This window comes from Sinohyriopsis cumingii, chromosome 14, assembly GCF_028554795.1.
Source record: "Sinohyriopsis cumingii isolate HCF-2022 chromosome 14, ASM2855479v2, whole genome shotgun sequence".
Classification (NCBI taxonomy): Eukaryota; Metazoa; Mollusca; class Bivalvia; order Unionida; family Unionidae; genus Sinohyriopsis; species Sinohyriopsis cumingii.
This window is the reverse complement of record NC_142974.1, coordinates 63,868,141-63,940,229: the sequence shown is the minus strand read 5'-3', so window position 1 is coordinate 63,940,229 and position 72,089 is coordinate 63,868,141. Positions and strand designations below refer to the sequence as shown.

The following is a 72,089-nucleotide window of genomic DNA, read 5'->3' as shown; positions in this document are numbered from 1 at the left end:
TATCCCGTGGAAATATTGTGATCGCGGGCGTCCATGCGTGTTCGTTATGATCAATAATTTTGATTGGGGCTCCATTTGATTTGTACTTTGATTCGTATAATACTTCACCGGTTATCGTTGTAACGGTTATTGGAAATCTCAACGACGTTTCTAATCTCGCTATGTCGCTGATGGTTGCTCCACGCTCTTTTACGGTTAGTTCCCACTGGTTGATTTTGCTACGTCGTAAATCAGTCAATTTGTTTCCTCGACATGCATTTGTAAAATGCTCTATTATTCGTTCTGCTACACAATTTATCCCCGTTGACTGTTTCATCGGTTTCAGTTTTCCGATATCAGGTTTCTTATTTAACGGGTATATTCCATAAACAACTGCTGTTTCAGGATACGCTCGTTCATAGTATGGTCTGTCAATTCCGGTTAACAACCCCGGCTTGAAGTCGCGGCTGACAGTGACTGTTTTCTTGTCGCTGAGAACTGGTTCAAATTTATCACGTATGATCCAATCGCCTGATTTCACCCGGACAATGAATTTTACTCTGAAGAAATACCTTTTACCGTCAAGTTGTGATATTATCATTGCTGCGCGGTTGTCGTTCATGGTAGCATCAACAACGCCATCAATTCGAAATGTTGACCAACTATGAGATGCACCATCACGTTTGAATTCATCGATACAATCGCGTATTTTATTCAACAGGGTTCTATCGTTTATTAACGCTTTTGGTGTGTCCTTGAGGACTCTATCGAGATTGAACTTAATATTTTTCCGGGGTTTAATTACTGCTAATCTCTCGAACTCATCCATATAATTAAAACAAGTATTTAAATGAAAGAATATAGTATAATGAATAAATGCAAATGGTTGATGATTGGGTCGACAACCCCGTGCAATAAATCATGTAGAGGTGAATTCTGCGGATATCATTTACAAAGCGTTCGTAATGGCTCTCTTGGCCCCCTACCGTGCTTGGTTTGCCACGTCGGTGTAAGAGGAAAATCGCAGTTGTGTATCAATTGTGGCGGAAAGCGATACAGGGAACTAAAACGCTATTATGACAAGCGAATTAAAAACGCCGTCATTGACCCCACCGCAGACTTCGTCATCAAAACTCCTCAGGACTACATTGCAAGGTTTATAATTAAACCAAATAATAAATTAGACAAGTAGTATTATTATACAAATGGACCAAGAGTTCAGACCTCACCCTGTGTTTGTTAATTACGAGGCATCTCGCAACGGTATTGTTAGAAACCGCAGACTGAAGAAGCCGGTTGGTACCGTAAATAATCACGGATACTTGCGATTTAATGCTGGGAAAAAAATCTGTCTTATTCACAGGATGGTGTATGAAGCGTTTAACGGACTGATCAACGACGGTCTCGTTATTGATCACATTGATGGATGTCCTCAAAATAACAGACTGTGTAATCTAAGAGCTGTTACACCGAGTCAAAATTCCAAATTTGGAAAAACAGGAGGGATGAGAAAGGCAAAACCCGTAAAGTCATTTGATACAATAACGCACGAGGAAAAAATATTTCGCTCTATGAATGCGGCTGGTAAATACTTCGATATTTGTAGTAAATCAGTTCTAGATGTTGCGGAGAATATAACTAAAACAGCGATCTCAAAAAAGACGGGTCACAGAATTCGATTTTCATATATAACATCAAAGGGAGATAACTCGTTTTGTGATAGCGTCTCATGACAAGAGTTATGTCCCTTGAAGTCCAATTAATGTTGCGATTAATTAATCATTTTACGATGAAAACTAATGAAATACACGCTATTATCTAACAGCTGTATTCTTTTTTTTAATGTTTTATTTGAGTATTTGGTTTCATTTAAATGCCGTGAAACACCATTAATAAGTATTTAAGGGTTTAACGATTCAAGGGAATTCAAATTAACACACACCTTGTGACTGACGCCGCTGTATTAGTCACTTTATATATAAGATGACTCGTTATAAGCCTGGGGCTTTCGAAAGCCAATTCAACTAATCAAAACTAACCCACGCTCTTAACCCGGGCGTGTGGTTGTCTTTTGTTTACAATCATGCAACCGGGTTAATTTAATTGGGTTGCTTTTGATTGGTTGAATTGGCCGTAGAGTTCCGCCCCGTCGTTTTATGTTTGTGCTGTCTTGTGCCGTCCCATCATCCATCAATCATTTCATTGTAAATATATTCATCCATGTAGTGATGTCCCTAAACATATCTTCTGGGAGGTCTACGATGACGTTTGTCACCCTAGGCCTCCCCCCCGGAGATGTATGTTTAGGGTTCCAAGATGTGAATGTCCTTAATTAAGTATATGTGTATGCCTGTAATCTGCCACAACACTCGAGTGGAGATTTACGGCATTGTACCGTCTATGTATGCCTGTAATCTGCCACAACACTCGAGTGGAGATTTACGGCATTGTACCGTCTATGTATGCCTGTAATCTGCCACAACACTCGAGTGGAGATTTACGGCATTGTACTGTCCATACAAAAAACGGGGTCAAAAATGACCCCAATAATTTTATTAAAATTTTTGATATTAGAAATAAGATGTTTTATAAGAATAATGAATATCGAAGACATCAATAATATATTAACTGAGATTTCAAAATTAAAAAATCAAGGAATTGAATTATCTGATGGTCTCGACAGTGAAAAAATATTATCCGATTATGAGATTATTAACGAACAGTCGAAACGGGGGCGTTTTACCCTGGCCCGCGAGTATTTTTTTATAAAACGATTACAACATACGATTAATGAAAACTTGTACCACAATGACGCAAATGCATTCATTGGACTATTTACTGCCGTTGAAATAATACGAAAAAAACTTGGACGTGTTTATGAACGACGCCGGGAGATTTCTAGTAAGATCAAAAACATTAGAAGGATTATAGACGAAAACTCCGTGGAGCCCCCGATGGTACACTCGGCGGAAAATTAGAAAATTGCGGATCAATTTACAATAATGGTAGGTGAATCACTTACTACTCGGCTAGCCAGAGAGCGGCTAGCAGCGCTTAAAAAGTTTATACCGTTACGAGACAGGGTGAGAGAGAAACTTCAAAAGTGACAACAAATGCAAACCGATTTTACTGTTGGAAGCGAACAACTCTTTGCCCCGGTAACTAAAGCGACCAAAGATGTTACGGCGGCAACTGTGCCCGTTCTTGGTGCGCTTGAAAAGATAGCGGCAGAGACAAAACAAACAAAAAGGTCCTTAGAAACACTTCCTGCAAAAATAGCGGCTGCTACAACACGGAGGCCGCCACCACTCGCTATAACCGAACCACAAGAACCCTATGTTACAATGGCCGATGAAGAAGAACTAGGTGCTACTGCGAAAGAACCGGAAGAAGAAATACCAGAAGAAGAAATGCCAGAAGAAGAAATACCGGAAGAAAAAGAGGGGAATATACCCCGTATTGTACTCAAGAAGAGCACAATAGATGAAATTAGAGGCTTCAGCAGCAGGGAAGAATTAATTAATTTTGCTGCCAACAATTTTGCTAAGAGCATACGAGATAAGAAGCATATCAATAGCGGTTACGAGAAAAATATAAAGTCGTTAAAGGACTGGGCAAGAATAGTGTATTTAGCGAGTAAACATAAAGAAGCATTACCACATCGTGGTGATCCCGATTACGATGAATTCCACAAGGAAGTTAAGAGTATAACACCAAAAAAAGGAAAAGGATACTCTGTTGGTAAAGAATCCTACGGCGTTACCTGTCCTGGTAGTGTTCTCAGTGATATATCACGGCTAGAGGTACTAATTGGAGGAAAACGAGCCGGAAATAACTCTCCGGAAATAATCAATGAAGCCGCTGATATTTGCAAGCGGTTATTTGCAGGCGGTATTATGGACATTAATGTATATCGAACGCTCATAGACGAACTCGTGGATGATTAATTGGAAAACTGGTGTTTTTAATAAGGATGATCATACACTACAACCATGATAAACCAGTACTCGTCTACGTGGTAAACTCGCGATTGCCTGTTTACCGCGCGTACTATGGAGATGGTCTCGGTAGCACCATTGCGGGGTTATTTACAAGAATGGCTCCAAAAGTAGCGCCGTTAGCCAAACAATTAGGAATGAAGGCTATTGATGTTATTCGTGATAAGGGTATTAGTGCCATTGGAGATGTTGCCGGAAGGGCGTTTTCTGCCGCACGAGACAAACTAATGTCATTGGTGAAATCCAGGAGAAAAAAACAGAAACCACCGGTAATGCCATCAACGACAGTGATGCCTGCAAATGTCAGTAAAGTAATAAATAACGCCGTGGAAGAAAAATTAGAGTCGTTGGCGACTTCGCCATCCGCCGATGCGGCAACCAACGCGCTCATGAACGCGATAGCGGGGAGTGGTTTAAATTCAAAGAATTTACGACGAAAAAATCGCAATTGAAAACATCAACATGATAAATAATAGAATGTTTGCGCGTACCGCTGATCCCGCGTTTGATATGGACGCCCCAGTACGCAGGGATGATTCTGTCCGCGATTATCAATATTATTCTTATTATGCAGCGCAACCTGACCTACGATCGCGAATTGAACTTCAAGTCCAAGATACCAGTAAATATTTTTTGCCGTGTGAAGCGTTTATCGAAATTGAGGGAGAACTCGTGACAAATGCCGCCGATAATGCACCATACGCAGATGACCATCGTGTTCGAGTTGGCTTCGTCAACAACGGTATCATGGCGTTATTTGAGAGCGCCAGATATCTTATTGACGGGCGAGAAATTGAATCAATAGAACGCGAGGTTGATGTTGCAACGACGATAATTGGGTTGGCGAGATACTCGGATGATTATACAAGATCGGCGGGCCCATCTATGATGTTTGCGAAGGACTCCACCGATAACGCTGATCATATTCAGTACATTAACGTGCTGGTGGAAAGAGATACTTCAGTTCCTAATCAAGCTGAAGCAGCCAACCCAGACCGCAGAACAAGACCGGGTGCTGAGTTCAATATCATAAAAAGTACTAACGATAATTTTAATCTAGGGTTTGCAACACGAATAGGAATGTTGCAAGGACCACGCCGAAAGTTTTCATGGGCGATTCCACTCCATCACATATTTGGATTCTGCAGAAATGTTAGAAAAGTTGTCTATGGGGCTAAGCATACAATCGCGCTGACGCGAAGGGGCGATGATAACAATGCAATATGGCATGCTGCTGGCGTCGCTGCCGGTAAAGTCATTTTAACTAAAATGGCATTGTGGATGCCGGTGCTGACTCCATCAGTTACCACGGAAGCACGATTGTTAGCATTTATGGAACAGGGAGGGAAATCGCTGTTGAGTTGGCTAACGGTAACAACTGATGCTAAAGAGGATAACGTCGCCGATACGTTTACATGGCACCTAGCATCAAAACAGGGTGTTTCAGCCCCGCGTCATATATTCATAGCGCTACAGAATAGGGAACGATTGGGTAATCAAGAACGCAGCCATATGATATTTGATCGATTAGGAGTCATGGAGGTTTCGCTGAGAATAAACGGACAACAGGAACCATCCGAGGATATACAGCTTAATTACGGTGATAACCATGTCGCACGTGTGTATCATCGATTGCTGTCATATATGGGTCGTGATCAAAACGTCGACACTGGTTTGCAAATATCACAACTTGATTTTAAAAACCTGTATCCGATTTATTACTTTTCGTTGGAACATCTTGATTTAACGAGACAATCCGTCGTTGATATACACTTCCGAGCTCGTATAGCCCCAGCTGGTGTTAATTACAGAGCGGTCGCTGTCATTCTCAGCGATAAATCAATGCTGCTAGAAGGTGTTGGTGGACGAATGAGAATCGTTGATGCGCCAGTGGAAAACATGTAATTGAAAGCACAAAACGCGTTTACAATAAAATGTCGTATAGTGTCGTCAGTGTAGAGTTGACTGATGGTCAAGTCAAGAAATTACGATCAAAGTCGGCTAAACAATGCGGGACCATAATAACGCTGAAGCCGTCACAGATGGCGGGTGGTAATCATAAGATATCGTTGACGGCGCGTCAAATAAAACATTTCAATGATGCGATGAAGAATAAAAAGGGTGTTCAAATAGATTTTTCAGCCGCAGCAATTAAAAACATGGAAAAGACCGGTGGGATATTTCCGCTGTTAGCTGCGATTCCAGCGTTGATTGCCGCGGCCGCACCAGCAGTGGCTAAGGCGGCGGCGTTAGGAGCCGTTGGTACCGCGGCGGGGATGGCATTGAAGAAGGCAACCGGGAAAGGCTACAAAAAAAAACGACCCGTGGCCGGAAAGGGTCTAAGACTACCGGGAACCCCGTATTCATGGTATTCGGGAAAGGGTCTAAGACTACCGGGAACCGTTTATTGACTCGGGAGTCAATGACTCCTGAGTCTATGACTCCAATGTCTAATTTTGATTTAATAGACGCCGCAAACGCGCTAGCGATAAAAAACTTCAGAGGTGTTTTTATGAGAGATCAATTACCGGCGGCACCAGGAAATATTGAAACCGGCATAATTAACCTCGATGGGTCCTCCGGAGCGGGAACTCATTGGGTTGCGTACGCGATTGATCCGCGTGCGATCGTCTATTTTGATTCATACGGGTTAGCTCCGCCGAAAGAGTTCATGCGGTATATCCGGGCGTGTTCAGCCCCGGCGTGTTCAGCCCGGGTTTTTTATTCCACGCTGCCAACACAGCGATTAAGTGACCCACCGATATGTGGCCGTGAGGTATTGAACGTACTTGCGGCGATTTCATCATCGCGGAAACCACCTCATGTGGTTGTAAACGAATACACTAGTGGGGTCGTAGAAGCTCAACGGATTTTAGAGAATAACATTTACAATAATAATGATTGATATCTGGGGGCGACCGGTTTCGGCGCTGAAAGAATCCACGGAAACGGCCGCCGCCGACATAAAAAAACTAATTGAGGATGAAATCGCTGATATGTTGAATCTAACAAGTGTTGACCCGGGCGAAATAGTTGTATTTCAAGACCGCCAGGGTAAATTGAAATCCGGTAATGTGTCACTGAATGACGTTTTAATACGACAGCGTGATGCCGCCGAGGACACTATCGCGCTGTATAACAGCGACGGACGACTCAAACCGGGTGAATCCATCTTGACGATAAATGGAAAAATAAGTACACTTGGCGACAATTATATAACCATGTCAAATTCGTTAAAAGGTTTACGTAGTGAAATTAAATCGTATGAAGAACGGATCGTGTTGACGCTAACGCATTTCGACGATGTGCGACACATTGTCGATAGTTTTTTTCGGGGGCCCCCGACGGCAACCGAACCGAATTTTATAATAATAACAAATGCTATTTCGGATCTTATGACGCTGCAGGGTCAATTTACCTCGTTACGAAAAAATGTTAACAGGATCGATGACAACTTTGATAAATTCTTTGGTAAAAAAAATACCAAGCCGGATGAGATTACAATAACTATAAATGATATCACTGCGTATGGACAGGAAATAAAAACAATCAAAACTGATGTTGAAGCGAACAAAAAAAGTGTAGACGTGCATGAACGGGAAATAGAAATAATCGGCGCTAATGTTGCAACGATCATAAATAATGTAGACTCGCATGGACGGAAAATAGAAACAATCAAAACTGATGTTGCAACGATCATAAATAATATAAACGCGCATACACAGGAAATAGGAATAATCAAAACTGATATTGAAGCGAACAAAAAAAATGTAGACGCGCATACACAGGAAATAGGAACAATCAAAACTGATGTCGAAGCGAACAAAAAAAATGTAGACGCGTATTGGCGGGGAATAGGATTAATTAAAACTGATGTTGCAGCGAATAAAAAAGGTATAGACGTGCATACATATGAAATAGAAACAATCAAACTTGATGTTGCAGCGAACAAAAAAAGCATGACCGAGAATACACGGGAAATAGAAACAATCAAAACTAATGTTGCAGCGAACAAGAATAATATAGACGCGAGTTGGCGGGGAGTAGGAATAGTTATAACTGATGTTGAAGCGATTAAAGACAGACTACCGAGAATGGCAGAGCAACTCGAAAAAATAAAAATCCCTCATGAGAACATCATCAACACAGTATACACAATTCGGCATGGATCATTCGATTGGACTCCTACACAGAATACAGTAAATATCACCGCAACTGTTAAGGGCATTTATCGATTGACACTGATTTCAATGATGCAGTTTAATATATTATCGTCGAGTTCATCCGGGTTTAACAATACAATATCAACAATTATAGACAAGAACGCAACTGAAAAGTTTACAATTTATGCCGTTGATAGAAATCTAGCCGGGGCGAACATTACATGGTATGTGGAATTTGCGGCGAATCTAAGTAATTAAAAACACTAGTTCTTTTAAAATAAAAATGACCACCAAGGAAATTGAATCAGAGGTATCACCGACGTCACATCAATATCGATTCGATACCGCAAAAGAATTATCCGCGAATTTGAAAACGCTTTCCGAACAATACCGTATAAAAATAAAAAAATACCGCAGAAAAATAACCGCCATCGACGCGGTCGTGTACTCGGTATCGGGTATAGTAGCTGGCGCCGGTGTTATTTTATCCACGATGACCACGATAACCCCGATCGCTGTTCCAATCGCTGTCTCCGCGATGACAACAGTTGCTGGAGTCGCCAACGCAATCACTAGGAAGATATCATCGTGTTTTCAAAAAAAACTCAACGAGTATACAGTAAAACATCAAATAGTATCCGACGCGTACTCAAAATTATCCGAGTTGATCTCGTTGTCAATTGATAATTTGTTCGTATCCGATGTTGAATTCTCCACAATGGTCCAGTTGTATAGCTCCGCGATGTCAAAAATCGAGGATTTTCAACTGGAAGCCGGAACCACCTGGTTGCTGAAATTAGACACTAAAGTCAACGAATAATAATAATGTCGCTGAACCCCGAAGGGTTTCAATTACTTCAGCGGATCGCGGAGAACACCACTCCGGTACAAACAAATATGATATCAATAACGTCAACGAAACCCGAATTCAGTGTGAACTTCCCGTCGCCGGTTCCAGTGAAGGAAATAGCGCTGGCAAAATTGCGAGTATATCACAGTTGGCCTAATATTCGAGCGGACGCATTTAACGGACAACAACCTAATAACTCGCTGGTTTTTGCACGGAAAAATAAACCCGATGGGACCCCAGACTGGGAGGAGGTTACAATACCAACTGGGTCATACCAAATAGAGCAAATCAATAAAGAATTTCAACGCAGAATAAAATCGATCACAGGAAAGGAATCAAAAATCGCTATTACGGTTCATGAACCGACGTTATCATCGACGATTGAAATAAGCACACCGGGGTATATGGTTGATATTTATAACAGTTCAATAAGAACCATACTAGGATGGCCTAAGAATCCACCCGCGGACTCACACACGAATGCGCAATCGTATCATGAGATTAATCACAGTTATCTGAATGATTTGTCTATTATAAGAAACACGTTATTACCCAGCGAGTTTATATTTCAAGACAGGAATACCATGCAATGGTTTTTTCCGTATAAGAAAACTCCTGAATTGTCAGCCAAGGTCACAGTTCGTTTAGATGATATCACTGGTGCGTTTGCCTAGATTAATCATTATTACCAATTACAACTAGAACAACTACGAGAGACAAAAGCACAAAAACACGTTGAGGTGTTAAATCAACTTATATCAGACATGGAATATATCAATGAACGAATCGTTAAAGTAATATCCGATAGCAGCGATGATAATAAACAAAAATTCCTAACCGGGTATAATATCACAGAAGCCGATTTACCCGATTTCAAGTTTCCAGGATACAACGCACCAGAACTAAGAAAGTCTCTTAATGATTTTCTCGATCCATCAACTTATATCCTCAGACACGATAACGGAGATGGTGGTAGGCATATTGCTCCATACAACGTAAATATCGCATCGGTGATAGCAATCAATCTAGTGTGTGATGTTATCGAAGGGAGTTACCAGGTAGATACCAATCAATCAAATCAAGCTCAACAGGGGTATATCCTTTATTCATTTTCACCAACAGCCCCTCCGGGATTTTTAATCGTTGAGAATCCGATTAATCCGGTCTATATGCGATGCCATGATCGGTTTTTAACGAGAATTAATTTTAAACTCACCGATCAGTCAAATAACCTAATTGATCTACAGGAGGAGGAGTTAGTGATCACTCTGTTTGTAAGATCATTGTAAATAACCACTTAGCAGCAGAGGGGGCGATGACATCGACGCGGTCGTCGATGTGCTTACCGGACGCTGACGACGCTGGGGATCGACGCGCAGAAGGTGTTAATTAAACCAAATGACGACGCGTCGACCCCCCAACGACGTCGTCGTTTTTTTTTTACCAGGCGCTGACGACACTAGATCGTTGAGTGCAGAAAGTAATAATTAAGCAAAATAACGATTGGACAAAATGTCGGATTCGCCCCCTCTGCTGCTCTTTAGACCTTTAATGATTTCTCTTACTTCATTTAAACTGATACTGGTCTGTAAGGCCTCGATATGGCTTACTTCGTCCTGTAGACCCCGATTTAATTCTCTCTCTATAAATTCATAAAAGTTTCCGTCAAAACTATGGTTTAAATTCGGCGTGTGAATGTCCTCATAGTATCTAGCAAAGCCATTTGCGATGGAATCATCATCACGGACACAAACTCCATCAGTTGATAGTTCCTGACAAAAATTTGTATTGTTCCCTCTCTTAATGTTGATCATTTTCCAAAAGTGTCTTACATCGCATTCATGTGCTTTTTCAATTTCTTCATACACCTCCCCCATATATTTTTCCACAGCCAGTTTTTGAACGTTTGTAAAGTCTCTCTTCTTATCTTTATATGCTCTGTAAGAATTAAATTGACTACCCCTCGGTCTTCCCTCATTTATCCAAGTATACCTAGCTTGTCTTTGAAGTTTATGTGCTTCTTTGAGTTCATTTGACCAATATGGTTTGGCATGATAATTGAATTTAGACTTTGGAAGCGCGATGTCGCTTGACTGCTGTATTGCATTAACAATGTGCTGGTAAAAGCTATCAACATTGTCCGAAATAGTATCTATATCTAAAGTTTTCAGGCGAAGGTCCAGCTCAGATTGATAGTTTTTCAAGATATCAGCGTTTAATTTATTCCAGGCTATGTTGTTTCTCTTCATAGACTGTCTGAAGTCTCTCCCACAGGTCACTGTACGAAGGGAAGTAAGGATAGGGAGGTGGTCAGATATCGCGTGCTCTTCGTGATCTGAAACAATGTGCACACTTCGTAATCTACCTATGCATTGATCCGACAGTACAAAATGATCAATCATCGTTCTTGCTGGGGTGAACGTATAGCGGGAACCAGTGCATATTATTAAATGTCCAGCACTCACTAGATTATTATATCGCAAGAACTCATGAAATACTCTATCTTTGTAATCTCTGAAAGTGGCTGGTTCAGCTACTGCATTGAAATCACCAGTAAAATACACGTCCCCCAGCTGTGAGTACTGATCATAGAGATTTTGAATCAACTCAATTTGCGCTTTGTAACAATCTATGCCATATAATAGGGTCGGCATATATACACAAAAAATATATACATTTTGCATATCGGGAAATTTGAATTCTATGCCAACAACTCTGTCACTATTAACTTCATCTATAAAGTTAGCATATCTCATGAGAGAAGTTTTGCAGAAGATTGAACTCCTCCTTTACCACATTTTATTAACATACAATTAGAGGAAATATCCTCTGCCTTAGCAGTGCATTTATAATCAGAACGAATAGTATCGCAAAATGGAAGTATGTGCTGTAATAGTTTATGTTCAGTTACGCAAGCTACGTCAACATTATATCTATCCAGCATTGCACTAAAGCTAAGAGCAGAGGACATAATTCCTCTAACATTCCAGGTCAGTATATTAAGATTCATATTAACTTGCAATATAGGCATATTAATACTTATGCATCGTGAAAGCAGGACTAAAATGACAAAGATGACAAAACACATTAACTTACAACAGAACGTAATGGCAAATTTATGAACAATTAACTGTCACCCTAGTCACAGAATATCGCATCCTGCACCTTCATTTGCCTCCTGATCGCGATTGCTAAACCTGTCTCGCCAAGATTGATTCCCATACCACCTTCTTACATAAACACCTTTTGGCCATGTTACATCATTTTCAACAGTGTCGCAGTCTGAATTATATACAGTCAGCTTGGCCGATAGACAATTACGTCTACTGTGGATAAACTTTATGGATAACGGATCTATATCGTATTCTTTCAAGAATTTACCGAGGCCTTCAGCAGTAGATTTGACGCCAATGCCACCCACATAAAAGCGCCTTGTTCTACGTCTAACTACACCTTCAAATACAAAATTCTCATTTTTGTCATCAACATCCTCATGTCCAACAATACTCTCTGAAACTATTTCTAAACCTGATTTACCAAATGATCTAGGTCTTTCTACCTTACTCCCAATAACGGTAGGTATCTTGCTAGGAGGGGTTTTCAAGTCTATACCTTTCACATTACTGTTGCTAGTAATCGGATGCCTAACGTTCTCTATCCTGGTCGAAGTCGAAGTTAACAGTTTATTTTGATTCCGAATGGGTGTGCGTACAACATTTGTCACATCAGGATGAACACTGGCTTTATATCAGATTGTATTGATTGTTATCTGCCTCAGTTGTAAAGTTCTACTAACGAATGCCAGTAAAATAATAACACATCATAATTGACACATTTTCGTTATATATTCAAGTGTTTTCGTGACTACTGCATATTCAATGAGTACATTATTTGTTTATGTTTTGATGCATTCAAGCATTGTCCAATAGAGGGCTTTAAAATTTAAAAATGGTAATTTGGGAATGCAGCAAAATAACTTGAACGTTTTACCTCCCTAAATATATCAAAAATACATAAAAGAATACGGATTTAGATACATTATGGTAAACCGATTCAATAAGTCTTTAGTTTCCTAAAGGTAATTTATTATTTTAACAATGATTTAATCAGACATCCCCATAATAGCTATTTTGCTAAACAATACACATTGTAACGGTATGGTTTGTTTTTATTCTTGTACGATGGTAATACAAACGATACAAAGCTCTCCAGTTTTGTTGATTAAAACCAAATGTAACGTTTTAAATCAATTTACAGCAGTTTCTATACAATCATTTAATATTAGAAGAACTATTACGTCAGCTAGATACCGTACTAGTAGATAACCAGTATGGGGAGTCGATTCTTGTAGAACACGAAGGTAACTAATGAGATATACGAATGGTGAATTGCTAAAGCTATCAAAGGAATGTTGTTTTGTTAATTCTCTTCGGGTGATAAAAGATTGCATACAAATTAAAACGTGTCTGCATTAATAGAAATAAAAACATAGCTAATGCTTTTGATGGAGAACACACTTTTAGAAATTTGATTATATTTTTTAGCTTTTACATAGAAACAACACAATCTAAACCCATTTTTCATAATGTTAATATTCGGTGGTCAAATACCTATTTTGAATATTTATTCAGACAAGGATGCTAAAACAAAACAATATGGGCCAATCGCATAGTGAACTGTCACTGGTAGTATAAAAAAATCAGCATCCTTTTATATGCTGAGCGCTCTGTTTGTTTTTATAAATCTTTGGTATGACTCTCTCAAGATTCAGACGCTCTAACCACTCAGTAAGAAACTGAGTATTTAACTCATAATGAACGCGGTGTCGAACTTACAAAATAACTACCTAGGCGTATAACAATGATACTCATACTTTCTTAAGTAACTGGAATATATATTTCCAACAAGACTCCCGTAAATGAATGTGAATGACCGAATGAAAAATTGTCACCTCCTTTAAATGGTCACAGGTTGATGAAGAACACTAGTTATGTTGATCAGTATAGCCTAGGAAATATCCGTATGGACATAATGGGAGTTTAACATAAGACAACATACCTTCAACTTTGTAGGTCGTTATGCCCACAGGGACATTTAATGTCAAAACCTTGGTTTAGAATAAAGGAAGGATAGTACACATTTCCGTAGGTGTTGCGCTGAGGTGAAAGACAATGCCCTCCTTTAAAGTTAAAGAAAGATCAAAAGAATGAGAAGCAATGAAATCAAAGAAATTAAGAAATATGATTCATACAATACTACCGGACAATCTATTTGATGATTTTAGAAAACAGTATTGGAATGCTAGGATATTTTCTTACTTACCCTAGAGTAGAAGTTAATATTATTTATGAAAAGAAGTACAAGGCATGCTGGGATCTTTCTGTACCCGTCAGTGCGATGGAAAAGGAGATTTGAAAAATATTATTAGATATGTCTGGGCGTTCCCCTACCTATACACAGGGGTGTCCCGAGTGGCCGAGTGGTCTAAAGCGCTCACCGTTCCGGATCACTGCCATCTCACCTCTGTCTGCGTGGGTTCGAGTCCAACTATCGGCTAGCGTGGGTACGTGGGATAGCCTGTCAGTAGCTTCTCGTGGGTCGGTGGTTCTTCCCTGGGTTTTCCAGGGTTCTTCCTCCACCAGTTATACTGCCCGCCATATATAGCCTATCTTGTGGCGTTAAACCCTAGAACAACAACAACAACAACCTATACACAGGATGGTATTATACATTTTAAATAGATATTATTTGGTAGCCTTGAGCTTTCTTCTACTCCTACACGCATGGAAATATCAAGGTTACCAAACAACACATGCATTGGTCTCTCTCGTGCACACCAATTACACTCTTATCGGGCATTTGACCAGACTGCCTAACACGCACGGATACACATGATGTAGAGATTTTGCTGCCTAAATTATTGCTAGAACGAGAGCTTATTAGAAACGCCTGGTGTATTGGACTCATTTGTTATAGTGGCATTTTTTGCGTTAATGATGAGTTTCATTTCTGCTTTCAGCTCATGAAAGGGTTCGTCAATAGTTACAACATCTATGATTATCGTGAATTCCATGAAGTGTAAATGACCTACCCAACTGGCAATTATTTGATGGGTGCACATCTGAATAAGGCCAAACTGTACTCTCTGCAACCTAAATTAAACCAATCTATAATAAACTAAATAAGGCCGACCTGTATACTCTACAACCTAAATTACACCCATCATGAATACACCAGTAAGGCCAAGCTAAATACTCTACAACATAAATTAGACTCATTATTAAAACACCAAAATAAAGGAAATAAAAAGTCCTTTTAAAATAGCTAAGATATACAAAGTCTTTGTTTTTATTACAAGTATATCCAATGAGAAAAGCTAAAGAAATACTGTTAAAAATCTGTCCCTGGGCTAAAAACCTAACATTTGGAGTGGCTAATTAAAACAAAAAAGAAAATGCTTTTAATATGTGTTTTCTCTTTTAATGTTGTTTTCAACACAACGGCACATTAACACTAACGTGTTGCACACATACAGATGTGGATATCTTCAACACAACGGCACATTAACACTGACGTGTTGTACACATACAGATATGGATATCTTCAACACAACGGCACATTAACACTGACGTGTTGCACACATACAAATATGGATATCTTCAACACAACGGCACATTAACACTGACGTGTTGCACACATACAGATATGGATATCTTCAACACAACGGTATTTTAACATTGATGTTTTGCATGCATGTAAGCTAATTATACTTAGTTTGCTCTTGCTTACGCAGTATGACTTGTGACATTATTGTGAGTGCAGTGCCCGTTTGTTATGGAGAAATTTGAATCCTTAGAACATAGGAGTATAAGTAAACATAAATTTATAAATGATGCATTTAGAGCGCCGTTAAAGTAATACATATGGTTATACGACAGTTACTACCTAGTGATGGTACATGTTACGATTTACAAAATGACTTTCTGCTCCATTGTTGGTTAAGCTCATTTATTGTATCTTTTTCTTATTGCCATGTCTGTTAATGTGAAAATTGTTTTCTGAGCGAAAAATCGTCCTCTGATATTTTGTCATCCTTTCGCTGCATCTTCAACTGTTTTCACACTATGATATTATTTGAATGGTATTGTTAGCAAATTAAGCTTGTCATAGAAATAGCTAGAAAAAAATACATTTATAAACAAATCATCAGTTGGAGGAATGGGATGCATATTCATAAATTTTAAGGTTGAAATGTACTTGCAAACATATATGCAGTTCAAGCATTCTTTATTTTATTTTCATGTCAGAATGTAGTTATACTTTCATAAAATATAGGTATTTTTGCTCAATATGGAATTTTCTCCATTTTATCTAACTGAAAAGGATATCCGATATATTTGATTAGGCGGATTATAAACATATATTTTAGTCGAACCAGACACGTAAAAGCTCAAGGCAATGTCGAGTTATTGTGCAAATAAGAGCATAATTGTGCTTAAGATAAAAATGACCAGTTTCAACAATTAATTTAGGACATAGATTTTAATTTATTTTGCAGAACAATAATTGTGTTTTCTTAATTCTTGAAGATGTCGCTCAATATCTCTCGGCTTTCTTTGGTGTGATAAAATTGTCCCGATACCCAGTTTGGGGTTATAATAGGGTATAATTTCTCAGGCAATCAGCAATTGCAACTTGATTATTGGTGTATTTTCTCAGTCAATCATCAATTTCAGCTAGATGACTGGCGTATTGTCTGAGTCAATCAGCAATTGCGACTTGATGAATAGCGTATTGTCTGATTCTATCAGGAATTTCAGTTCGATGACTGCTGTATATTCTGACGCAGTCAGGAATTCCAGTTTGATGACTTCTGTTTTCTCAGTCAATCAGCAATTCCCGCTGGATGACTGGTGTATTGTCTGACTCAATCAGGAATTCCAGCTTGATGACTGGTATATTATTTCATCAATCAGCAATTCTAGCTTGATCACTGGTGCATTGTCTCAAAGAGCAATTCCAGCTTGATGACTGGTATATTTTGCTTCAGTGAATCAGCAATATTTACAGCTTGAAAACTAGTGTATTTCTTCAGTCAATCAGCATTACTGCTTCATGACTAGTCTATTTTCTCATTCAATCAGCCATTCCAGCTTGATGACTGGTGCATTCGCTGACTCAATTAGGACTTCCAGCTTGATTACTGGTGTACTTTCTCAGTCAATCAGCAATTCCAGCTTGATGAATAGTGCATTGTCAAAAAAGCAATTCCAGCTTCACGACTTGCGTATTTTCTAAATCGGTACTCCCAGCTAGACGAATGGTATTTTGTTCTCAGTGAATCAGCAATTCCAGCTTGATGACTGGTATATTTTCCTAGTCAATGAGCAATTCCAGTTTGATGACTGGTGTATTCTCTCACTCAATCAGGAATTCCAGATTGATAAATGGTGCATTGTCTCAATGACGTAATATTTCAGTCAATCAGGACTTCTACCTTGAAAACTGGTGTATTTTCTCAGTCATCAATTCCAGCTTGATGACTAGTTTATTTCCTCAGCCAATCAGCAGTTCAGTTTGATGACTGGTGTATTTTCTGTTAATCAGCAATTTCAGCTTGATGACTAGTGTATTTTCTCAGTCGATCAGTAATTTCAGTTTATGGATTGGGGTCATTAAATCAGTCATATGTCTATGAATATGTGGTTATATAATGTAATTTTGAAGGATGTGTCTGCGTAAATCAATACGTTTGCAGGAGCCCTCTAGAAACATTCACCTACAAATCAATATAATAATCTCATTGGTTGGCTATTGGCACTGTGTATGGACGAAAGAATGGAACGAAAAGCCATCTAGTATGTCTCTTTCAGTTAGAGATTTTCTCCTATTCCATAAGGGTGTCATATTATTGGTAGTCGTTTGCTACAAGCGTTGAACCAAGACTGTGATAGTTTCTGGAGGAATACAATTACATTGCCTTATTTCCCGCTGCGATTTCAACATGATTTCTCGTCTGGTAATGTCAAGAACCTTCGTTTCACCTGTCGGTTTGATTTTAATGATAGCAGGCTCACTTGCACAAGGTAAGCTTCAATTTATCTCTTTCTTACCGATCAAATCTAAACATTGACATAAAGACGTGTTTTTTTTGTTCACGCTATTGCCATAACGTTCTGATGTATCTATCAGTTGATTGTATGTTTCATCACTAAATCCGATCTTTTATTTGATATACTTTAATTTTAATGATATCTACTCGTATAAAATGTATGATTACTGCAAAACCAAATAAAATAGTGCAGTGCCACACACTAAGCCTAACCCCCATAAAAATACCAAAAAGAAAAATAAACCCACAGCAGAAGAAAACAAGTGCCACGAGTCTTTGTTACGAAAGCATGTGGCCAAAACATAATTTAGATAAGATTTCAAGGCAAAGATGTGTAACTCATATCATTGTTATCAGACATTAACTGTTGATTTACTACTTTAAATTGTTATGAGTGATTCATATTGGATTTCCTTGCAATATTAACTATTAAGGTTCTCATAAAAGAGACAAAATAATGTAACAATAAATAACACACGTTTTGAAAATTTCTCTTGTAATTACACTTCTTTCCGCGAAATATATATATGTACATAGTGTATCAAAATTGATTATTGCATTGCATGGTGAACGTTTAAGTAAGGGTAGACACTTCGTTCTTAAAATTAATGCATATTAATGTAAAAGAATTACGAGTAACGAGCAGGGTTTCAACACTGACATTGAAAAAGATCGAAACACATAATCTCCACGCCATTGGACATTAAGGTTAATGACATCCTCTTTTAATTGTATTCGATAGTCGAGGCTTGTATTTGAATCACGATAGTCAATAAGTTGTTTTCGTTTGGTTAGCATAGATAATAAACATCCTTAATTTAAGGTATTTCTTCCAAGATATTTCAAGCAATATATGGATATTGAATCATGACTTTGACAACAGCCGTATGTCCTTGTTCCTCTGTTGTTATATATGTAACTGGAATCCGTTTTGTGTGCCATTCTTTCACTATCTTTTTCTGATGAAAAGACATGCTGGCATTTCCCGCGTACAAACGTAATCATCCTTCTGATTTTGCACCTCAAGCATGTTGGAAGTATTACACAAGTATATAACACATAGTGTTGGAAGTATTACACAAGTATATAACACGTAGTGTTGGAAGTATTACACAAGCATATAACACGTACTGTTGGATGTATTACACAAGTGTATAACACGTAGTACTGGAAGTATTATACAAGTATATAACACGTAGTGTTGGAAGTATTACACAAGTGTATAACACGTAGTACTGGAAGTATTACACAAGTATATAACACGTAGTGTTGGAAGCATTACACAAGTATATAACACGTAGTGTTGGAAGTATTACACAAGTATATAACACGTAGTGTTGGAAGTATTACACAAGTATATAACACGTAGTGTTGGAAGCATTAGACAAGTATATAACACGTAGTGTTGGAAGTATTACACAAGTATATAACACGTAGTGCTGGAAGTATTACACAAGAATACAACACGTAGATGAATAAACTGGTTGTGAAGACATGTTGAAGAGTCAGTTTTTTACCTTGGTACTTACTAATGATTCTCATTTATTTTATTATCACACTCAAAAAGGTCCTTTAAGATGACCCTTTAAGTGACATTGGAAATAAAGATGGCCACTAGTAGCAACTGAATTATTGGGGCCAAATACTCTTCAAGTAAAACCTACTTATCCAGAATCACGGATCTTGCAAATGTGATTTCATTTAGAAGACACAATAAAATATACGTTAGTTTTCTCTATAGATTGTGGCCTAGTGGTTAGAGCGTCCGTCTCGGATGCGGGAGGTCGTGGGTTCGATCCCCGGCCGAATCATACCAAAGACTTACAAAAACGGTACTAACAGCTGCCTCGCTTTTCGCTCAGCATTAAGAGGCTAATGTTAGGACTGGTCGGCCCGGTGTCAGGATAATGTGACTGGGTGGGACATCATGCTACATGTCTGCGGCATGATGCCCCAGCGCTAGACATCACTATAAACTGCCACATTGCAGACATCGTAGCGATATGACTGAAAAATTGTTAAAGCTACGTTAAAAATCTAAATCACATAACATCACATCTCTATAGATTCAAGCATTTGCAACTCCTGGGAACAAGATCATGACTCCGAAAACAACCAAGACTCATCAAGTATATTGTGGGAGAAAAATGACTGCCCGTTGATCGATTGCTCCTTGTTTTGCGGAATGGATCCCTCCTGCAAGTCATTCTTCCATCATCTTTTATTGGAAAAGTGTTTGGGGTCTCAGACATACAAGCGTGGTCTCCCTGTCAATCAAGCTGTGCAGCAAGGATGGAACTATTACACAAGTATGTACAATGTTGACGAATTAGAAAGTGGAATATTTTGAAGATCAGATAAACAATCGTACGATGCCACACTTTTATCGTAATGAGTATACAAGCGATTGTAGTCTAGCACAAACCGGTTACGTATCCCCTTTCACAAAAACTATTATTGGTGTTAATTTGCGACAACGATATGTAAAAGATCACAATGAATATATGTAGCAAGGAATAATAAAGCAACATTTTTGTGTACCCATTTCTTCTTAGGCAGAAATTCAATTTGCGATTTAAGGAATCATAGCTGCGAAGAAACTGACAGATACTCTTCTTCAAATATGTACAAGAAAATACAATTAATAACACACTTTTGATTTGGATACAAAATTAAAGATGATATTTTAATTTTAGAAAGAGATTAAAGGAGCTGAGATGGTCTGTTGCACAACATTTTGGATAATGGAACTAGAACGTTCTGCCTTGTTTCGTAACTACATTAAATGGTCATATTTGATTGTCCGTCCCTATGTTTTGTCTGCTGGTCGGCTAGTATACCGCCTGACAATGCATTACAGTGAGACAAACAAATAGGGGGTTCTGACATTTTTATAGATAAAAATTAATTTGGTTTTATAACATTATTATAAGTTTTTACATTACGTGTGTGTTCAGTCTTAGCAGGATAATGCAACTTTGTATCGTTGATACTGTGAGTACTCTAGAGAGATCTCAATGAAAATGTATACCGTTACGACCAAATACGTTCTTGTAGGTTTAACTTAATCAAAACATTCTTTTTCTATTTCAATTCACATTTGTCGACATATTTTTTTCAAATTTGTCAATTACACATGTGAAAGAGTGTGTGTGTGTGCGTGCGTGTGTGTGTGTGTGTGTGTGTGAGAGAGAGAGAGAGAGAGAGAGAGACGGGGTGAAGGGGTTTTCAAGTCAAATTCAGTTAAAATGCGGGGTTTATTAATTATTGTTCTCTCTATTTACTTTATGTCGTTAATGACTAAAACTCGCATATTCATCACGGATCTAGAGACCGTAAAAACGATTTACTATTATGGAAACAATATGTATATATTCATGTTAATGCGCCATTGAAGGATAGACTATTATGGAAACAACATATATATATTCATGTTAATGCACCATAGCAATATCGACTATTATGGAAACAATATGTATATCAACATATTAATGTGCTATTGAAGGATAGACTATTATGGAAATAATATGTATATATTCATGTTAATGCACCATTGAAATATCGACTATTATGGAAACAACATGTATATATTCATATTAAAGTGCCATTGACGGATCGACTATTATGGAAACAAAATGAATATATTCTTATTAATGTGCCATTGAAAAATCGACTATTATGGAAACAACATGTACATATTCATATTAATGTGATATTGAAAGATCGACCATTTATGGAAACAACATGAATATATTCATATTAATGAAGCATTAAGGGTCGACTATTATGGAAACAAGATGTATATATTCATACTAATGCGCCATTGAAAGATCGACTATTATGGAAACAATATGTACATATTCATATTGATGTGCCACTAAGGGTCGACTATTATGGAAACAAGATGTATATATTCATATTAATGTGCCATTAAGGGTCGACTATTATGGAAACAAGATGCATATATTCATATTAATGTGCCATTAAGGGTCGACTATTATGGAAACAAGATGTATATATTCATATTAATGTGCCATTAAGGGTCGACTATTATGGAAACATGATGTATATATTCATATTAATGTGCCATTAAGGGTCGACTATTATGGAAACAAGATGTACATAATCAAATTAATGCGCCGTTCAAGGATCACAAATTGATAAACAAAGAGTATTGGTAGATCTAACTCTTTGTACGAACAGTTGAAATGCCATCTTATTTTTAATATATATGACATTATTTTATTAATTTTTCTAGTAAATTTAATATTTGGCATATGTTCTAACACATTATAAGCCCTGTAGGAGATACACAGCATATGCAAGGTGTTAGCGCAGGTATTATTATGCTTCTAAGCTTGCACATTTGTTTCATTGAAAACAAGGTGTGTTTTTTTCTCCACACACACACACACACACACACACACACACACACACATATATATGCGCATGCACTTAGGGACATTTATGACTGTGTGATTAATTGTCATTATCTTTTGTCAGCTGCAATTCACAAAGCTCATAAAAGATTCAGCTCGTATAATGTAAATCAAACCTAGAAAAATCTTATATAAAAATGTGAAATTTACTTAATTTGCTTATTTTCTGATTTGCAGGTCCTCAACATTGCGATGGAGGGTACATCTACAACCAGAGTCTTGGAGTGTGTTATAAGCAATACAACACAACTTTGAACCATTCGGATGCAATGACTCGATGTGAAACAGAAGGAGCTAAGCTGCTTATGATCAGGAATGAGGCTGAATTAAAGTACTTTAGCAATCTCCAACCAGGTATCAACATACACTTATTTTGTATGTAAGTGATATATCAGTCAAAGCAATGTCATCTAATTCATATCAGGATTTTAATAAAGCTTACATTACCTTACATAATGTTTTTAAATTACAGCTACCAAAGTCGACGAAAAGTGAACACTATAATGTTTCCACCGATAACATGCTTGCCTGTAACACCATGTTGTGTGCTTTTAATAACTGCTATACTATTGTCTAAAATTTATAAATAATAATAATGATAATAATAATAATAATAATAATAGCAACAGGAAGACGAAAAAGAAGAAGAAAAAAAAATATTTGAAATATTTTATATTTCTTAAACCAACCAACTCTAACTTTGACATCGGCCATTTTAAATTACTCGCAATCAAGCGTTAATTTGTAAAAGTGGCGTCACTATGCTTCATTGGTAACACGATAAATTTTCTTGCCGGCATTATTCTGCGGTCAGATCTAAAAACAATGCACGAATTGTACTATTTAGTCAAGACAGTTCCGGTGGCCTTGTGGTTAGAGAGTTCGCCGCGGATGCGGGAGGTTGTGGGTTCGATTCCCGGCTGAGCCATACCAAAGACTTACAAAAATGGTATTAACAGCTGCCTCGCCATGCGCTCATCTTTAAGAGGTTCGTTTTAGGACTGGTGTCAGGATAATGTTACTGGGTGGGACATCATGCTACATGTCTGCGGCAAGATGCCCCAGTGCTAGACATCACTATAAACTGCCACACCGCAGACATCGTACGGATATGACTGACAAATTGTTAAAGCTACGTCACAAATCCAAATCACACATACGCACACACTACTTAGTCAGCTCTGTATGCTGTGCTTTCGATGGTTTAAAAGCTGATGCGAAGGAGACATTCATTTTGTTTTATCAATATAGCATATGCAAATACACGAAAATAAACTTTATCACGCTCCAAAAGTGCCATTTGTATGGAATCTTTATTGATTATTGTTGATTAATGTTTAATTTTACTGGTTTTCTATGAGAAACAAATGCAGATGAAAACGACCAAGCACTGTTGTTTTTTAATACAAATCTGGTAACGTACGGCGAATATTGTAGCCCCAATACATCACATACCATACTTTTGCGTTACGTGAAAATGGTATGATTTTCAGAATATGACATGATATTATCCACCCAGTACTTTACGGACCATACGGCAGGATGAGGGAAACAATATGATGTTTAGAATATGTAAAGTACCATCGTCTCTTTTCTGTAAAGACCATATCGCAATGTGATAATCAAGGGTATGATTTATAGAAAGTACTATGGTATTAGTCCCATTACTTAATGGACCATGCTGCAGCGTAGTGAACAAGGCTATGATTTCAGAAAATACTATTCCTTTAGTCCTATTACTTAATGGACCATGCTGCAGCGTGGAGAACAATATTATAGTATTAGTCCCATTACTTAATGAACAACGCTGCAGTGTGGTATAGCAATGGTATGATTTATAGAAAATGCTATGGAATTAGTCCCATTACTTAATGGACCAGGGACCCCGAATGGCTGAGTGGTCCAAGCACTCATCGTTACGGATCATTGCCATCTCACATCTGTCTGCGGTCGTTCGAGTTCCAGGTTCGGCCAATGTGGGTATGTGAGAAAGCTTGCCAGTAGCTTCTCGTGTGTCGGTGGTTCTTTCCGAGGTTTTCCCTAGTTCTCCCTCCACCATTGTTACTGCCCGCCATATATGACCTAGCATTTGCTGCAGAACTGCGTTAAACCCTACAACAACAACAACAACAATAACAGCTTAATGGACCATGCTCCAGCGGGGTGAACAAGGGCACGATTTAGAGAAAATACTATTGTATTAGTCCCATTACTTAAGGGACCATTCTTTAGCGTGGTGAACAAGGGCATGATTTAGGTTATACTACCTTGTTAGTACAATTTTATTTATCAGTCTTCTTCAAACTACAGAGTCAATCTGACAAATTCTTAACATCACGAAACGTGATGCAGCAACGAGTGGAGGAGATGAAACCTATTAATGTAATCATAAACAGAACTGTGCAGTCTGCTATTAATAACTCATGTACATTCGTATTACTTTTATGAACTCGTGTTCATTCAGTATTACTATTATGAACTCATAAACATTTAATAATGTTGTTATGAACTCGTGTCCATTCAGTATTACTAATATGAACACAAGAAAATTCAATGTTACTATTATTAACTCAGACCTAGTCATTATTACTATCATGAACTCATGTACATTCAATATTGCTATTATGAATTCATGAAAATTTTATATTACTATTATGAACTCGTAGGCATTCAATATTACTACAGAGATCTCGTAAACATTCAATCTTACTATTCTGAACTCATGTACACTCAATGTGTTTATTATAAATTTAGGATTTAATTCAGCATTCGAAAATGATTCGAATTACTTACTTGGTATTAATCTTCTTCAGAGCTTTTTATTATCGGTTACATTGGTTAAGAGAAATATGCAAGGCGTACATTTACCAGAATGTTTCCACCATTAACACTTAGCATACTGCAAAGTATTCAATGAAATTAATAGATCTGGTAAGCAGACAATATATCCCATAATCCCCGGACATTCATCTTGTCCTACTTAATGTGCATATAAAGTATGCATAATAAGTACTGCTGATAAATATCATGTCTGTCATTGCGTGCATTATGAGTCTTTTCAAATCTTCTTTAATATAACATTATTTTAATTCATTAAATTAATTATAAGATTTAATATATATTTGTAGATTGTCAAAATTGTTGCTTGCTCTAAATAAATCTTCGATGCACACACACACACACACACACACACACACACACACACACATATATATATATATATATATATATATATATATATATATATATATATATATATATATATATATATATTTATATACACAACAGGATATTGGCTATGGATTGGACTTCGAAGCACAATGGCAAGCACAGTGTGGAGGTGGTGGAATGGCCAAACAGCATCAAACATTACATGGTACCTAGGCAGTCCTGAACATTATTCCAGTGAAAGCTGTGGAGCCATTCTGGAAGGAACGTTTAAGAACATGTTTTGCAATTCTTTACGATACTTTCTGTGTCAGAGACACATTCGATAACTTCCGATAATAGTTGTTTACTCCGTCAAGATGAAAAAACTAATATCACACGTCTAGCGTAAGGATTAAAAATGTATAGCAGAATACTCAAATATTTTTTTTGGATAGAACTGGAAAATTACAAAATATAATTAGACTGACAAAAAATATTTTGCATACATTAAAATTTCTCCCGTTGTAAGAATTGGCGCTGATATCTGTCATCTTTTGCAATTCAAATGAGAAAATATCCCTCTTGTCGGAACAATAATGTATTAGCAATGCTAATTTGAAGAAACAACAGATTTTGTTATCATAATCTGCACTTAATTTGAGCGAAATCCCTTTACTTTCATTGAAAAATATAAAATTAAAAAATAACAACAGACCAGCAATTACGAAAATGAACATTGTAGCTAGATAAAGAATTTCGTTATGCTCGTCACCTTCCCATTTCTAATAAAAAAACATTCTTGTCTTGGCAATCTGTTTCGAATGAGTTTGAATGGCATGCTATCTAAACCAACCAAGCTGTATGAGAACGAGGCAAAGTTTGGTAATATGTGTTTTTAAATATATCGAATACACTATACGCAAGTGTCTCTATGCTTTCTTAAATCTGTTACTTCGCTGTTTGCCAATTAATTTTAAAATCCATTCTAACTAGTTTAATATTTCATAACTTATCTTAATATGAAACAAATTTTAACAACAGCGTACATTATCAGTTCAACAGTCAACATAATAATGCTTACCGTGAAAGAGAAAGACTTATTAAAGACGGATCGGTCGGGGAGGGGGAGCATGTACATACCCTTCCCGCTCTTAATATGAACAAGAGTCAATTCTTAGAGTCAGTATTCTTTTACGGTTAGATGGAGGTTCCAGTGGCATTGCATTCTGAGCCCCCATCAAGGGTTTCATCGCACGTAAACCTTTCCTACTTAATTACGCCACCCCCCTTATTGATTACGTGTAAATAAATCTTTTATAACAATCTTGAATCCATGCAAATTTATTACCAAATTTTAAATGCATCTTGTATAACGCAGTTTCGATCCATGCAAACATTACATGGAATTAGACGTATCAAAGGATTATAATATACATCAGTCAAAGAGTCAATGGACATCTTCATTCACAACGCATGTGACATATGTGGCATATTAGAAAATTATAGATATAGCAAGCAATATACGTTGGACACAGCTTAATATCTGATATTGAAATAAATTCGGACAGGGTCAATAGCAGCAGGGAAGTTCTACAGACCAGACGGTTCCGCCAAAATAAACCTTCCTACGAGAACTTTCTCCGTAGAAGCCTCAGATTTCAAAAATAAAGCTTCCTACGAAAATTAATTTGCGTAAATTCGACCCCGAGTGCAATTTTTGTGTGCAAAATCAATGATTCTGGACAAGGAAAAAACAAGGTTTTTTAGGGGGGGGGGAAATTTATTCTGGTGTAGGTGGATGTTGAAAGATTTGGCTGCGGATCCTAATTTTACCTCGCATTAAAACAATATAGTTGAAAATAATATGAGTCGGAAAACTAGTAGAGTTGGAGAACCTCATTCTGCCAGATTAGCGCGAGAAGAATTAGCGGCAGTAAGGAAGCTTATCCCGGCAAAACAATTATTTAAGAAAAAAGTTCGTGATTACGAAGACGCACAATATGGAATTACCGAGATATCATCGAAATTGTTGAGTCCAGTCACTGGAGCAATCGAACAGGTAGCGTACGGTGACAAAAAGGAAGATAAGGAACTTAGGAAGCGGGGGCTTATTCCTATGACGAGAGACATCGAGCAACACACTCGAGTGGTTCCGGATAGATTGGACCAAATTCGTCAAGAACAAACACAAATTCGTCAAGAACAAGCACAAACACGAATACGGCCACAAACACAAAAGCTACAAGAACAAATAAGACAAGCACGAACAAAAGCACAAGTACGAGCACAAACACAAGCGCTACGAGAACAATTGCAGCAAGCACAACCAGAAACGCCGCAAAAACAATTGCAGCAAGCACAAACACAAACAGATCCGAAGGCGGAACAACTTTTGGGAGAATTAAGGGATCTGGTAAGTCAAAAACAATTACAACAAGAACAATCGCAGGAGGAAGAACAAATAAAAGAGGAGGAAGAAGAACAAGCACAAGAAGAAGAACAAGAGCAAGAAGAAGAAGAAGAACAACCAAAAAAAGAAAGGAAGGAAAAAAGAACCGATCCTCTCGCGAATATAAAGGAAAAATATTTTGGTATAGAAGGTTATGCTGCCATAAGACTAGATTTAGACAAAATTGATCCTAATAATCTTGAGGAACTTGGATACTTTGCAAGGCGTAGCTTCGACGGTAGACACAAATATTTAACGGAAGCGGGATCAAAATATTATGATCGGAAAAAATGGATCAAGGCAGTATATCGAATAAAATATAATTTACCCCAAGCCAGAGATGATGACACGAGATTTGTTCAGGTTGAGAATTACGCAAATAAATCGTTTACTGGAGAATTAGAGTTTTCCAGAATCGTTGGAAGAATTCCCGCTGATGATTTTACTCCAGCTGGACTTAAAAAATTAAATGATAAAGATAAAAATGTTAGAATCGCCAAATACGATTACGACAGTAGAGGTAAATATTTACACAAGGATTCCGTAGATAAATATACCCGCGAGGAATGGGTTCCAGTTGTGTATTTTGCCGCAAGGGGGGGGGGAGAGAAAAAATCGATACTGATCATCCTGGATTCAAGGATTTCCAAATAAAAGTAAGAAAATTAGATGAAGAAAAAGAAGAATTCGAGGACGTATTATCGCCATCGCAATTTCCCAAACCAAAGATGGGAACCGGATATACCATTTGTCCTGACAGCGTTGTTAACGACGTATCTCGCCTCGAAGTTTTAATCGGAGGAAAACGAGCCGGAAATAACTCTCGTGAAATAATCAACGAAGCCTCAGATATTTGTCAGCGATTATTTCGCGGCGGTGTCATCAACTCTTATATTTACAAAGAACTTGTCGATGAGCTCATCGATTAAAATAACACAATTGAAATAACATGATTGTTCACAAACATCAACGCAGACCCAGACAGGTCCGCGTAGTTAACTCTCGATTGCCAGTATACAAATATATCCACGGCAATGGATTCGGCGATATCATTGGAAGCCTCGTCACGCGAGTAATACCTAAAATCGGACCAACAGTCAAGCAATTCGCGTCAAAAGCAATAGGAAAAATCGGCGAGACTGTTGTTTCTGGTATCGGCAGTTTGGCTACTAAAGGCTACGATGCTATCAGAGAAAAAATATTAAATTTAACGCGTTAAAGAGAGCCAGTCAAATTACCTAGCACCATTGAAATGCCACCCGAGATCAGCAAAGCCATAAACGACGCGGCAAATAAAAAAATAATCGACCTAGCACAGTAAATTGTGCAGCGGTCTTCGTTTTAGATGATATTCTTATTAATAATGTTCGCACAAGTGTCAAAGGAAGTGTTCGACATGGATGAGCCGGTAGGCAGGGACACATCCGTGCGAGATTTCCAGTATTTCTCATATTCTGCAGTTGAACCAAATACACCTAATCGCTTGGAAATTCAAGTCCACGATACAACAAGATATTTTCTTCCATCTGAGGCATATATCGAAGTTATTGGGGAAGTTGTTAAAACTGATGGTACCAATTATGGAGCAGATTTTAGAGTCGGATTTGTCAATAACGGTATTATGGCATTATTCAAGAGCGCCACTTACATGATTGACGGAAGAGAGATTGAGTCAATTACCAATGATGTTGACTTAGCAACAACGATAATAGGCCTAGCCAGATACTCGGATGATTTTGCTAGATCAGCTGGCCCTAGTATGATGTTTACCAAGGATAATACTAATCGTCCGGAAAGTAGGCCGTTCCTTGTCAGACAACCCAACAATCACGCTGGTGCTGCTCTCGCTGATGTCGAAAATATGATCATTAACGCTTACCCTGATTATAATCTCGGATTTACCACGCGAAAGTCTATGCTAGCACTAAACAACAGAAGATTCGCTTGTGCTATCCCGTTATCTCATATATTCGGATTTTGCAGGCATTTCAGGAAAATTATCTACGGAGCAAAACACACCGTTACGTTTGTTAGAAAGGAAAATAGCAACGATGCTATCTAGCGAGAAGGTGCTGTCGATTACGCTACCGGCGTGATAGGTCCCAATGATGCCGCGAATAATAACGGCATAGTAAGATTACTAAAATTTACCTTGTGGATGCCAGCGATAACTCCATCAATAATCGAGGAAGAAAAATTATTATCATTCATGAACCAAGGCGGTAAATCTATCATGTCATGGCTGACAACAACAACAGATTCCACAACTGCCAATATTAATGGTGATTATACCTGGCGTATTGCATCGCAGCAAGGTACCTCTGCACCTAGGCATATCTTTATCGCGTTTTTGCGTACCGATAGATATCATCAACTATACAGTCATATGATATTTGATCGCATTGGAGCAACAAACGTTTCATTGAGAATAAACGGCCAACAAGAACCATCCGAGGAAATATCAATTGATTTTGAAAATCATTCGACGGCTCGTGCGTATCATCGCTTGTTAAGTTTCATGGGTCGCGATCAAAATATCGATACCGGATTGCAAATATCACAGTTGGATTTTAATACTCTCTATCCCATCTATTACTTTTCCCTGGAACATCTCGACTTGGTAAAACAATCCGTTGTCGATATCCATTTCAAAGCCAGAATTAACACGGGTGGACTTAATCACAAGGTAGTCGCGGTGATTCTCAGTGATAGAACAATGATCTTGGAAGGCATCAGTGGTAGAATGAGAATCATTGACGCTCCTGTCGAGAGAATGTGACAAATTCTAAATTTAGATTAAGCGATTATTAATATGCCTTACGAACACGTCAGCGTAACTCTGACCCCGGGTCAGATAAAAAAGCTCCAAACAGCAACAGCAAAGCGATGCGGTATGAAATTAACCTTGAAAAATGATCAGATTCACGGTGGGCCTAACAAACTATCGCTAACTAGAGGTCAACGTGAAAGATTTACCAAAGCCAAATCAGCGAATTCCGGTGTTCATATAAGTCTCTCCATAGGGGCAATCAGAGACATGGTCAAGGTAGGTGGATTTTTCCCTCTGTTAATACCTTTATTAGGCGGTCTAGCATCAGCCTTGGGCGGATTCGCAGGCAAAAAAATAATAGAAAAAATTTCCGGAGAGGGATACCGTAAAAAAAAGGGAGGAGCCATCACGGGTATGGAGGGGGTGAAAAACCTTCTACAAAAAACAGGACCACTTCCCATCATCGCTCTTCCCCTGCTCGCGAGACTGTTGCAAAGACGACAACAAGGATCCGGCCTAAGATTAGGACGACCACCCCCAATATACGGATCCGGCCTAAGATTAGCACGCCCTTATCAAATTTAGATCTAATCAGCGAAGTAAAGAAAAAAAAAAATAAAATTTTTCAGAGGCGTATTTATGCGAGATCAACTACCAGAAAAACCAAACCCTACCGAGACAGGAATAATAAATCTCGATGAAAATACCGGCCCTGGCACGCACTGGGTTGCCTACGCGATTAATCCTCGCGAGGTTGTTTATTTTGATTCGTATGGATTAGCGCCGCCAAACGAATTTATCAACTACGTGTCTTCGCTGAATCTTCCGGTTTGGTATTCGACGCTTCCAACGCAGACATTAACGGATCCACCAATATGCGGTCCAGAATCAATTAATGTTCTTGACGCAATTTCAAAATCATCCAGTCCGTATCACAAAATTTTATTTGAATACACCGTAGATAAATACCATGGTTGACATTTATGGTAGACCCCTCTTCAGGAAGGAAAAGGAAAAAGAAATAGATGGCGTCGATATATCAAAGTTCGCAACCAAGAGTGATATCAACAATCTCCTATCGTTGTCGGAGATAGATCCTGGCGAGGTTGCTATTTTTCAAAATACCGAAGGGCGATTACAAACTAGCAATATCAAAATAGCTGATATAATCAAACGAGACGAATATAACGAACGCATCGAGCAGTTTACTCGCCTGTCAGATTCGGTAACAAAATCCATCGCTGACGTCGCTGATCTTATCGCGAGGTTACCATCGAAGGCTGATATCGCGGATGTAGAAAAATCCGACAAAGAATTATCAACGGCGTTGTTGCTAAAGGTGGATAAGGCAGCCTACGACGATGCTCAAGATAAATTGACAAAACGACTCAACAGGTTAAATAACGATCTTAAAAAACTCGACGATGCCTTAAACAAACTTAGCAAAAAAGTTGACGAGGATATAAAAAAATCTATCGATACATCATTCGCCGCAGATCAGCTAGTAAAGAAAAAAGTTGATCAAGAATTACACGATGATCTCAGCGATAAGGTAGGAAAAATCAACGATGATATTACTAAGATTATCGCCGACGTTACCGAAATAAAAACCACAATGGAACAGAAAAGCGATAAAGTATCATACGACGATCTCAGCGAGAAAACAAAAAAAATTAGCGAGGATATTACCAAAATTAGCGAGGATATTTCCACGGTGCGTGAATTGACGCAACAAAAAGTCGATAAAACATCACACGACAATCTTATCGAAAAATTAACAGAAACTACCAGGGATGTTACTGGCATTCTCGCCGATATTACCAAAATAAATACCGAGGTGGGTCAGAAAATCGATAAAACATCACATGATAATCTCATCGAGAAAACAAGAAAAATCAGCGAGGAAATTGATAAAATTAACAAGGAAACTTCCAAGATAAGTCAAATCGCAGATGAAAAAGTCGATAAAACATCACACGATGATCTCAGCGAGAAAACACAAAAAATCAACACAAAAATTGAAAAATTGGCGCGTATTGTCATACCACCGGACGTGGAAAATGTAGAAAAACTTGGTTGTTATGTGCCAAATAAAACATGGAAACCCGAATCAAATGTTACGAGTTTTATTGCGCCAATTACTGGTATATATCGAGTATATTTCATATCCAGGATAAAATTCACGGTAACAACTGAATTTCACGAAACTAATACGTTTCATGAATATTATCCTGGAATTTTTATTATTTCCATGGAGGGGAATACCAGAGAGGTATTTACATTAGAACCACCAGATAGAACCATCACAGGACCAATCAATTATTTTGCGATTTACGAGTTTTTATCCGGGTGGAATAATATTCCGTACGAAACCTAACAAAATACCGCAATTGTTATCGTAGATTAATAAATGACCGCATCGGATTACCGTTACAATCAAGCGCGGTCATGGCAGGATTCGTTAAAAAAACTCCTCGACGATTATCAAATAAAAATAAAGAAATACCAACGAAGGTTAGTTACCATTGACGTTGCTGTGTAAGCAGTATCCGCGGTAGTTGCCGGCGCAGGAATAATTTTATCCGCGGTGACAACAATCGCGCCAATCGTAGCAACGATAATAATATCATCAACAACAACAATCGCCGGCGTTCTAAATATCATCGCGAAAAAGATATCCTCGTGCACGAGTGAGAAATTATCATTGTACAAAAACAAACTATCTCAGGTGAATAACGCGTATTCGAAATTATCATCGCTGCTTTCGGAGAGTCTCAACGATGGCGTTATATCCGATCTAGAATTTTCTTCGATGATAAGCATTTACTCGGAGATTGAACAAATGAATATTAATAATGTCCGAACTAGCCCAGATCGTGACAAACACGACACCGCCGACAACAACGTTAATATCGTTAAGTTCAACCAATCCAGAATTTAGCATTAATTTTCCAACACCAATCGGCGTTAAGGAAATTGCGCTATCACAGTTACGCGTCTACAACAGCTGGCCTAATATCAGATCAAAATCATTCGGTAGATTATTGTCAAACAAATCGCTTGTTATCGCTAATAAAAAACGCGCCGATGGAACTCCCGATTGGATTCCCGTTAGCATACCAACAGGCAGTGACGAAATTGAGCAAATCGATGCGGAATTCGCATACAGAATAACAAATATAACCGGCGATGCTACCCCGGGAATAAAGATATTATCACACGAACCAACATTGTCGTCGATCATCGAGATAAAACCGCCGTACATGGTAGATATTTACCATTCGTCAATTAGGACCGTATTGGGTTGGCCTGAAATTAACCCTCAGGTAAAACCAGAAAAACCGAAGGTGTTTATTCCTGGTTGGCACGAACCAATCCAAGATCCACCCGAGCCTAAAAAAGAAGATTTTATCACCGATGAAGGATATTACGAAACAGCAATCAGACACAAGGATCTTGTCGAAGATGCCATCATTCTCATGAATAATCACAAATCTAACACGCTATTTTTTGCTTTCACTCTTCAGGATAAGACTTTCTCATGGTTGCCTCTCCCCAAGGTCTCCTCGAATGTTCTCGAGGTCAATGTTTTACAACCCAGACGAGTAAAACCAATAGATGGTATCTTGGTGAGAAAAACCATCGATGATTTTAACCAGGAACATAAATTACAATTAATTTTACTAAAAAAAATCTTTCATGATTGTATCTTAGAAGAATCAGAATCATGCAATAAACTTATCATCGAACGAGTGCAGATACTTAATCAACTCGCGCTTGATGTTGAATATTATCATGGCATGTTCATTCTGGCGATAATCGATGATATATCAGTCGCTGATTATGATCTCCCCGCGAGCAGTTTCCGGTTGATCAGGAATTCAGGAGAAAAAAAGAAATTTATGACATTATTCGGATTGACCGAGGAAACACTACCGAATTATAAATTTCCCGATTACAACGTTGATGAAATGAGAAAATCCATCACCGATACCATTGATGATTTATTTCCGAAATTATATAACGCGTGGCTGGCTAACAAAATAAAAACGAAATCAATTCTTCAGCATGACAACGACGGAGTTGGGCAAGGGCGACATCTCTCGCCGGGTATCGTTAATATAACGGAGGTTGTCGCGATTTATCTTCACGCGGATGTTGTCGAGGGCAGCTACAATGTTGATCAGGCAATATCAAGGCAAGCGCAGCAGGGATTTATCTTGTATTCGTTTTCACCTAGCGTCTCTCCTGGTTATTTGATAATAAAAGAGCCAGTGAATCCGTTCTACCTACGATGTCACAATCGGTTATTATCAAGTATAAATTTTAAACTAACGGATCAGGATGAAAATTTACTTGATATACGAGGAGAAACGCTAAATATCAGCCTGTTGGTAAAATCGTAGATTCCCGACTCAGTCTTCGAATCCGTCTGCCAGGGAAAAACAGGCCAAAAAAATAAATAAAAACCAAGGAAAATTTCAAAATTAACAGATTTTTTTAATTTTTGTTTTTTTTTTGTGGAAATCTTCAGGAATCGGAAGATTCCCTAACTTTACTTTCATCAACAAGCTTTTTCAACTGCCTGACGCGCGAGCTTGTAATTTTTCTCGATTCGTATGCGTCTGATAAAATCAATCTAGCCTTTTCAACTAGCGTAGATAATTTAACGAAATCCTCGATTTGACCATCGTTGACAGTAGCTAGCGATTGGTACATCGCGATTTGGATTTTCTTTATTAATTTGTATTCGGATGGTAGCGTGTATTTATATTCAAGTTTCCCCTGAACAATCGTCTCGAATTCGGATCGGATTTTATTCACGTCCAACTCCGATGGAAGATTTATTTTTTTCCTCAGATCATCGATGGCTTCGATGATGTTATTTATGGTTTCCTCATTCATTATACAAATTTGTAATATTCAATTATTCTTCGTCGCTTTCCGAATCGAATATTATTGGGATGTAGGAAAATTTGATCCAAGTGCCGAGATTATAGGAAAATGTTGCTTTATATTTTTTTTCTGCCGCTCGCCACACTGAGACTGGATTAATATCATAATATTTCGCAGCGGCTCTCATCGACTCGAACATTAATTCCTCGCCTGTTGCTTGATTTATCGATTTGACGGCTTTAGCTATTCGCGGTCCTCGGCCGGTATTGCCAGATCTACAATTTTCACTTTGTGTCACCGCGCGTAAATTGAAAAATTTATTGTTGAGTTTGTTTCCGTCAATGTGATCGATGACAAGTCCAATCTCTATTGGTCCGTGAAAACACTCGTACACGAATCTATGATTGTAATAATTTGTTTCTCTTCTTTTTTTGTTTTTGTGGACGGTGAACATGAGATACCCCGAATTATTAACCTTACCGACGGGATACTTTGTTCTGTCATTTCTGACGGTACCATCCGATGACGCCTCGTATCCCTCAATGGTTGGATGAGATTTGAACTCGTGTGTGATTGTCATTGCAGGAATCGTCGATTTGGGATCCATATACAATATTCTATTTGTCTAAATCATAATTTGCCTTGAATCGATTAATATAATCTTCTTCGCATGTTATTACCGAGGAAGATTTCTTTTCGTAATATCGGCGCAATTCTCGATAATTTTTCCCTCCACAGGATAAACACAACCGTGTCTTTCCTCGCGTGCCAACTTGGCAAACTAAGCACCGCTGTGGTCCTTTGCTGCCTCGTCGAATTGCATATATGTGAGTACCACAATAATCGCCTCTGCAGGATTTGTCGCATGATTTTGTTGATCCGATTGGTATCCACGAACATTTATTCATTATAATTTAGATATTTGTCTAAAATATAATAATGGATACTTTTGATCTTGATGAGGCAGAATATATCATTCCTGAGGTCGATCGTGCCAAAAAAGAATTTTTCGATGATGGAGCTGCTCATGTTTGGTCGACATGGAAAACTAACTCTGTTGATGCTACGATGAATCTGGAACGGGCCAAGAAAATAATCGAGCATATAAAAACCGAACATAAGGAAGAGCGATTTATCTTCGGGATAAAATTTATCGCACAAATGCCGGACGACACTTGGATTATTCGCGATAAACGAGATCCCGTGCGTGGCGGTAAGAAAAATGTTGTTCTTGATAAAAATTCGAAGCCAGGATTATTATTGGGAATTGACGGTCCTTATTATGCTAGGGCGTACCCTTCTAGCGCTGTTGTTTATGGAATTTATCGGCTGAATAATAATCCTGACATGAAAAATCTACCTGCGATGAAAAAATCCGTCGGCGACTCTACGATGATAAATTGCGTTGCTGAGCGCGTTATCGAGCATATGAAAAACACCCGGCGTGGATCTGGCTTGACCCAGTTGAGGTTGAGTAAAATTAACACGTGGGCAAAGACAGTTGCTGATGGTGCATCGATTGACGATGTAGCTGTGTTGAGCAAGAAACTTAAATTTCCTATCACGGTGAAAACATTATCGGGAGAAATATTATACTCGTCACCGTATAGATCTCGAGGAGTACCAATCGAGATTGTTGATCATAATTCACATGCGTGGTCACAGTCGGTGATGATATTTCCACGAGATCGTGTTGTTAAATTTTATCCCACAGATAGTAAATCTGCGGATGCTGCAAAGGACAATTCCGATGCCATGTTCAGATATATCAAAAAATTAGCCGCGTCTGATCCAATATCGGTTTGGTTATTCTCGAGCGAAGAAAAATATGATCAGTTTATCTTGCCACGCGGAGATATTTACCGTGATGAAAAATTACACGAGTCGATGAAAAATATCGCGGTGAAATATTCGTCAAATCCTGATCAGTTACTGACAAATTGCTTTACAGTTCCGTCTGTTGCTGCTCACGCTGCCAGAGAAAGAAATTCGTGGAAACCTACGAGGAATGAATATCTCGCTGATATTCAACTTAGTTGTATCGAGTACGGCCATGGCGGATTGTGGAATACCAAGTATTATTTCGAAGACATGATCTCCGTTGACATGAGCGCGTGTTATCCTGGAAGTTTCCTTGGATATGGCGATTGTGCGGATTATTTTGCTAAATTTGGCCATTCCACCAGCGAGATGACAAGAGTGGCAATTAACGGACCGTTACCTGAATTTGTCATGACAGGATTCGCTTATGTAACTTCATTCGAGTTTGCTGAAAATTTACATAAAATTTGTTATATTTGGTTCGGTCGGCATTTATCTCAGCGCAGATGGGTCCCTACCGTGTTGTTGAGATATATGCTGGATTCGTCGATGTTAATATCGTTGACGGTGAGTGAGGCGATTATATCGTATAGGAAACAAACCGAAGTGTGGTTGCCGACGGATTGTGAAAACGCGAAAGATATCGGAAGAAAAATAATTGGTAAATTTACTCAAGGAGGATCCGCTGATCATAAACATCGACACGCTAGGTTGTTTATCAATGATGCCGAAATGGACTTTATTATCGCCGATACGGTATCGCGTGGGATATTTTGCAACAGAGAAAATATTATCATTGATGGAACAAAGTTGGGTACCGTAATCAGCTACCTCGATGGAGAATCAACGCAGTATACGCATTTAAGGTCGTCGATGCTCGCTTATGTTAGCATAAATTTGTTGTCGATGATAAATAAATTTTCTGATATCGCGGTAAGGGTAGCGACGGATTCGTTTTATATCGATAAAAAATACCAATACAGGCTGGATAATTTAATCACCGATGGTTCTTGGGGAACTTGGAGGATAAAAAACGAGGATATTTTAGATTATTGTGAGGACGCCGATGTTGAAGATTGCGATAAATTTCATCGAGATAAATGTGAGGAAATATCGACGGCTGCATCCGCATTTGACCCAATTTCGCGTAACAAATTTGTCTACATGAATGGTCCCGGTGGTAGCGGTAAAACAACGCGAGCGATAAATTTATTTTCAAATTCCGATATGATCGTGCTGACTCCAACTCACAGATTAGCGCGAGAAATAAGGCAACGCGGCGTTGGTTCTTGCACGTATCACAGTTATTTCAAATACAGCGGTGGATTGTGGGATTCGGTTCGCATGGGAAACAAATATATCAACAAGATCATAATATTTGACGAAATTTGTACAGTAAATTTAGTCACGCTAAAATCATTCCTGACTTGGCTGGAGGGGAAAAATACCGCCGTGATAATGTGCGGCGATCATGGTCAGCCTGATCCTATTGATGGTGAATCTCCTCACGAATGGCTCAGGAACTTCGTTGACTATTACGAGGAAATCGACGCCGATTATAGATCCGATGATAGTTTACTGACCGAATTTAAGAAAATAATTCGATTACAACCGAATAAGTTTCAATGCGATGTGATGAGAAGAATAATCGATGAAACCCCGATGGATATTTTTCTAAATTTGTGGCGTCCCGATCATTTGATTGTTGCTAGTAGGAAAATTGTTCGCGATATTATTCAGGAAATGTTATTCAAACTGCATTGCGAGAAATTTCCAACGTTGCAGGTGCCGTTGTGTTACAGGCCCGCTGATACCAGGAAACAAAATATCAGTGTTACTTTACCCTGCGGAGAGGAAAAGATCTTGGTTTTGAATGATATTATATTTGTTGATATTAATCTTGTCAATGACGCGATAAACGCAGAAAGATCGCCATGGAAACTTGGATATGCAACAACGATACATTCATCGCAGGGATTGACAGTTCACGGTCAGGTTTGGATCGTCGATGATAGAATTTCCTGGTCAAATTTGGTATATTTAGCCGTGTCGAGAGTAAGAAAATTATCCCAGTTAGGTAGAATTCGAGTAAATCACATTAATGACGCTGGCGGTAGTTGAGTATCTTTCGGTATTATTTGTAATTCTTCTTTGGTAAATCCGCGTTGAGGAGCTAGTGAATCTAAGATGTAAATTGCTGGTCTCCCTGACGATCTTGTTACGGCTGATATTTTATGTGTTGTGACGCTCCAGTTTGGATCGGTTGCTCTTTTTCTTCCTCCTTCGGCTTCTCCTTCCTTATATAAATACCTGACCGTGACGCTACCTAGCACAGGTGGAATAGTAGAATCTCGCTTTAGTGGTATATTCGGTTTTGTAATTGCAATTGCAGGTTTCATTGCTATTGTTCTCGTTGTCTCGTTATTTAGTGCGTTAATCACATGAGGCAACCTCGATACCCAATCATGAGATCGATTATCTTGGATAAATTCACGCGCGTACTGATATCCGAATAATCTTTCCGCTAGTGTTTTATTGAATCTTTCGACGATAGCTTGATTACGATGAACACCAACTATACCACGTCGGATTTTAACATTGTTCTTTTTCATCAATGCAGTAACCGCGCCGAGGAATTCTCGCCCTGGATCAATCTGGAGAAGATTCGGCCAGGTCAACGGAGATCGCGAGTAAATTTTCTCAAATGCCTTAGCAATCTCCGTTGCTGTTTTATTCGATAACGGTTCCGCTTCCTTGTATCTGCTTGCAATATCAACGATGGTTAGGACATATTTGTATGTGACTCCGTCAACGGTATCGTGAGGAAGAAACATTAAATCAGCCTGATGAACTTTATTAGGGACACTGACAGAGAAACTCGCGTACGGTATTTTTTTAGGCGGAGGGAGATATATTTGCCAGACTGCCTGTTTCGATAGCCACGATTCAGCAACAGATTGTTTTACTTTTGCCGCCTTGGCAAGTTTGGATATTGCTGATTTTCCTCGCCAAAAACCTCGCGGAGAATAATATATTTGCTCCATTATAATTTACCAGCGTCGAATACTAATTTACCTTTCATTCCTAATTTCACAGCCAAAGCCGCTGCATTCTCCATGAGACTTTTGTTGGGTATCGCGTTTATTGCATGAATTAGCCTGACATCAGCGAGATGCCGTTGTTGTAAATCCGCGTTACGATACGCAAGATCATGATAGTAACACGCGTTATCAATGGCGTTTACTGGATCTTCATTTTGTTTGGGTTGGCTATTCTCATCGAGTCTGATATCGAGCCTTGTTCCGGGTCCGCAGTAATTATATCCTGGTAGATGCTTCTCTCCGGGATATTTTGCCCAGGGCAGCCCGGGTAATTTTGACAAGAGAGATGCAATGTCTCCTCCGATTCTTCTACTTTTTTTTTTACAAATTTAAACTTGCGAGTCTTGCAAACTTCGCATTCTCCCTTGATTGCGTTCCTGTTGTTGCGCGTAACGATTTCGATTGGATTTAGCGTAGCTGTACGAGTGCGACACTTAACACAATATAGATCCATATATTCTAGTAACATGAATGTAATTGATTTTTCCGCCACGAAGCAACGCGAGCAAATAAAACACAACGCGGTGTTACCAAATTCGATAAGAATGATAATTATTGGCCCGTCTGGTTCTGGAAAGACGCAGTTGTTACTAAATTTGATAATGAGATGGTTGAAATGGGATAAGTTGTATTTGGTTGCACCGTCCGTTGATGATCAGCGTTGTTATCAAGTGCTAAAGGAATTTAGCGACAATACCGATGAGGGCACAATCGAATTTATCACAGACATCAATGAAGCTCCATCCGTGGAAAATTTAGATGGCAATGTTAATAATCTTGTCGTATTCGATGATGTCATGCTGGACAAACAAACCAACCCGGCTAGGATATTTTCGCGTGGCAGACACAAGAATACCGATGTGATTTACGTGACGCAGCGATATACGCAAATTCCAAAGGTAATTAGGGACAATTGCGATATCTTATCGGTTTTCAATGGCGTCGATACTCACACGTTGAGAAATATTCACCAGACCTGGTGTAACGGCGATATGGACATAAACAAATTCAAAAATTTCTTCAGCCGCGCCCAGGCAACACCGCACGGTTTTATTACGATTAATCTTAATGATCCGCGTAGTAGATATCGAATCGGTCTCGATCAAATTTATTCATGAGATCTGCAGCCCAACTTTGCAAACTCCACGACACCAGAATAAATTTCCCACCCACCCCCTAAAAAACCTTGTTTTTTCCTTGTCCAGAATCATTGATTTTGCACACAAAAATTGCACTCGGGGTCGAATTTACGCAAATTAATTTTCGTAGGAAGCTTTATTTTTGAAATCTGAGGCTTCTACGGAGAAAGTTCTCGTAGGAAGGTTTATTTTGGCGGAACCGTCTGGTCTGTAGAACTTCCCTGCTGCTGGGTCAATCGTTAAGACAACAAACGGCTAACACGTCAACCACTAATGATGTCCCAGTATGCCTTTGCAACTTTGACACAACAAGAAGCTAAATAGATAAGATACAATTATCGAGTAAGTTCTCAAGTATCAGTTTAGAAATATCGTCGTCTCTTATACTAAGTAACGCTCTTCATTTAATTGATTGTGACTGACATAATTCGTAGGCTGCTACCTTAACCCGAGGTACAAGGTATTATCGGTTTAGCGTTTTACCGTGGTATTTTTTCCTATGGTAATACCGATGTACTTTTTGATTGTTCTTGCACTTTTACAGTTTTCATCTTTATGTTATGTATGGAATTCCCGCTTGATCATGCTATTAAGGTACTACTAATAACACCATGTGTAACATTTTTCATGGGATAATAATTAAATAAATTATTCCTTTTTTAAACGAAACAGTTGTATTCGTCACAAAATAATATGAAATATATAATTATATTTGCAATTATTTAACCACATGTTTAACACGTACCTAATATACCAAAGTAGTGGCCAAATGAGATGTTGCAAAATATAATGGGGCGAAATGCAAATTGTGGAAAATCTTGAATTTAGCTTTAGTGTTAAGTACTTGTATTCCATGGTAAGACTAAGACTCATCCAAAGATTTTTAGAATTGCAGTTGCTTTCTTTTGTGTATTTTATGTAATTTCTCAAGTCTACTAAATATTCACTCGTTTTATGCGTGTTTGTTTTCTTTACTTGCCTTCTCTGACAAGTATCTTACGTGGGTGGTGACATGCCACTCAACATTCATCGCAGTACATACTAGTGTTAATACAGTGTTGATAAACTTTAGCGTTCCTGGCTGTATGTCACGTTAAGTAAATGACATTTCACACCGAACGTAACAGCAATTATATTGACGAAAAACGAAAGAGAGGTTAAATGGTCTCGAGTCACGTGTCGTGATCTTTATCGAATTGACTATCCAGTTGCGAGAATTAAAGGCGTATGTTACCAAATTTGTTTTACGAAAACAGGTGTGAGCTAATAAAAAGAATAAATACTCAGCGAATTTCCATATTTCTTTCCTTCCTTGTCTCATAAGTTCTCAGACACACTGTCCCTTGAGTGATGTAACGAGAAATACTTCATATTCCCTTATTTAAGCCTTTCTATTTTACAAGACAACTTAGACTGAATAAATTCGTGAGGGATATTTCTTAAAGCCAGAATTCTTGGAACACCTCCTCTAGTTTTCTTAGCCAATCAGAATTAGTCCCTCTAACCGCCTAAATTTTATCAGTCCTATAGAAGGCAGAATATGCTCTCTCGACCGCCTTTTTTAATAACTATTCTGAAAAATATCATTTCATGACACCTGTTTCAAATGATCTTAGACTTCTTAAAATCGTCTCTTGCTTGACTCGACTTTTGTAATTCATCGCTATTGAACTTGCATTAGCATTGCACTCTAACCTTTAACCCAACCAGTCATTATTAAAATTCAATTCACGCCCCAAACAGAGCAGATTGATTATTGCAAGCTGCCAAGTTATAGTGAGCCTAGCCAATAGATCAATTTTAACGTTTACCTGTCATGCTGACCTTGACATAATGTACCGTGAGATTATCTCTACAACAGAGAGAGAGAGAGAGAGAGAGAGAGAGAGAGAGAGAGAGAGATAAATATATAATATTTTTCTTTTAAACAACAATGATTTCAGAATCATACGAAACTGGTAAGAGTTGGATAGAGTACAATAATTGATGATTCATGTGCTATTCTAATGTGTAAATCGCATAATTGTACGTGTAATTGTATGTCTTGTGTAATTAGTTGAACTTGATAGTAAAGCATTAAGCCGCTACAGACTCGGACCTTATTTTGAAGTCCGAACCTAGTACCTCGCCGCTCTCCAGCGATGTAACAACACACTCATCGCCGGAGTGACACCACCACAGATAAAGGCCAAAATAACACTTGTATTTCTCTCATTTTCGATCTGAAAGTGACCATAAATCAATTTAACGCAACAAGTAACAAGAACATAACAACTTTATAAAAAAAGTGGCGAATTACGCGAAAAATATAGTGTAAGCCTAATCGTTCCAATTTAGTTAAAGTTTAAGATTACAACTTTTACAACAGTTAACATTAACACAGCAAATTCATATACACTAAGGTACTGACCACTTCATTTTCGGGGTGGGGAGTTGAGATATTGTTTTTCTTTTGTCAAAAGATGCTTTATTAGAATAGTATAATGGAAATAATATGGAGTTATTTTGCTTTAAATGAGAGCGAGAGACCCTTTTCATCTATTGACAGAGGAAATTTGAAAAGAATCGTGTCAGACCCCTGACCTAAATGATTGCTCCCTAATATAATTGCAGAATACCGAGGTGAGTATCGCGGTATGTTCTGAAAAAACCGCTGTATGCTGTGATACAATCTTGTCGTGGAACCAAGCTATAACCTTAACATTTAAGTCAAGTGTTCTCTTACGATAGACGATGTATTTACCAAAGCAACGAGACAATGTTTAAATTAGTTATTTTCCCTTCCTTCCATTTTCTCTCAACATATTTGTTTATTTTTAAATATTTATCCCGGTTGCAGCGATTTATGGCCTAAAGACCATTATTTGGGTTTTCCAAGGAATGTCCAAGTGTTCCAACATCCAACGCTTTTCTAACATTCATTTAAGTTTTCCAAGTAAATTCAAACTACAAGTTTTTTGAATCCAGAACATTTTCTATTTGACATCTAGCATGCAGGTTGTTACGAGCAACACGAGTTTTGAACAATTGAAAATCATACATCTTGGGTTTGTACAGCAACGTCAAACAGATAAGTTATATGACATGTTTTTATTATTATTGAAGTTGCAGTTACATCTGTTGACAATTTAAGGATATTTTGGTATAATCTAAAAAATCTGAAATATAAACTAAGTAATAGTGGTTATTCATAACTTTAATCTCAGTAATTTAAGACTTATATTAGTCATCACAATAATCTTAGTATTTTAAGACCTAAATAAAACAATTTAAGTAATTTAAGACTTCCATACAACCATCTAAGTAATTTAAGACTTAAGTACTACAATCTAAGTAATTTTAGACTTCCATACAACCATCTAAATAATTTATTATTTCAATACAACAATCTAAGTAATTTAAGACTTCATACACCAATCTAAGTAATTTAAGACTTCAATTATTCATAACAATCTTAAAATTTAGCAATGTTAAACTTCCCTGAGTTTTAATTGTTTATCTATTCACCGTTTGGTTCCTTTACTCTGAGAAGATTTATTTCCAAAACTTAGTTATAGAAAATCCGAATAAATTCGCCTTGACATTGGTATAATTTTAGTTAAATATTCTAGTTATGGTGTTTGATGTTTACTGTCCATCTAACTTCCTTTACTTATTTAATTCGATATTGTCACTGAACGAGTCTATTTTCACTTCGCATACCCAAATTTAACCCTTCTAACTTGTTTGTGGTAATTGGATGTGAATATTTCCCTCCTTATATGACACATATTCCATTCTATCAATGGATTATGTTAATCGGATGAGAATATTTCTCTCCTTATGTCACACATTTTCCATTCTATAAATTGTTTCTAGGAATCGAAAGTAAATATTTTCCTTCTTATATATAATAAATTCTATTATATAAATGTGAAAGCATCTCATAACCGTGTTTCTTTTGAAAATTTAATCATGTGTTTTCACGAGTGTATTTGAGTTTGCCGGAGGAACGCGTGAGCTCTTTATTTCACGAATTAATTTGCGTTTTTGTCAGGGACAACGTGTTATTTGTCCATATACTATACATTACTGCAAGTAGTGGTCGTATAGTACGCAATTAGGGGACATAAGTCTTTTTTGATATCTGAAATAGTCATATAATAAGTTGTTTCCATACGTATGTCGCCTTCTCGTTAATACAAGCGATCAATATTAGCGAGTAGTCAATAAATAAACACATCCTTAATCCAGAACTGTCAAATGTACTAATAATGAGAGTTGATTAAATCCCCACCCCATATCAACCCACCCCACCCAACCCATCCCCACACAATTTTATCTCATCCTTATTATAGCCAGTGATGAACTGAGTAGAACAAATCGCATATTTGATAAACGTTAATGATGAATCCCATACACTTTGATGACAACGGACAATTACAATACATGCGTAAATCATTGAAACCTCCCCGAGTTCAGTGATGGTTGTTAAAAACGAATCCCGTGATGTGTACATGAGCCATTATATGAAACAAATAAATTTAAATAAAACTGACGTATTAAAATGGTACAGATTCTGAGTGACATTCCGACTATACATACGATACTTCGCATCGTATAAAAATGACGTGCTTTGATTTATAAAGTCTTTCTAAACTCTGAAGAATGCAGGATGATGACGCTGATTTCTTAGGAGAAATTGCATTTTGGTTTCCTTGTGAAGCACAACAGGTTGAATTAAATACTTCCCTCTCACTGACTGCATGATTGTCAGTTAAACATTAAGTGGAAAGTATTCCTTTCAGTGCGTTGCACTTGCATATGCATCGAGTGCGATCATGACCATGTCAAGCGACAGCGACGGATCATTGTCTGCCATTCCTCAGTGGTATAATAGTAAGCTAAACGTTGGATAGGTATACAAAGTCAAAACCAAGAGTTAAATATCGGGGACAGATTTATTAAGCTATGTAACATGGAGCTAGGTGTATCATAATTGATCCTTAAATAGGTTGTGCGAGAAGAAAGAGCAAATGTCCTCACTTGTGTGATTATTTGCATAGTACATGTATGAATAAAAGGTAAGTTATAAGCAATTATACGAACCCCTGTGCTGTCAACGTCCTCCATTATAATCGCTCTTATGGAGCTGTAACAAAACCGTCCCTTCTGTTTAGCTATATCCCTCTGCAACGTAACCCGATTACTCGAGAAAGGCGTTGTAACTTGGGATTCTCCGAGTTTATGCATTATTTCAATTAGTTGCCAAATTGATGGACCCATAAATGTCCTTCCGCGAGCGTAAATCGTTATATATATATATATATATATATATATATATATATATATATATATATATATATATATATATATATATATATATATAATCATCTGGTCGTCGATGGGATTTTTGGATCATGTAATCTTCCATTTACCAGAATTGTTATGAGCAACGTGTATAAGATTTCTTAAGATTGCCTGGTGAATTATTTGTTTAATATATTGAAATTGTGTTTTGAGCTGCGTCTTGTATGCGAGTGGCACGTCCGGTATTTTAGTAACTGTCTCTCTAGCGTCTTCATCAAGTACAAGTATGCCTTTTAGAATAACTCCACCGGTTTCTCCAATTTCTCAAGCGTCGTCCGATCCTTCCTCAGTTGCTATATGTAAACGTCTAATAGTTGATGCATTAGCACTTGTTGCTTTAGATATCGCTGCTGCATTTGCATCCAGCTATTATGTTCGAATTGTATCTGGTTCTCCTTCTATTACCGTTAGAGGTACCATTGCTGATTTTGTTGCCCATTTAATATCCATGGTATGTTTCGCAAATCACTTTGTTGATTTAATCAGAGGCACAGAAGTTTTCTCCTAAACCCGCAGTGAGCGTTTCTCGTACAATTTGTCTGGATTGTAACATATCTTTTGCACTTAGTGACCTTCTGTTCCTGATATTCGTTTTTGAAGATACTGCTTGTCATCAGATCCGGACATTGTTTATAACATTTTATATAATTGTTATGATAGCTAAATTGAGGTGTGAGACGCGTTCGTATGAGACATGTTGGTGTCTACACCAGAGCAATATTTTTCAGAGGCACTTTCAGGAGGAAATTACGAGGGTCCTTTGTGATTTGCTCATAAATGTTTGGAGTTTCATACCATCAGTGGTCAGCGGAACTCTATGTCCAATAAAAAATTTCAACATTCTGCGTAGCAATGTCACGCAATAATATTAACTGGGTACAGTTGCAAAGACTAACTTAGGCACATGTGCGTATTTTTGTGCGAAGTAGATCACGTCATTGTTTATGTATAGACTTTTTCAAATATTTACGCAGTATTGATTTAGTGCTTAAGCAACAAATTATCGCACATTACAAGGTTATTTTCGATTTCATCCAAATCATCAAATGTTGCTGTTTTATCGATGGTCGAAAATAAATCAATGGCTGTGGCATTGCCACTCAACGACGAAGTTGTCTCGGCATGGTCACTTAACGCTTCCTCTTCCTTATATTTTTTAAACCATCAGAACACGGCTGATCAATCAAGTAAAACCGATCCCCATGTTAACCATCTTGAAATCATAACCAACAGCTGAGTTTCGCCTGGTCCAGCATCGTCAATTAACAGTGCACGAACTAATTTTGAAAACACAGAATTGGTTCCAACGGAGCTAAACTTGCATGGTTGAGGTGTTGCTTGCGTAGACAAGTCAATGACAGAAAATGCACAACGCGGAGCTTTTACATTATCGTGATGACATTAAATAAAGCAGTATATAATTTAATGATTTTGTATTCGATCTCGCTCAAAAAGACGTTCTGCAAATCCAGCGCGAATTTAAATCCGTAATGGACAAGGCTGAATGAAAGGGAATTTGTGTTCGATGTGGAGTAAACAAGGTCACGTTTGTTAAAACAAAATTCTCTGGTGAACTCTCTGTTACGTTAACAAAATTATCAGCGACACGACGGAGTAAATACCAAGGTGAAACATGTTCCTGGATATAATTATTGTTTGCCCGAATTATTGACTGATTACTTGATTGACACAGCCAAGCAAAGCGTGTTGAATCACCTGTAAATCCTTTTGTTTGTATTACGTTTCCGTCATGACCTTGTTTATTAAACATCAAATGATATCCATGTAGGTCAATGTGCCTATGTGGATCTCAACCATGACTTCAAAGGGATTGTCAAGCACGTGCCGGATATTGTTATCAAAAATATACTAAAGTCCGCTTGGGTATTGAAGACACGAAGCAGCCGTGGAATAGTTACCAAGGCAAAGATCACTCATGATGCCACTCATAGTGGGCCAAATAAAAGTTGTGACACATTTACCTAACAGTACCAAGAAAGAAGTCACGTGGGTGGTTTGATTTTCCTACGCCTAATGAGGCTGGTCATGCAGATCTCTTTATTCAACATGTCCATGTTATGGGACGCATATACAGGTACGAGTTAACAATTTGTTGATCTTGCAAGCAGATTAAAATAAGCTGAGTGATTGACTTTAAAAAACTCCACAATTTTCGGAGATACACTCGAACGCAATAATGTACTCGAATTAATAACATGGTCATGAATGTTACAAACGGATCATGGTATATAATTCCTTTGATATGTTTCAACGCTTTCGACAAAACATCGAATACGAGTGCGTGTTCGAAATGTAGGTATATTTTTTGACAAAGCTAATGTGAAACTATTTGATCCCATATGTTCGGAACGGTTATTTGGACGTCACGACGTGCCATAATTATTAATGATGACTCAACAATGTCACGAATGGATAGCACGACTTGTATTAGTCATAGCAGCACCGCATAACGAAATCACACGTAACGGGTTTAAAAGCAGCTAATGATATTCAACAAAAGAATGTCACGGTTACTAAGAAAATGATTTCACAATCAGCACCATTGAAACTTCTCGGATACACGTTTGTTTGGTATTTATATGTACCTGAAGCAGTTGAAGGGGGACAACGCCTTGCTTCTCAACCGGAATGGTCCGTCAAGTTATTTATTATACGGAACGGATCAATATTCTAAGACAAGCTACACTTTGCCGTTCGGGGAATCACCAGATGAAATAAATCCGCCCATCAGAGCATTTCTGCAAGTGAAATTGCAATTCGTTCCAGCGAATACGGAACTACCACCAAAATATATTGTAATGTACTAGTCTATGTCCTTCGGCGATATTCAGCCAGAATTTGAATCAGAATCGCACGATGCAAAACGTGTAAAGGGTAATGCCATTGGTGATGATCCATTTCTAGGTATCCGGCGGTGACAAGCCATCTTTAGTGAATAGGTATGAACATAGCGTTCGGTAGATCCTTTTTCACATTATCCAGTGGAACACCTTTGGCTTTCCCAGTGTTTGCGACAGATACGACCATGACTGTTTACACTTCACTGGTTGTGATGTACACCAGCATCGAATCCGTATCCGTGTAAAACATATTGACATGATCCTGGTTAAACGGTTTGATTTTGTCTCAATAAAATTCATACATGATCAGCTCTGATAAGACTAACCAAATCTAACACGAGAAACCAACATAAATTAGGTTTGTGTGATTCGGTTGCGATCTGTTTCTGTGAAAGGCTAAAAGTCCACCAGCTAAGATCTCGCTGGATTCAAACGCCGGATCAGCAATGATCCTTCGAAGCTTTCTTTGTTCACTATCACGGACAAGGTCGACTCAAATTCGTTTGAACAGATTCCACATTTGTGCCGAATACATACTCGTTCCTGAGATCCAAAAAATTAAAACAACATAATTTCAAAGTATTTGTGTCCGCTGTGCACATATCAGTATTCGCGTGGACATCACATCATTCTGGCAAAATCCAAGCACTCTGTGGATATTTCATGGACGTATTCCTAATCGCATGTAGACTAGCAGATTTCTCAAGTGTACCACATAAAGGTGGCACGTTCTATGGCATGGGACAAGATTAATACATTTAATAAACTTACGTTCTGGTTGATTCATGATTGCGCAGTGATACGGGGAGACCCACCCACCAGGCAGCGACATCGTTTCTGACACTAACGTATAATCATTATGAGCGCAATGAAGTTGCTCAGTGCATTTTAAGCAAACAAGTAGCCAACTGCGTTTCATGGGCTAAATTTAGAATTTTATCTCTATATGACTTAGGTACCACAGTTCTGTAGCTTACTGACCACTCGTAATCACCGTGAAATTTAGGTAGTCTGCATTTTCTGATAAGGACCTCAATTTAAGAACAAGATTTAGTAAGTTGATAGTAAGTTTGTACCTCTGCCAAGCTAGCTTCGTCAATAGCCCTCTGAAACAAATAGGAAATTTCATGAACTTTTATCTGTTCGCGACAATGATTGTCATTTGTCCCTTGATTAGACATAAGAGAATCTGCATCTAAAAGAGAATCAAAACGATCAATATCTTTTGACTGATCAGCAAAAGGAGCAAACGTTACTTTATAAAATGCCTGACCAATAAATATGTCAGTCAAAGGAATTGTTTTCAAACGGGTCATAAATCAGGGATTGCACGTTTAATAGGATAATCGTTTGATCCAAACAGAGCTTGCCAGTTACAAGTAGATTATACATAATCTAATCTGCAGCCAAATCATTGCCTAGCAATTAACGGACACCTTATATGGGTACAGAAATCACAGCGACAACAGTCGATGGTCCAGGAACCAAACATGTTGACAAAGTAACACTATTAAGAGGAATATGAATACAAACCGCACTCTACTCCCGGAAACAGAACATTTTATGAAGCAGAAGACTTTGCAGACAACGGCAAGTACCTAATAATAAAAGACTACATGAAGCTCCTGTGTCCTTTTAAACTTCAATATGGATAGGATTGTCTGAAGCACAAATAACTGACATAGAACTCTTCGACATGAATGCTTCATGAATCTCCATGGAATCAGACTAGGGTTTGTTTGACCCAACAAATATATTCTTTCCAATACATGTCCATGACCATGTTTTCTGTTTTCTAATTTCATAGTGCTTATTGTTTTCAATTATGTAGTTATATAGGTGTTGTCCAAATATTGTAAAGAGCTTAGATCTTCTAAAGATTAAGCGCTATACAATGTCCTCATTATTATTATTATTATTATTATTATTATTATTCAAATTCAAAGCACTTTTATGAAAATCTTCTTTTCTATCAATAGCTGAACCAAAATCTTTTTTATTTCTGCTTTGAACAAGATGGCTTTGCTTCTGAAAGATCATATTGCCCGGCAAGATGGAGGAAGTCATTTTTTGAAAGACCCTAACTGTCCCTGGCTACGATTTAAAATGTAGTTCTTCATGTTAGTTGACACTGTGAAAACTGGTTTCATTCCTTGAATCAAAACAACGTGATAGAAAAATATCTGAAACAAAACAAATGTAAATCTAAACACAATTTAATTTCTCTAAATTATTTCTTAAATTCGTATCCTGGACCAGCTCCCCCCCCCATGTCTGCTACGACGTTATGGTCACACACTAAATAATAGAAAAAAGCAAACCCAACAAGAATTTGTACAACTTAATAAATAAATTCATTATCAAAGGTATCAATTAAAATATGAGCGGAGCTTAAAGTACTATGAAGTTAATCCCAGCAAATCATTATTAAGGTATATGAAAGTTCTATATATGAAATCATTATTAAGGTATATGAAAGTTCTATATATGAATGACAAATGTTCCATGTAAAGGTAGAAACCGCAAACGTACTGGTTCTCAATGAACCGCGATGTTGCCAAGATGGTATTGTCCAGAATTCCTTGGAATAATTCATAAGAGTTAGTCCCAGAATAATATAATAGCCAAATGATGAGCACTTTCTATCTCCACTGAACAGCCTAAACAAATGTGTATCCTCGGGGAAAAATGTCTACGCACAACAATAAACACGTATGCAGACTTACAACAGGAACACAAGAAATGTGAATAACTCCAAAATCGTAATGAAACTGGCTGCTCATTTCTGTAGACTGCCTATTGCGAGTACATTTCACTACAGACCCGACAGGACAGAATATATTACTCAATTTCCGTCGATTTGGCATACGAATGTGACCTAGCCCAACCAATGAGAAATTACATGATTACATGATTATTCTAGAAACGTCTATAGCCCATCAGCGACTGAGCAATTAAGCCATAAGCGCCATTTAAGTCTTATTATTATGATTATTATTATTACATTTCAACAAATATATAAGCATCTATGTATAGATAATATGTAATTCTGTGCTTAAAGTCAAGTAGGCAACACTAGGTATTTCCATCGTAGACTCAATAATGTATGAATCTATGTTGTCGATCTTAACATTTCCTTCTCCAGCAATTTTAAGCCAGTCTTTAAAAAATGTACACTACTTGTCTTTAAAACTTGCATTATTATGAACTTACCCTTACTGTTCTCAGACATATATTTGAGATTCATTGCTGGCATTATTTCCTATTAATATGAACTTTATTTCTGACGGAACATTTTAAAATTTACTTGTCTGATTTTGTAATGTTTAGTAATACATTTATCATTTTGGAATCAATGTTTAAATACGTTAAATTATACCCACCCGAATCCAAATGACTCCTGCCGATCTTAAAATAAAGTATGCATGAATTGTATCTCCCAAAGAGTACATAAAACGAACAGAAACCATATTTTTCAAATAGATGTAAATGCGTAATGAAGTGCATCCTATGTTTAATAGTATTTCAATGCTCGTTCGTTTTCATTATCGGATAGTTACTGACAACAGTATACAACTGTCACTAACCGCATAACCACTCAGCGGGTGTCCAAGAAAGAAGAAGTCAAACTGTCAACCACGTTTTATGCTTCAAGACCTCCTGAGCTATTTCACCCTATAGATATTGTGAGTTTCATGGTCAAAATTAAAATTCAATTCGGGATTTGCAATATTTGCAATGCTAAAATGAAAATACTAATCATTACTGGATTTTAACTTGAAATGAAATGTAGCGACAAGTGCTCTCAACATGTATACAATAAGTAGTACTGCTTTGCATGTCGAAATAAATAATATTGAAATCATTAGAATGTGACTTGAACTAGGTTTTGTCTACATTTCGAGACTCTCATGTGAAAATTTAGCTGAGCTACAAACAAAGCTAAGTTGAAGGCGCTATAAAACGTTATCACTTCTCTTGAGTTAGTTCAGTTTTAAAGCAATAACGGAAGCACGGTTATATGAAAAAAATACATATATAAGACACGATGGAAGAGGTAGTAGATTGTCTTTGATCCAGCAAAAAAGATGGAAATAGCAACATAATTTGTATTAATCTAAAATAAAATACTAAAATTGACGATTTCCATAATCTTTTTCACCCTCGCATTTATTATTCAATCTGTTTCAAAATGCACAAAAAAACAGATGCTTAAAATTAACATCAGACATTTGAAATTTGAGCATTTAAAAGTAATTAACTAAATGCTTGTAAAATACGTAATTCTCCCAGAGCTGACAGCATGTTTACTGATTATGTTTACTTCAACACTATTCAAGATTTCCTTCTAACACACACACACACACACACACAATGAGCTTGCTGTATATTACGATAAAAAATTACAATCCTTGTTTCCTCTCCTCACACTAAGAACTACGGCAGAAAAAGAATCTTTGTCATCTTGCACTATTTTTCGCACAATATCTGGGAGTCGTTCGGGATGACGGATGTTAGATAACAACCAGTTTCAGTTTGGGGAGAATCAGCACTGATGTTTAGCTAAGTAACGTTTAGATGCTTCTGCATCTCCAAGCCTAATAATATTTATTTTCCAAATTTAAAACTGTTCTTCATTTGGATTTTGATGTATAATTCGGGAATTTTATTGATACCGTTTTTTCTACTATATTTATACTTTGCTAAAAATTTTTGCTTCATGTCACGTATGAATTTATAATGTTGAGAATGTACTAGTTGTCTAGTACAAGTCCAAATCCGAAATATTCTAATCTATCTTTGAGAGCCTTGAGCGTATAAAGTTTACTGCTTGAGTTTTCTTGTTAACACTTGTACGGATGTGACACCTGGGAGACTTCTAATAAATGTAACTAACATTATATTTTCCGCAATAATTCATATATTTTGGAGATATTCCCTAACTCACCTTTGTTGATAGGTTGCCGATAAATGTATTAGTGCCCAAGTAATATATGAAATACCTGATAAACAGTGTGTCATCTAAATGTTTATCAAGTAAATCCTCTAGGAAGTGAACAGATTCGTCATTGAATTGTTTACAAGATACATTGACTCCAGGTTTTACATTGCTATAAGATGTAATATCACAAATGATAGAGTTTATGAGTGTAATCCATACCTTAATAGATACGTATACAGTAGCTAGATTCGGCTTCATCATAAATATTGCTTTCCAGCCCTTTACCAGATGGACTAGGGGTACAGTAATTGTTAATATGGCTCATTACCTGGGAAGGGGAAACAGTTAATTTCTGCTCTGGGTTACAATGAAAAATTAATGGATTATATCTAAAGATAGAGTGGGTTCTACTTGTATGAACAAAATGGTTATAAAATCAAAGAAATAATTTAAATAAATCTTAAATTAACGGATGCTTACCGGATATTAACATGATGTCCCAATCGCTTAATATTATAGACCACTAATCACACCAATGCTTGAAATGAGTGCAATTATCTTATGTAAGGAATGGGGAATGCTAATAGTTACCATATTCACATCTCATTTCCAAGACCGTAATGATTGATTGTTTGTTTGAACAGGACCAAATGTTATTCGCGCATACCCACCTGCACCCGATATTTAAGATCATTGGATATTTTTAAGGTCACTGTTGATATGAAACATTAAGTCTCCTGCAATAATTTGGTTTAACGTATCGGCAATAATAATTTACAGTTTTCGTCCTTTCTAGAGTCATTTGATCTTTGAACCTTGATAATCATTTGACTGCCTCGCCAGAATATCTATTGATGTTTGTCATTGAAGTAAGATAATACATACCATATTTATTTTGTTGTTCTGTTCCACTTTATGTATTGTCTTGGTTTAATAATCTTTGCAAGTGTCTGACTCGTTTTCTTTATGGCTATGAATTTTTTTGTGTGTGGCTGATACTGGTTGATACTTTTATGATCAGCAATATTCAATGTAAAAAGACAACGCTCCGGATGCTTAGTGTTTATAGCGTCTGCCTCGTAAGCAGGAGGTCTTGGGTTCGATCCCTAACAGAGTCATGCCAAAGACTTACAAAAATGGTACCAACGGCTTCCTCGCTTGGCGCTCAGCATTAAAAGACTAGCGTTAGGACTGGTCGACCTGGTGTCAGGATAATGTGACAGGGTGGGACATCATGCTACATGTCTGCGGCACGACGCCCTAGGTCTCACTGGACAGTTTAGCTATTTAATTTTCGTCTGACAGTGACCTATTGCAGAAAATTGAGAAAAATGTTACACTGAAGATACAAAATAAAAATAAACTAATGATTTTTGTAGAAAGTTTTTATTGTTCTAGGGTTTAACGCCATATGTAGAAAGCATACGTGTAATATTTTGAATGCGGCAATGAGGTTAATTCCTAATGCAGCTGTTGGTTTTGATACTGAACCTACACTGCCACCATCCCTCTCTTTTTACATTCATTTTTGACAGTAAAGAACTGTTTTGAATATTTTCCTGTGACAAGGCAGCTAAAAGAATCAGTATGTGCCTTATTCATGAATCAAGTTCACTAGTACTGTAACAAATTAGCATACTTATTCAACCCTCAACCATCCAGATTTGTCGATACTTACCTCTGTTTGCAGACACATATAAATACGTAAGCCAAGGCGGCTACTCATTTGCAGCCCATGTTACGCATCTCCATTGCTCGTCTAACTGTGACACGCAGTCACCAACAAGCCAACCTATTTACAAGCCTAACTCAAAATAAATCTCAACCACATTACAGATTTAGCTTCTGTGTGAATTTATAAATGCAGGCTTGTGATAATTAAGTTCATGCCTTCTACCTTACAAAAAAGAGACGTGTCAACATACGAAGCTATCCAGGAATACCCTATTTCTAGGCATCACTATAAACTGCCACACCGAATACACTCTTAGCGATATGACTGAAAACTGGTTAAAGCTACGTTAAAAATCCTAATCATATACACAAAGCAAAAATAGAGAGCATGGAAGGTAGTATATTTCAAGCTATACAAATACTAAAACGAGATAACATCTCCCTGTTTCGCCTGTCTCTGCATTACATTTCTAACAATTTAATTTTATGGGCTGCTCGAAATTTGATAACTGGCTTAGAAATGCTTCCGTCTTGATTAGGAGAAACAATTCTATTATATTAGTTGGAAAAGAAATATCGGTATGAAAAATCCCAGTTAGCCGATCATCAAGATTGAATGATGCATCCTTAAGTTATCAATAAATGGTATTTTCTGCAAAGCTACACAACCGTTTATTTGATTCCATGAAATTAATACGTCTACAGTAATATAGATTTTGTGTGTGTCATAATTGTATTTTATTGGGATTCATGCATTAAATACGTCGTGAATAAAGAGTTAAACTGCTAGTTTTCTCCTGTATGGAATTTGTAACCATTTGAGACATTGTTGCATTATATTCACGATTGTCAATGCCATAACACTAACTGTAATATCATCATAAGCAACAAAATCGGGCATGATTTGCTTCTTTCTGTTATTCAATGTAAGACCACAGAATCGTAATTATAGGCACACTGAAGAAAATGAGTTGAATTTATAAACTAGACAAGGCAACAAACGTCAAATAAACATAACGTATAAAGACTTGAGAGCATTAATACAAGTGTCTAATAAACTATGGCTTTATTTCTTTTCTTTTTATAAAAGTATTTTATTTCTGAAATGTCATCAGCCTCATATAATCAACTGATTCATATCCCATGCATTTAGTCCACATCGCACTAGTCATATACCATTAGCCTTCTGCCATGATTAGTATCGTTCAACAATTTTCAGGGATGATTTTGTTTAATAATATCCATACAAAGTCTCCAAAACATTGCACCTTTTCACCTACCTTCAAACTCGAATGCAAATTGTTACCAATATTAAAACCGTTAGAGAAAAGAGTGAAAGACAACAATCTTTGTAAAATTTAACAAATATATTTATTTTCATAGAACACAAAACGAAAATGAGAAGAAAAAAAAAAAGAAACAACAACAGTAAAACAAGAAATTACGGTAATGCAATTGCATTTCCAAAATAATTCAGGAATTACAGACGCAAGTCCTAATAACTTAAAGTCTTGAATACAATTCAGGAAAAGACCAGAACAATCACAAAACTGAAATCGATGACGTGTCTATGGTAGTTATTTAAATTGTGATTAGTAAGCAGTTTTTTTATTGAATCACATAAATATAATTCTAAGTTTGAATATACTATAAATTTCAGTGAAAGCCTCTGTCCAACAAATTTATCAGAGCACGTTTGTATTTCCAGAGAAAGAATTCACTTGAATTCAACAATTTTAATAAGAAGATTCAGCCTAACTGGTCACGACATAATACAACTTGAAAGTGATAGATGTTAAAACGCTAATGACCAAGTCCTAAAATCAAAAGATTAGATATATTTCTACTTGATCTCAGGTTACACATAACATTTTATAAAACAGTAACATTACATACTGGAAAATAATCTTCTTGAATGATACTGATGTTTACAAAATCAAAACCAATACCTGTAAAATTCACTTAGGAAAGTCCAAAATCCTGACACATTTACTTCTTATATTAATAAGGATCATCATATTAACCCTATACACATATCTAATAATTTAGGTATGTGTTAGCCATTTACATGTAATGAAATAAAAAAAGTCACGTCAAGCAGAAAAAACTCAATTTTTGACAATGTCAAGCCCTATATGTTGTTGTTGTTATTCTAGGGTTTAACGCCCTTTTCAGCACAATATAGGTTATACATGCAAGCCCAGTAAGTAATGTTACATTACAATAGTATGCAATAGTCAAAACCTAGCAAACAATTGAAGTAAATATACATAACAAAATATTAAAACAAGTTCTGTGTTGAAGCGCTGGTAACTTTGTGTACTTCATATCTCAGATCAATTATTGACTGGCCTTATCTTATTGTATAAGGGATCAGCAACTTGCCACCTTATTGGAATTCAGGATGTATTAATATACATCACGGGTCCTGGCAATGCATATCCACTTTGATATTTTCATCACATATGTTATTTGCACAACTGTCAATAGCCATATTGTTGTAGTTTGCCATGGTGACTCAGTTTCCATAACGTCAGACTCGCGCCCAAATAGTACCGGTTCGCATTATATTATCAAATCAGCCAGGTCAACAACTTTAATAAGACCAATCGTGCATTGCACCATACTCTAATTGCCTCGACTTATAATGTCAACATTATTCTATTGTTTATATAAACCCCCTCTCTTTCTCACACTTGTGTTGAATGCTCGTAACTATTAATTACTCAAATGGAACAATAGCAAGGGAAATATAATAAATGAATTAAATACAATCCTCTCTGCTTTCCCGTTCGTTTCTTTTCCTCTCTGTCTCTGCTTCCCTTTCTTATCCACCATGAGTGAAGGCAAATTACGTATATATCTGGTGAGAGGGATGGAGAAAGAAATAATTTAAGCTGGATGAAAACCATTACGTACATTTAGTAACACAGCGAGTCAACAAATGAACGTTTTCCATATATTTTTCATAAAAAAACAAAAAACGAAAACAAAACCAAAACAAACATGTAATGTTTCAATTGAATACCTTGAATTCCTCACCCACTTTTTAATCAATTTGATGCGTGTTTGCTTTAGCTGCTTTGTCTTTATACTTTCATTTCGATTGCTTGGTTTTGAATATTGCTTTTTTGGTGTGTGTGTGTGTGTGTGTGTGTGTGTGCGTGTGTTTATCCTTATCACAGTGTTTAACAGACGAATTAAATGGTATCAATATTATTTATATACAGAAAGACACGCTTTCTCATTACAAATAGTTTAATCTACGTTTAGAGTACAAATAGCTAACCATCAATGATAATTACATGGTCTTTGGAGCATATTTGACTGCTTAATTTGACCTAATGCCGCATTCATGTATGTATGTATGTATGTATGTATGTAAGTATGTGTGTGTGTGTGCTTGTGTGTATGTATGTATGTATGTACGTATGGCATAAGCTATCTAGCAACAATTTGAAAAAGCGGTTTTCTTTCTAATATTTGACGGAACATACTGTCAGTTCAACTGAAGTATAAATATTGAGAGAGAGAGAGAGAGAGAGAGAGAGCAATGTCCTAAATTAACACTATCCCACTCCAAAATTATTATAGAAAGTCAAGAAGTTTCTTTATTCATCGCTCTCTTTCACAATGTTGAAGATGTTCTCAATCTTTCACATTATGAGCATTATTAAAGCTTTGTACGACAAGCAGATTGTCTCCATTAGCTGTCTCTGTGAGCTCCTTTTGGCCCTTCATTAACAAGATCCTCAAACAACATTTTACTATTACTCTACGCACAGGTTTCCGCATTGACTTGGCTCTCGGGATTTTTCGTTAGTACTATTATTACAATGTCGGAAATTACAGCATGCGATTTACTAACATTCATTTCATGTCGCATAGCTTTGATTTAATACAGGTGTGTAATAATTATACACATTTCGCTGGCTATACAATTTTATAAGCAGTAGGCCTATTTATATTCCGACTTAAGGCTTCCTGATTTTGATGAAAAGAACTTATTCACATGTATAGTAAATACATTATTGGCAAAGGGACCTTTTACAGTGCTTCAGGATAATATAACCACGAATATAAAATGCTTCCCGTCACCAACTTCCAAGACGTTACATAATTCAAATAATTCAAGACAAGCTTTATCTATATATCGGATACGGTTCAGTAATAAAGAGAGACTCACACGGGTTACCAATTTGTTCATAAAAATAAACTTGAAGTAGAGAAAATGAGAGATAGTTACAAATCCAGTTGTATTATAAACATAATTAAAAGAGAGTGTTGTAGAGTGTTTTGCTGTAGGATAGATCCTTCTATACACAATGATTTTACCCTCATAGGACACGAAATCGCAAATGCATACATGCAAATCCATGGATTGTAAAACTTACAAATATGCGTCCTTGCTCGATAATAATGGTGTGGAGTGCATGACCGTTGACCAATATAACTTACCAACAAAACGGCTATTATTATGTAGGCACGTCTAAGATTGTAACTTGGCAAAAACATCATATGAGCACATACATAGATACCTATCTTCCTACCTACCGACCAACCGACTGACCGCCCTATCTACTTACTTACCCATATATATATGTATATATATATATATATATATATATATATATATATATATATATATATATATATATATATATGTGAAAAGAAATTACTTGACTTCTGCTGTATCTAAATGTAGCCACCCCTCCCCACTCACGTTTAGGGTCTGTTCTCATAGGCGTCAATTATTTACTAATTCCGCCAACAAAATTTCGAACTTTGCAATGCTAATTATTTTATCCTCATTAGCCATCAAGTACACATTATCAATCATACTGAAATTACGTTGAGCTACCTCGAGAAGATACCAATAAATACATATTCGCAAATCTATTCGCATGGTATCGAAATACTTTTAACTTCACTGTCAGCGAGACCGATTATTAGCCTCAACAAGAATTCCGATTGGCATGCATATAATGGTTGCTGTGTTTCGATTTGGTTTTCTTTTATATGAACATGCATTGTTTGTTTGTCTTTGGCCGCAATAAGTCGAGTCAGTTAAATAGGTGATTTTGACTGAGCTTATTGCAGGACATTTGATGAACCTCGTCTCAATATAATCTGAGTTGTGACCCATTTATGACTGGAAAATATAAATGATTTACAGTATTTTACATTACGGAGTTTCATAGATTTGTGGTTTTATAATATAGAAAACTCTGTATACTAAAATAGAATTAATAATCAGATTGACTCACATGAAGAAATGCCATCCTTCAGAGAAAATCCATTTGAAACAATATGTCTTTGCCACAATCCCTATATTTGCACCTGATCCAAAACGATTGTGATTCCTTACATTGACTTAATCACTTTGTCACATGTTATAACATTACTGAGTTTTGGATTCAATTTAGACGTTTAGGTAGTGAATTGTTTTGAGAATATCTTCATTTATTTCCCCGAATAGAAATCAAGTCTTCTGATCTGGAGAGTAATTAGTGTAAGTCATTTGTGTATTAAGCCTAACTTTTCACATTTTGTAGGCATCATATAAATAGAAATAGTCATTTAGCTTTAATTTCAGTAGTTTTAGATTTGCGATCAAGGAATCACACTTGTATGAACCATTAGGGAGAAGACATTGGACGTTGATGGTTGTAGAGGCAGTGGTGGTGGTTGGGACGGGGGCCTGAGGGCTGATATAGTCTTTTCAATCATAATAGTCATCATCAAAGTCAGAGCAAGAATATTTATTTTACCATTTAACAGTAAGAATTGGTTTATATAATGCCATTAACACCATCCCATTAAATGCTCGATCCGTTTGAGCATGTTTAATAAGGTATGTGTTCTCAGATTGTAGTTTTAAAGTTGTTGGACATATCTTCACACCATGACAATCCCACATTTTTGAGTTATCCAGCTACACTGCCGCTAGTTATATTGTTATATATAACGCACGTGAATGCACAAAAACAGGTATAGAGAAGATGTATCCAGTGATAGAGAAGATGTTACCATACATAAGTCTTTTATCATGAAATGGGCTATTTCCTATTCTAGTAAGGGATTAACTTACCAACATATTTATTTGCATAATTATGCATAGTAAAAGCGTGCACCGTTCTTCAATTTTCGATCTTTGTTGCAACTTTTTATGACATGGGCCACAACACTAATTTCGAACAAAATAAAGCAACTAGATAACTGTTTAATGCAAATTGACAATTGTATATGAATTTGTTGAAAACAACTTACATACAATCGGTTTAAATTAATACAAGTGTTCATTCAGCTATGCAAGTTTTAGTACAATACCTTCCTTGGCGAAAGGATACCTTCCTTAACTGAAAGGTAGGTAACTTTTATTATGCATCAGACTCATCACCGCATTATATAAGTTATCAGTAGACTTCCGCCTATATAAAGTATTTCTTTGGATGAGTTTTTGGGCTTCAGTATTTTGATCGTGAAATTATTGCCTTGGTTGCAGTAGTTTAATTTGCTTGAGGTCCACACGCCTAGAAGAATAGTATACAATAAAGAAATAATGACCAGATCTATCAGCGACAAATATAAAGTCACCACGGTAATACAAACTATCAAACTTTACATATTTTATAATATATATTTTGGAGTTTATTTTACCAGGGATAACGTTTCTCTAGTTTATATAAATATAGCATTTTCAGCGTTACCTTGATTTGAGAGACATAATGATCGATTTGCGTTTGAACCATTTTAATTTGATATCCTGTCATGATAATGTCATCACTAAATTCCTCGCCAGATCCATATTTGTGTCAATGTAGTCTAGGATAAAATCAACCCACACACCGGCCACATTCATTTGAACGTCTAAACATATCTTGAATATCCACGCTAGAAGACTTCAATGTTCCAATTCAATCTTCAAAAATCACAAGCTGACATGTATTAACGTCATCATTAACTTTACTGGTAAATTCATTCCAATCCTCTGGTGACAATCTGTATAGATCGACATCAGCGCTACGTCTAGTTCAGTAACATTTGTAACATACATTTTGTATACTGTTAAGTGTACTATTAAAGTATTTTACATTAAGTACAATCAATAGATATTTGTAGTGTTTGTTTTGAGGACAATTTTCTCCCCGCGAGCGCATGTCTCGCTTTAACAGCAAGATCACTACGTACTGGTGTGTCCAATCGGGTTTTTAACGCAGAGTAGAATAAAATATGACCTAATACCTCTTGTTAAATAATTCATTTCATCTGTAGCGCAAGCCTGTACCAGTCAATTTACAAAAGATGTTTGTGTGTTATTATGTATGAGACTCAATGCGTTCCATATCCTGCTGTTACATCCAGGTGAATTATGCATGTTTCTATTGTGCGACGAGTCATTGATGCAAGTTCAGGATTCAGAAATACACTTCGGAAATCTTTGCGTTACATTACCATCGACAGTAAACCAAAACTGGTTAATAACAAGGGCTCCTGTGAGAGTTGTTCCAGGTAGTCGAAGACATCAGTCAGAGGGTATTCAGCAGGCTTATCTTTGCAAATCAAGAACTATACCTGTGTTACTCGTCCTCGAGAGGCTACATCTTCAACCGCCTTTTTGAAAACCAGAATTTTGTTACGATAACCACCCTAAAAAGAGCCACGTTTGCAACCGCTGAAGTCGTATCTGCTAACAGTGGTGTGACTTTTGCCAAGAATGCAAATATTCAATCAGTCTTTTGAATCTGAATGACCTCTGAGATGGATAATTTGAATGCCACCGAGATGTTTTTTTCGTTCGGTCGCATTAAGCTTTTAGAACTGTGTTTAGGTCAATCTTTAGGGGACAATTCCAGTAAAGTGTTTTGGAGAAAGCCCTAACGTGAGCTCGACATCGTTGTTTTTCATAAGCTGGTTTTCACTAAGACCAACCTTAATTTTGTTATAGAACATTATTATTTAAAATTATAGAAGGTGTAATTACTTTATGTATCTGAGGGCACTTTACTAGATTTTCAAACCTGCTTCAAAAACCCATTCTCTCATGCGCCCTACAACAACTGAATCTTATCGGAGGCCGGCCACACCTTCAAGTTCATGAACATACATGTTAACCAGGGACTGCTTAAACAACTTCATGATTTTCAATGAAAACAAGTAAAATGGTTGCAACATAATGAAGTCGTCCTATGAAATTTGCATACTTGTTGGCAATATTTTGATATCAATCCATATGTTGTGCTATTTACATGCAATAGGAGTATCTGTGTCTGTGTAGTCAAGCAAAATATCTTCATATTGTTCTTGGTAACTGTTTAGCCGCAGAGGAACCAGCAAAAGCGATCGAAAAGCAGTCTTGTCCACTGAAAATCTTCTTTGTAAGCTCTTGACTATGACGGACTGGAGGCGGGTTGAACAGGAGGTCTTAGGAGGTCTAAGGAAAAGTTTTATATCCTCGAATATTTAGGACACAGACATGGGGAAAGGTGCCTGTAACCTTCTTTGGCGTTTTATCATTCATACAGCCATTCCATTCTCAAACAAGTGATCCGACGGGTTGAGGGACCATCATTAACGGTTGCGCATCAAACTCAGAGTCAGGCATTATAGAAACAATATCTTTTGTCGCGAGCCTTCTACTGAGGCAATGGAGGACTGTCCTTCCAATATTTCTGTGAGCAGGGGAAGATGTGACGATATGATTCTCCTCATCCCCAAGCCCTTCATGCAAGGCGATAGGAATGACCTTACTAGTAGATCTTACAGGCCATTGTGACATTTTCTCAGCCTTCCTAGAAAATGATGTTGAAACTTGGTGACCCCTTCTCAGTTTGTTTGCCTGGCTTGCAAGTTTTAACCTACATTAAAATCTAGGGAAAGTCAACCAGGGCACCATGTAATGGTTTTGGTGGGGGAGGGACATTATCTTCCTGAAGAAAGTCCCATACATCCAGAAGGAAATATAAGATAATATCGGAAAGGGAGATGCCAATCCGATCCAACTCCTGACTGGGCGAGTATAAGCTGACTTCTTATCACCATAGGGATGAACCGGCAGCATATAAACAGTAGAGAGGTATCCCCATTCAAAGACAAATAATTGATCCCCATGGACCAGTGACCGGTGCTGAAAGGCTGAAGCCCGGTTTACAGCGAGAAATATCAGTAACTATTCACCAGACACGAATTAATCTAGTGATGAAAATCTCACGGAAGAGCGCATAACATATATATTAGAACAAAATTGCTTGAATTTCTGCACTGGAAGGCTAAATTATTATCAACGTCCTTAGAACAATGGTTTTGATAGGGCGATGCTCATCCCTAATACCGAGATGCAACTCTCGCTTCTTGTTTTCCGTCCGTTCGGATGATTCATGGATTAATATATTGTCGCACAGGATGTCGGAAAATGCACCAGAGACATTTTAGTCTTATGCGAATTCTTAATCAATGAAGTCGCCAAGACGTTCATGTCCTACAGGGACATTATTCTTCACCAATACGGGAAAAGCTCCTGATCCTTCCTTGGAACACAGGAAAGATCAGGAGAAAGAAGGACATTTATATCTCCCTCATTCTTGCCGTGACTTTTAGCCAAGTCCGATATATTGTCCGATCAGTCAACAAACAATGCAATCTTTCCTACGTCCACACTCAATTGTTACTAAGCACGTCGGGTGAGTTTCCAACGGGCTTTCTTCTGATCACATGTTCCCACTCTTTTCAACATAATGCTTTGACCTGAAGGAAGTTTTCAATAACACAAACAACAACTTGGAACCGCAAAAGAGATGGACAATAATTTATCTAGCACCTTAACAAAGAAAGGGAAGACTTTTATCTGAAGCAAAGCTTGATAAGCGAGTCTCAGAAAATCCTTTATTTACAAAAGGAGTACATATAAGTTTAAAATATAACAAGGACTAAGGGGAATAATACTAGATGGAATTCAAACACGTAGGTGTAGTGACAATAATACATCCAGAATCACAAATGAAACGAAACATTTGACGAGGAAACATCAAGCTTAATTATATGCTCATCAAAGAGAAGGCACGCTTAAACATATGTTCATCTAAGGTGAAAGAAGATACGCTTTCTGTATATGGGCTGAGACACGTAAGTCAAACTCGTTTCTGTTCTAGGATTCATCCAGTAACATATGGATAAGGAAAAGCTAGTGGTGGGAGGAAAGAGTTCTAGAAGGCAATATTACACTAGCAGGTTTTGTATTACTACCATTACCATACTTATTTTATTAGATAACAAAATCAAATGATTATTTAATAAATTTGCTTTGGAAAACATTATTGGACAATCAACGTTGCCACTGAATAAGCTCTGTCAAAGGTGATGACTATACTAGCCATCAACTTTAATTTACCGTCTTCCTTTATACTTATTGCTTTGAAAACTGTTTACAGATCCAGTCATATCATAATTTATTTTATTGATATTAAGAGAATATGCTGCTTGTGATGACATATACCTAAACTAGGTCATTGAAAATAAACATTGGTCGATTAATTGCCCTTCGCCATCCCCCAATTATACTAATCCTTTAGAATGTGAAGCATTCTCAATTTTGGCTTTGTTGTGTATGTTTCATTTCTAATTTAGGAAGCACTTGATCTGATACTGTATGATTGCAAAAATTAAAACAATGTAGATTGTAACGTTGGTTCCCACCTAATGCAAGAAATAATGCATCATCTCGATCTAAACGTATAACTGAGGGACTTATTATTTCAGTCATTCTGTAGGAAACGTGGTGGAGGGGGTGAAAGTTGCAACTAAAAATAAATCATTACACACTCAACGGTTTCATATAATTCACAAGCATGTCTTTACATCGGCATACCTCGTTAATCAAAATTCCATCTCGTGAAAATTGTGTACTTCAAAATTAAAATTAGCAACATTATACTTCTAGACAGTAAATACTTACAATTTTACTTTATATCGTAAATTCATTTCCCTCCAAGGCAGCTTAAACAAATGTCAGCTAAATTTAATAAAGATAGGACTATACAATAAATACAACATATTTTGCGTGATTTAAATATGACATGAATAGGTCGTCAATCTTCATTATAACTGTATACTGCTGCATACTTTGTACAACTAGGTAATTATATATTTTTTAAGAATAATGAGAATCATGTTAATAAACCTATCACATAAACTGTAATATATTCCTTTGCTAAATATTGATCTTTTGTCAGAGGCTAATTGTTATTCGTGTTACGTGATTCTGTAGGTGGATGGATCTATTATCTCGTACAAGGTTAACTGATGTACCTCAAACAGAGCCCAATATTAACAGTGTCATCTTAAAGTACCACCTATCTAAATTGCCTAACATAATAAAACGTTTCTTTAGTTTCTGATTAAAAAGTTTCATTGCTCTTATAGCGTGATGCGTTTTGAGTTTTTAGTCACTTTTTGTTAACAAACACCTAAAGTTATAACCTGTTGTAGAGTCTCAAATATAGTCACATGACTAATAAGTGACTATTTTAACAATGAAACGTGATAGTAAGAATGAAAATGAACACAGTGTGTAGTACAGTACCTAAACAATATATGCACATATACTAACTCGTACTTAACATTTAGCACTTAACTCGTACTTAACATTTAGCACTTAACAGAGTGACCCCCAAATATTAAAGGAAGTGAAATGCTAGAAATTCAAACTGTCTCATGACAAGTACATGTACAATTAATTGTAGCAATTAAATATTTCTCAGGATTTAAGTGTACTTCATAGGAACAGAACAGTTATTTTAATGTAAAACACTGAAATATGGAAACAATTCTTCCGCAAACATTTGACATTGTTCAGTTTAGGTTACATATTACTTATTTTACCAGGGATAACGTCTCTCTAGTTATATTGCTAGATTGTATTTAAGACCTTGATGATTAAAACTCTTCAGAGAAAGCATGTTATTTGTGTTTCATATATCAAACCTTTATAAATCCTATCTGAATCTCCTCATTACTTGAAATGAAACACTCACATCAGCCAAGTAGATAAAGTCCATATAAGAACAAAACTCATGTCCAATCGATCGACTTGATTACTACACATAATCGAAAATTTAGTAATATACAGTTGAGTGGACATCTCATCCTGAAATGTTATCGATTGTTTAATCAATGCTTATATAAATATATGATGTCTTCTACGATAAATTACGAAAGATAGATAATACTGTGGTTTACTACAGACAGACCAAATAACGAAGGCGAATAAATCAATAATTTGACTTTAATTACATTTCTGTTGTTGCTTCAAACATATACAGTTGACATCAAAAATCAAATTGGTATTGATCCCAAATTTACAAAGAAATGTTTTCTTTATCCATGTACACTGTTTACAACCATTGACTAACGTTTACAAAGAGTTACTAAAACGATTTTCCAGATGGCTAACATTATGCCCATATTCGATCATAGACTGGCACCACTTTCGTCTAGGATAAATTAGACATCACTGGAAATGTGATGACAAGATTTTCAAGAGCCTTTTGTGGTGACCAGGAAGGCAGACGTGCATTATTGTTTTTATTTACAATCAAATAGACTTCATAAGAGGCGTTTAAGTGAAAATCCAAAACTGAAATACCATTCATTAAGTTGAATTAGAGATAAGAAGATTCTCACGATGATGTCAGATAAGCATGGTTTTGATTTAGGACACATAACCAGACAAGAAATACTTGTTGACATGACAATTCATTCAGATATAACGCATGTGAATGGACAAAAAAGAAGCATAGAGAAGATGGCGATAAGGTTTTCAAGTTGGCCAATTCGGCTGTCATATTTGACATCAGATCGGCCCATTTTCATTTACAACCCAACGAACATTGTAAGATGTGTTGTGCTGCAAATGCCACTGTAATATGACATGTCATTATGAGTTGTGGCGGCCATGTTGAACATGAAATTGCCACTAATTTCGGTTATGCTTAAGTGGACATGAAAATAAGTCTTTAAATGGCAATATCTAGCTGGTTTTACTATCCATTTAGTAGAAGTGATAAAAATATTTTCTAAATGGCTACATTTTAACACAGGTTCAGATATAGTAACTACTGTCATGAAATGGGAAGGCGTGCGGTGTGTTGACCTATCACATTTGGAGTCTTTTGTAAGTTGTTTAATATCTTTGTAATCTAATATATAAAGCTTATACAATTTGTTATTTGTCAGGTCATATTTCCAAATTTTGAAACGTTATACATCAGATATATTAAATTAGATTCCTACCACTATTTGCAATGTCATTAAACCCATTGATATTGTGTCCCGTCGATTTCATTCAGTGAATGTTTTGGAATTTCATATTGTGTTTTTAAATTGGTTTATGCGTACCATACATCAGTTTTAAATTATGTTTTCTGGGGTAATGATGGTCATTTAGATCTCCATTTTGAAATAATATATACTCATATCAAATAGTCATTTCGATATTTACTCATTTATTGCTTACTATGACATGGCTGATAGTATATTTCACTATTATATTGAAGCGCGATAAGTGGCGAGAGTGTAAAGAGGTAAATCTTGATTATACATTTGTTTGTTGTACTGATTTTTTGAAATGAAGTTCAAACAGCTATATGTTGTGCTACGAATGGGTCTTTTGTATCATTTATACAACTTTGTAAATATATTAAAGTTAAACATGAACTTATAAAATATGTAAAGCATGGTCTGTGCTGGCAGTCCTGTATATAAGTAGGTGGCAGGGGACAGCACCATGGTCTAGACCAGCAACCTTGATCTGAAAATAAATATTGTAAATAAATATAACCCGAAGAGAACTTGAAACAATTTGTTGTTATTGTAGTATTATTTGAAATAGACTTCTGTGTATGTTGCCTCCCCCACATTGTAGTTATCTGAGCTGTAAAACCATAAAACTACACTGTTTAATGTGATGATGACAATGACGCAATAGTAACTGAAAAAAAAACATGTAGGTGAGACATCAATGAAATCTTTAGTCTGATAGTTAGGTAAAATTAAAAACAACAAAACGTTAAAAGAAAAGAAACCACTTAATTTCAGGCAGACCAAGGATGACTTCTCAATAATGATATGGAAAATGTATTATATTATAAAATATATAATTAAATTACAAAACAACCATGCACACAAACATATTTTATGCTGACACTTGTCCCATAAATAATGATTACTATGTTAGGGCAGTTGTGTGTATTACATTAAGCTTGAATGTCGAACATGTCACCAAGCAAGTAATCGTTCCCCCACAATATTCGGGTTTTTGGAATGCTCTCCAGCATAAGTTCAAACTTCCATCCTTCTGCCCTTTAAACATAGATACTAAAGCAATGTATGATATATCATGAAAGTTTGTACACAGATTGCACATGAGTAAACCAACTGTGTAAAGGGTACGACTTTTGGATTTCTCCAATAGGATCTCAGGAAAGGAATCACAGGTCAGATACAAATAAATTCAGCTATATGAATATTTGTAATAGTCTGCACCCAATTCGAAGCATTCGGTCATAACACAAAGAAGCACATGTTTATCAGGTTTTGGGTTACATTGTGCAAAGTGACGGGGTTGTGTCAGTCTCGACTATTAATACCATTATTTTGTTACGACGTGGTTATGATATATTTTTAGGAAGCTAGACAGATGTCGCCATTGTCTATGGTCATGTAAGTTAAATTAAACATACCGATTACAAATCGTTATGAATGCTTACCTCTGCTTTTTACCAATCTTTCAAAGGATAAAAATGCATGCAATTTTATATAGTTGCTTACTTTACATATATTTCAAAATTTAAATGTTTATAAATGACAAGCAAATTTAGCCGTTGAAATGTATTATTGTAGCCATTGTCTGAAATGTGTCTCAATTTGTTGTTGTAGGGTTTAACGCCATTTTTCAGCACAAGATAGGCTATACATGGCGGCCAGTATTAATGGCGGAGGAAGAACCCAGGAAATCCCCGGAAAGAACCACCGACCCTCGAGAAGCTACTGGCAAGCTTTCTCACATACCCACATTGGCCGAATCCGAGACTCGAACCTACGCAGACAGAGGTGAGATGGCAGTGATCCTTAACGGAGAGCGCTTTAGACCACTCGGCCACTCTCAATTTTATATCATAGGAAAATGCTAATGGCAAAGTCACACTTCCTTTTGTCTTTTATGCGAAAGTTTTACGTATTCTGTACATTTGGTAAGTGTTGTACATTTATGTAATTCAATCTCCATTCTCAAATGAGCGTAAAGAAACGTTTAAATTAATTTGTTATAATCAGATACTGTTTGTATCCGGTGCAAAGATCAATGTCGGAAGTAGAGAAAGGTAAACATATGATGAAGACATC

General features: G+C 37.0%; 1 protein-coding gene across 2 annotated transcripts; it reads left to right on the top strand.

The window, feature by feature from the left end:
- The first annotated feature begins 17,875 nt into the window (after positions 1-17,875).
- Positions 17,876-27,260, top strand: LOC149784006 (C-type lectin lectoxin-Phi1-like). Of its 2 annotated transcripts, none has more exons than XM_089933190.1 (4): positions 17,876-18,076; positions 20,169-20,411; positions 22,719-22,895; positions 25,830-27,260. In XM_089933190.1, exons 1-4 carry the CDS (start codon positions 17,995-17,997, stop codon positions 26,036-26,038), a joined length of 711 nt encoding a protein of 236 aa, XP_089789316.1. In that variant the 5' UTR covers positions 17,876-17,994; the 3' UTR covers positions 26,039-27,260. The 2 variants fall into 2 exon arrangements, with proteins under 2 accessions (XP_089789316.1, XP_089789317.1); XM_089933191.1 differs by having other exon boundaries at positions 22,719-22,920.
- Positions 27,261-72,089: the final 44,829 nt, after the last annotated feature.

Bases quoted from the DNA above. Each gene is read 5' to 3' on its own strand.
- LOC149784006 (XM_089933190.1), top strand. From the start codon at position 17,995: ATGATTTCTCGTCTGGTAATGTCAAGAACCTTCGTTTCACCTGTCGGT. The intron at 20,412-22,718 runs GTATGTACAATG...TCTGATTTGCAG, and splicing joins AGGATGGAACTATTACACAA to GTCCTCAACATTGCGATGGA. The intron at 22,896-25,829 runs GTATCAACATAC...TATACACAACAG, and splicing joins CTTTAGCAATCTCCAACCAG to GATATTGGCTATGGATTGGA.